Source organism: Musa acuminata, chromosome BXJ1-4 (assembly GCF_036884655.1).
Source record: "Musa acuminata AAA Group cultivar baxijiao chromosome BXJ1-4, Cavendish_Baxijiao_AAA, whole genome shotgun sequence".
NCBI classification, from domain to species: Eukaryota; Viridiplantae; Streptophyta; class Magnoliopsida; order Zingiberales; family Musaceae; genus Musa; species Musa acuminata.
Window position 1 is genome coordinate 26,438,555 of NC_088330.1, and position 72,089 is coordinate 26,510,643.

The window sequence follows — 72,089 nt, forward strand, 5'->3', positions numbered from 1 at the left end:
CTTTTCGCTTTTCTTTTACCAAATGAAATTCTTTCTTATACCAGAGCAATATGGGACTAAGGATACGTATTTTGCAACTTTACTTGGAATGATCTAGCTTTCTTTCTCCTTTTTTTTTTTTTCCTCCCTTCATTTTCAAGAGGAATTTTAAGAAATTAAGATAGGAAAAGAACCTTGTTTTAAAGATTTAAGAAAGCAGAAAAGATTTCCTGTTCAGATAATTTAAGAAAAGAAAGAAAAAAAAAAGAAAACGAAGTTTAATTTTACCGAGTCTTATCTGTCGGGAAAGACGATGCTCAATCGAGTTTGCTCATGCTGTTCCACACAATGGAAACAGTAAAGCATTATAATCTACAGAAACAATATCAATCCTCGACATAAATCTACCTCAAGATTAATCTCGTTGCCTTTTGTACTCACAGAATCTGATGTTTTACATAATAGAAATATCAAAACGAGGAAAAGATTCAAGTAGCAAGCACAGGATTTCTAAAAAACAGAATACGCTTTGTCATCGTTGTATCTTAATCTAGTTCTTCAAGTTTCAATATGAAACTAATATAATCTCATACTGGTGTTGTTTTGCACACTAGAAAAAAACATTTGAGGAAAACATTAAAGTAACGAGAAAAAACATTTAGAATACATGATGACTCAAGCACAAGTCTTGTTATTTGTTTTTTTCAGGAGGAATGTTTAGAAACTTAAATGATAAAAAAAACCTTGTTTCAGATATGTTAGGAAGAAAAAAAGATTTCTTCATCAAATAACTTAAGAAAAGAAAAGAACAAAAAGTGAAACCCTGCTTATCTTGAAGCCCCTGAAATGCACTCAAATTGGAACTTGTCAATTGTTCTTGCAAAGCATTTGTTTTGGAACATGTTGCTTTCAAACATTTATTTGCTTGTTGATCTTGAGAGATTAGCATAAGAAGCTAATCCCTTGTCTTCATTAGCTTTCAGTTTATCATAGTCTTTCATTCAATCAAGTATTCACTTATAGGAAGATGATTTATAAATAATATAAGTATTAACCACAAAATTTAGATAGAATTAAAAAATAATTATATTTTATCCATTCTTGATTAAGTAGCAAACAAGAAATACATTAAAAGTCGTAGAGTGAGAGATTGCTATGAAGGATATCAATATATAGATCATTCTATATGGTTTATATAATATATATTCTTACCTAAGTGGCAAACAAGTACATGCATTAAAATAAAAAATATTTGAACTAGTAAGCCAAGTCATTAGAAGAAAAAGAATGATTTAGCTCAAACAAGCACTTAAAAGTTTTAAATTATTCAAGAAGTTATATAAGTAGCCCTTTAAAATGTGGCACTCTTTCAATTATAATGAAAGGATTTCATATCAGTATTTTTTTTTTTGGGCAAAATAGAGTGCAAACTATTTCTCCCGTGTTCAAATTACTTTAATGAGAACATATTCAAGTACAAATGAATAATTCATCATGCTCCTAATCATATCTATAAGAGTGCAATTTCATCTTTTAATAATTTCATTGCACATCTGATAAATATATTGAGTATAAATATCTCACTTTTCTACAAATATAACAAAATAACTATAATTATAATCAAGCTCATCATAACAGTCATAAAATTTATCATCTTGTCAAATCTAATAATTTTAATTTTTTTATCTAATTATCTCTCGACTTTATTTATGTATACCTAAAATTGTCAATAGTATGATATCTTTGAGAGTCATATCTCAATAAATAATCTATAAATATGATAAAATATCTTTTTCTATTGAAACAAAAATATAAAATGAGTCACAGATGCAATGCAAGCATATATAATCTCAAGGAGTTCATAAAATTATATTCCATTCGAATATTTGATTATAGAATCATTACAAACCATTATATATAATTCAAAAAACTTTTATTGAATTATGATAAGTTTACTACTACCAAAAGAGAAATAATATCTTAATAATTTTAAATATAGAACCCAAATTTTTAGAATTGTAGGAACATTACATGCATCATTCGCTTTAAGATTAATCATATCTATACATAGGCAATAAGTATTCACTATCATCGCTTTCGCTTTAAGATGATTCCTTATAACGATGAATATCTTCTACTCTTTTGGTTCCCGTATTAAGATGAATATATATTATCGGTAATATAAGTTGAAACATCATAATCAATCAATCAAATATCATAAATAATATTTGATTCAAAATATATAAAAGTTAGACTTATACTTTACATTAAAGTGTAACACACCCAATATAAATTACATATACTCAAGCCATTTATAATAATTTAATCCAGAAAATATATGAACATTTATAAGAATATATTTGAGGAAGTACCACTATAATAAAATAATATAATATTAATAATTTAGGTTTTTTAATAAATGTTAAACTATTGATATCATCTCTATTCACCCTTAGGTGAAATATTAATATATCTAGTATTCACTTAAAATTATTTGTAGATGATTAATATTATCCTCGTGGAAAAGTGTTTAATACTTTTGGGCATACAACTCTAAATTGAAACGATATCCAAAACAATATCATCCTACCCCATCACATAATTATTCGAAATAAATTCTTCTTTAGGATTATCTAAATCTTCTAATTATGTATATCATTGTGAGTATTATTTTTTTAATATATTTAAGACTAATTCTTTAATGTAATTTTATAAGTTATTAGTCTAGACCCATTTGATGACTACAAAAGTAATAAAATAATATAAAATATTATTTTAAAAAAATATTTATTATAATTCACATCTCATAAGTCTGTCATCCCAAGGCAACTACCTCGGTAGCTACTAGTTAGATAAAACTTAGGAATGTAAGAAACAAATAATATTCACTAAATTTTTTTAATCTAATTTATGTCAAAACAGTTCAATAATAACAAAATAATAACCTTACAATTAAATAGTAACCAACACAAAAAAATATAATAATTATAATTATAGTAAAACATAAATAATACCTTTATGTAAAAAATAAATATTATTTTATAATTTTAAACATATGCATATGAATAACCAAAAAAATATCCAAGAACAATAATTAGATTTTAATTATCACATATAAAATTTTATATTTTTAAATTAATTTCATGTGGAACCCTTAGACCAATCAATCCTATTTAATTGGGATAAACATTAGACTAATTAAGCTAATCAAAGTCAAAATTAATAAAAAAGTTAACTCTTCTCAAATTTGATCAAAACCTAATTGATCAAATCTAAATCTAATCAAATAGTTAAAATATAATTATGATTAAATCCGATCAAAATATTTGATTAAAATAAGTTAATTAAGTAATTTTATAATTGAGGATATAAGTCAGAAAATTTTAATTTTTGAAAGGTAAAACTATAATTTTTCGTAAGATATAGAATAGAAGTAAATAATTCTAAATGGTGAAATTATCAAAAGGATATAAATTGGAATTAAAAGATTATAAGGGTAAAACTATAATTTTAATAAATAAAACCCTAATTTTTTTCCTTTGCGATCGTTGCTCGAGTCATATGACCATCACTATGCATGGTCGCCACTTGCTCGTCGTCCTAGTATGTAGTTGCCACTTACAAATTGTAGATAGTTGCCACTCTAGGTGGTCGTTATTTTTAGACAACCGACCAATGACCTCATCGGTCGTCGTGTCCACATTTAGTTGTTCTCAACGCGTGTGGGTTGTTGGGCTGAAGCCCATATTCAGCCCAAGGTGGGTTTTGTCAGCCCACAGCTCACTCCCTCTTAACCTAACTCTAATTTATATTGGGGGGTGTGGTGGCTATAAAAAGAGGCAGAAAAAGACAACGAGGTAGTTTTTGATAGCCACGGGATTCCAAAGAAAAGAAGGAGAACAAGAGAGAAAAGGAAGAGAAAGAAAGGGAAGAAGACAAGGACAACACAGAGAGACTGTTTTCAATCATCTAGCAATGCTTTCATCTCAAGTTAGATCAGATCTTCAATAGATTCTTACTGTGATTACTTGGGGAGAATTAGGGAGATTTTAGATATTGTGCACAATGACGTGATCCTTGTATCCCAGTTATTCTCTTATGATTGTTGCTAGGGTTTTGGGCAATAGATTGAGATTTGCATATTTATTATTATTATAGTGAATTATCTCTAGTTTGCCCCATAATTTTTACCCTTCACATTGAAGGGGTTTTCCAAGTATATCTTGGTATTCTATTTGATTGTGATTCCATTTAATTTTGCTGTGTATTATGGCCTACTAGTATTTGTTCATATGTAAAAGTTTATTTCTCTTTATATCCAATCAACTAATATTAGAGCAGGGTTTTAGTGATTTAATTTTTGTATTTGAACATGGAGGCCAGTAATGTTTCTCGCATGATTAGTTTAAATGGAAACAATTGGATGATATGAAAACCAAGAATGGAAGATCTCTTATATTGCAAAGATTTGTATGACCTTTGCAGGGGGATAGTGCAAAACCCACAACTATGACAGATGATGAGTGGAAGAGGTTAAATTGAAAAACAGTTGGGTTTATTCTTGCAGTTCACTTCAAGTTGTGCTCAAAACAAAGTTCGTCAAGTGATGAGGAGAAGAAAAAGATGCAAAAGGTTCCATATGCTTCAGCAGTAGGAAGTTTAATGTACGCGATGGTATATACGAGGTCGGACATCGCATATGCAGTGGGTATTACTAGCATATTTCGTGCATATCCAGGCAAAGAGCACTAGGCAGTAGTGAAGTGGATTTTGAGATATCTTATAGGGAGTTCTAAAGTTTGTTTAAGCTTTGGAGGTGGACCACTTGTGTTGACAGGTTACACAGATGCATATATAGCAAGAGATATAGATACGAGGAAGTCCACATCAGGTTATGTACTTACTTTTACGGGGGGAGCTGTATCATGATAATCCAGATTACAAAGTTGTATTGCTCTCTCTACCACAGAGGCAGAATATATTGTTGCTACATGCAAAGAAATGTTATGGATGAAAGAATTCTTACAAGAATTGGGGGTGAAACAGGAAAACTATGTGGTGCATTGTGATAGCTAGAGTATCAGCCATTTGTGTAAGAACCCAATATTTCATTCCAAGTCAAAGCATTAGATGTCAGATACCACTGGATTTGAAATGTATTTGAAGAGAAGCAGTTGCGGCGTTAGAAAATCCACACAGATGACAACGGAGCAGACATGTTGAAAAAGACCTTACCAAAAGAAAGATAGGAGATATGCCGATTGCTAGTTGGCATGACTTCACATTAAGGAGTCATGGGACAGCCTCCTTTATGGGCTGAAGGGGGAGGTTGTTGGGCTGATAGCCCATATTCAGCCCAAGGTAGGCTTTACCAGCCCACAGCTCACCCCCTCGTAACCTAACCCTAATTTATATTAGGGGGGTGTGGTGGCTATAAAAAGAGGTAGAAAAAGACAGCAATGAAGCAGTTTTTGGCAGCTTCGGGATTCCAAAGAAAAGGAGGAGAACAAGATAGAAAAGGAAGATAAAGAAAGGGAAGAAGAAAAGGACAACATAGAGAGACTATTCTCAATCATCTAGTAGTGCTTTCATCTCAGGTAAGATCATATCTACAGTAGATTCTTACTGTGATTACTTAGGGAGAATTATGGAGGTTTTAGATATTGTGTATAGTGACGTGATCCTTGTATCTCAATTATTCTCTTGTGATTGTTGCTAGGGTTTTGGGCAAGAGATTGAGATTTGTATATTCATTATTATTATAATAAATTATTTCTAATTTGCCTTATGGTTTTTAACCTTTATATTAAAGGTGTTTTCCATGTATATCTTGGTATTCTATTTAATTATGGTTCTATTTAATTTTACTGTGTGTTATGGCCTACGAGTATTTGTTCATATACAAAAGTTTATTTCTCTTTATATCCCATCAACTAGTATCAGAGCAGGGTTCTAGTGATTTAATTTTTGTATTTGAACATGGATGCCTATAGTGTTTCTCGCATGACTAGTTTAAATGGAAACAATTGGATGATATGGAAACCAAGAATGGAATATCTCTTGTATTGCAAACATTTGTATGGACCTTTGCACGGGGATAGTGCAAAACCCACAACTATGACAGATGATGAGTAGAAGAGGTTAGATAGAAAAACAGTTGAGTTTATTCTTGTAGGTCACTTCAAGTTGTGCTCAGAACAGAGTCCGTTAAGTGATGAAGAGAAGAAAAAGATGCAAAAGGTTTCTTATACTTCAGAAGTTGGAAGTTTAATATACGCGATGGTATATACGAGGCCGCACATCGCATATGCAGTGGGTGTTACTAGTAGATTTCTTGCAAATCTAGGCAAATAGCACTGGGCAGTAGTGAAGTAGATTTTGAGATATCTCAGAGGGAGTTCTAATGTTTATTTAAGCTATGGAGGTGGACCACCTGTGTTGACAGGTTACACAAATACAGATATGGCAAGAGATATAGATACGAGGAAATCCATATTAGGTTATGTACTTACTTTTGCAGGGGGAGCTGTGTCATGGCAATCCAGATTGCAAAGGTGTATTGCTCTCTCCACCATATAGGCAAAATATATTACTGCTACAGAGGTATGCAAAGAAATATTATGGATGAAAGATTTTTACAAGAATTGCGGGTAAAACAGAAAAACTATGTCGTGCATTGTGACAGCAAAAGTGTCATCCATTTGTGTAAGAACCCAATGTTTCATCCGAAGTCAAAGCATATAGATGTCAGATATCACTAGATTCGAAATGTATTTGAAGAGAAGCAGTTGTAGCTTCAGAAAATTCACACAGATGATAACGGAGCATACATGTTGACAAAGACTTTACCAAAAAAATACAGGAGATATGCCGACAACTGGTCCGTAAGGCTTCATATTGAGGAGTTATGGGACAGCCTCCTTTTTGGGCATAAGGGGGAGGTTGTTGGGCTGACAACCCATATTCAGCCCAAGGTGGGCTTTATCAGTCCATAGCTCACGCCATCTTAACCTAACCCTAATTTATATTAGGGGGTGTGGTGGCTATAAAAAGAGGCCAAAAAAAGAAAACAACGAGGTAGTTTTTGGCTGCCACGGGATTCTAAAGAAAAGGAGGAGAACATGGTAGAACCGGAAGAGAAAGAAAGGGAAGAAGACAAGGACAACACAGAGAGACTGTTCTCAATCATCTAGCAGTGCTTTCGTCTCAGGTTAGATCAGATCTATAGTAGATTCTTACTGTGATTACTTGGGGAGAATTAAGGAGGTTTTAGATATTGTGAACAGTGATGTGATCCTTGTATCCCAGTTATTCTTTTGTGATTGTTGCTAGGGTTTTGGGCAAGATATTGAGATTTGTATATTTATTATTATTATAGTGAATTATCTCTAATTTGTCCCATGGTTTTTACCCTTCACATTGAAGGGGTTTTCCACGTATATCTTGGTATTCTATTTGATTGTGGTTCCATTTAATTTCGCTGTGTTATGGCCTACTAGTATTTGTTCATATACAAAAATTTATTTCTCTTTATATCCCATCAACTAGTATCAGAGCAGGGTTGTAGTGATTTAATGTCTTCTCTTTGAACATGGAGGCCAGTAATGTTTCTCGCATGATTAGTTTAAATCGAAACAATTGGATGATATAGAAACCAAGAATGGAAGATCTCTTGTATTGCAAATATTTGTATGGACTTTTGCCGGGGGATAGTGCAAAACCCACAATTATGACAGATGATGTGTGGAAGAGGTTAGATAGAAAAACAGTTGGGTTTATTCTTGCAGGTCACTTCAAATTATGCTCAGAACAGAGTCCGTCAAGTGATGAGTAGAAGAAAAAGATGCAAAAGGTTCCTTATGCTTCAGAAGTTCAAAAGTTTAATGGACGTGATAGTATGTACGAGGCTACACATCGCATATGTAGTGGGTTTTACTAGCAGATTTCTTGCAAATCTAGGCAAAGAGCATTGGGCAGCAGTGAAGTGGATTTTAAGATATCTCATAGGGAGTTCTAATGTTTGTTTAAGCTTTGGATGTGGACCACCTGTGTTGACAGGTTACACAGATGTAGATATGGCAAGAGATATTGATACGAGGAAGTCCACATTATGTTATGTACTTACTTTTGCAGGGGGAGCTGTGTCATAGCAATCCAGATTGCAAAGTTGTATTGCTCTCTCCACTATAGAGGTAGAATATATTGCTGCTATAGAGGTATGCAAAGAAATATTATGGACGAAAGAATTCTTATAAGAATTAGGGGTGAAATAGAAAAACTATGTGGTGCATTGTGACCGCCAGAGTGTCATCCTTTTGTGAAAGAACCCAATGTTTCATTCGAAGTCAAAGCATTAAATATCAGATACCAGTGGATTCGAAATGTATTTGAAGAGAAGCAGTTACAACTTCATAAAATTTACACAGATGATAACGAAGCAGACATGTTGACAAAGACCTTACCAAAAGAAAGACATGAGATATGCCGACATTTGGTCGGCATGGCTTCACATTGAGGAGTCATGGGACAACCTCCTTTATGAGCTGAAGGGGGAGGTTGTTGGGCTGACATCTCATATTCAGCCCAAGGTGGGCTTTATCAGCCCACAGCTCACCCCCTCTTAACCTAACCCTAATTTATATTAGGGGGTTGTGGTGGCTATAAAAGAGGCAGAAAAAGACAGCAATGAGGTAGTTTTTGTAGCCATGGGATTCCAAAAACAAGGCGGAGAACAAGGCAGAAAAGGAAGACAAAGAAAGGAAAGAAGACAACGACAATACAGAGAGACTGTTCGCAATCATCTAGCAGTGCTTTAATCTCAGGTTAGATCAGATCTATAATAGATTCTTACTGTGATTACTTGGGGAGAGTTAGGGATGTTTTAGATATTATGCACAGTGACGTGATCATTGTATCCTAGTTATTCTCTAGTGATTGTTGCTAGGGTTTAGGCAAGAGATTGAGATTTGTATATTCAATATTATTATAGTGAATTATCTCTAGTTTGCCTCATAGTTTTTACCCTTCACATTGAAGGGGTTTTCCACGTATATCTTGATATTCTATTTGATTGTGGTTCCATTTAATTTCATTGTGTTATGGCTAACTAGTATTTGTTCATATACAAAAGTTTATTTCTCTTTATATCCCATCAACTGGTATTAGAGCAAGATTGTAGTGATTTAATTTTTGTATTTGAACATGGAGGTCAGTATTGTTTCTCGCATGATTAGTTTAAATGGAAACAATTGGATAATATGGAAACCATAAATGAAAGATCTCTTGTATTGTAAATATTTGTATGGACCTTTGTAGGGGGATAGTGCAAAACCCACAACCATGACAGATGATGAGTGGAAGAGGTTAGATAAAAAAATAGTTGGATTTATTCTTGTAGGTCACTTCAAGATGTGCACAGAACATTGTCCGTCAAGTGATGAGGAGAAGAAAAAGATGCAAAAGGTTCCTTATGCTCTAGCAGTTGGAAGTTTAATATACGCGACGGTATGTAAGAGGCCGGACATCGCATATGCAGTGGGTATTACTAGCAGATTTCTTGTAAATCCAAGCAAAGAGCACTGTGCAGTAGTGAAGTGGAATTTGAGATATCTCAGAGGGAGTTCTAATGTTTGTTTAAGTTTTAGAGGTGGACCACCTGTGTTGACAGGTTACACAGATGCAGATATGACAAGAGATATAGATACGAGGAAGTCCACATCATGTTATGTATTGTGTCATGGCAATCCAGATTGCAAAAATGTATTGCTCTCTCCACCATAGAGGCAGAATATATTACTGCTATAGAGGTATGCAAAGAAATATTATGGATGAAAGAATTCTGACAAGAATTGGGGGTGAAATAGGAAAACTATATGGTGTATTGTGACAGCTAGAGTGTCATCCATTTGTGTAAGAACCCAATGTTTCATTCCAAATCAAAGCATATAGTGTTGAATCTTAGATTTTGATGATGAAACCAAATAATAAATATTTATGTTTTAATCTATGTTTTGAGTGATGCATGATGCTTCGATCAGGATGAGACAATTAAAGCAAAAAAAAATCATGTTATGCCGGGGGAAAACATGTCAGAAGATTGGACGTCGAGCCGGAGGAACAGTTGATGTATCGATAGAAGGCTTCGGGCCGTGGATTAGGGCATCGAGCCATGAAGAGCGGATATTCTGCCAAGGATATTGGAGTTGCAGAGCCAACTGGTCGATTGGGCAATAGGCCGCAACAGAGGACGATGTGCCAAAGAATCAGACGAAGCGTCGAGGGACCAATGACATGACGGACAACTTGATTAATGCTTAGTATTAATTGTCTAGATTGAAGTTTGTTTTACATACGCAGGATTAACTACAATAGCAAGGCATGTAGCAAAATGAAGTCCCAAAGTCAAGATCGAGATCACGTTGGGAGTTCGAGAGTTCATCGAAAGTCCGGACGTTCGTCGGATGTTCTATCGGAACTAGCTGAGAAGTCTCGGAGCTTGCTAGAGAAGCTCGTCGGAACTCGCCAAGAAGATCGTCATGAAGTCCAGGAGCTTGCCAGGAGTCCGTCGGAACATTGCCGAGAGATCGTCGTAAGTTCGCCGGAAGATCACTAGAAGCTCGCCGGAAGAATAGTCATAGGGACTTGTTTAGCTTAGTAAATGTCTTAGGATTTCGTAGTTAGCACGTAATTGGGCTTGGATTTGGGCCAACCCAATTAGGGGCCAGCTAGGCCCATGTAAGAACTATGTTGGGCCCAATAAGAGGCCCAAACAGTGCCCTAAGAAGTCTCACCGTCATGGCACAATCTTCGTGACTATGTCAGGCGGTGGTACTGCTAGTCTGGGCGGTTGTACCTCCCCCGGCAGGATGCCAGGTGGTGGTACCGCCAGTTTTGGTGGTGGTACCGCCCAGCGCTATCCCCCAAGCGATGGTACTACTAGACCCGGGCGGTGGTACCGCCCGTGCCCGGGGAACCCGGGATGGGAAAATTTTAGGCTCCAAGTTTGAATCAACTTGAAGCCTATAAATACCCCTCTTATCCCTGGTTAAAGCACACAAGCACAAAGAGTTAAAAAAAAAAAAAAAAAATGCTACTAAAATCTTGTGTGATCCCCTCTCCCTCTTCTAAGTGTTAGACTAGTTTGAGAGAGGAGTAAGTGAGTGCTTGTAAGGGTTATCTCCTAAATCTGGTAAAAGAAGAAGAGAGGTGTAAAAGGTGATTGGCCTTCACCTATTGTAGGAAGGCCTCTAGTGGACGCGGGTGACCTCGTCGGATGAGGAAGCCAAAAGTGGATGTAGGTCACGTTGACCGAACCACTCTAAAACTGTTGTGTTCTCTGGTTTGCATTTTATTCTTGCCATTTATATACTGCAAACTACTTAGTCACTATGCTTCTAAGTTATTAAGCTTCCGAAATCGGTTTTCGTCGAAATTAGTTTTTTATCATACGAAAGTTTTTAAACCGACGTTATTTTACCGCTGCACTAATTCACCCCCCCCCCCTCTTAGTGCCGACTCTTGATCCTAACAATTGGCATCAGAGCCTCGTGATTTCTCAGTTGGTTTAACACCCAAGAGAAATGACTCTTTTTGACTTTCAAGAGGGTCACTCTCTCATTCGTCCTCCCTTTTTCAATGGTACGGACTACATTTATTGGAAAACTCGAATGAGAGTTTTCTTGCTTTCATTGGATCTCGATTTATGGCATATAGTCGAATCCGATTTTCAAATGTCTTCTCTTCCAATGAACCATTGGAATGATTTGGAGAAGAAGACATTTTCTCTAAATGCAAAGGCTATGAATGCCTTGTTTTGCGCCTTAGATAGAAATGAGTTTAATCATGTTTCTACTTGCGAAACGGCTCTCGATATTTGGCACACTCTTGAAATCACACATGAAGGAACTAGCAAAGTTAAAGATTCAAAAATTAATTTTTTAATGCATGATTACTAGCTTTTTCGAATGAAGCCGAGCGAAACCCTTGTGGACGTGTACACCCATTTTACGGATGTCGTCAATGGTTTAAATGCTCTTGGCAAATGTTTTTTGGATTTTGAACTTGTAAACAAGATTTTGCGTTCTCTTAATAAGAGTTGGGATTCAAAAATAACGGTTATTCAAGAATCGAAAAACTTGAACCAATTTCCAATCAAAGAACTAATAGGGTCCTTGATGACCTATGAAATGACGTGCAATGCACGTAAAGAACTTGATAACCACCTTCCAAAGAACAAGAAGGATTTCGAACTTAGAACATTTGAAGACCACTCAAGCATAAGCTAAGTGATGATGAACATGAACTACTCACTAAGAAATTTAAAAAGTTTATGAAACAAGAATTAAAGAACAAGAACAAAAAGAATGTAACTACTTGCTTTGAACGCAAGAAGAAGAACACAAAGTGAGATGAATTGAGCTTCTCCGAAGACAAGGAGAAAATCAACAAAGGCGAGGTGGCAAACTACGTCTTAACAGCTTTCGACGTTGAGGTAATCAAAACGCCTTTAGTTTATTTTGAATTTACATGATATATTTCTTAAGTTATTTTTAATTTAGTTTAGAATTAATTTTCTTAAAAAGTGTATGTTTAAATAATGATAATAAAAAATAGGAATAATGTTTATCATTCTAGTAATTTTAAAAATAATCATGAAAAATACATATTTTATGATAAACAAACAAAATGATTTTGATTGAAAATATGAAATCATGTTTGATTTGAAGCTATGCATAATGATGAAAATATTAAATGTTTTGATACCATGCTTGATAATTTGATGCATGAGACTTTAAAGTTATACATGATGATTTTTATGATTTATTGGTCTTGATAGTTTTTATGATGAAATTCATTTTTCGATCCTAAATGTTGATGCATATTTTTATTTGGCATAAATGAAATAAATCACAAAAGGTTTCTCCTAGAAAAATATATTTTTTCTACTTTCTCGATTTTACCATAAACGAGATTAATGAATCTATTTATATCACCTTTATGAATCTCTTGGACCATGAAAATGATTTTGATGAGTTAAATTTGAATGACCCTTTATCCAAATCTTTCACATATTCTTGAGAAATTTATGAATCAAAATCTTTTATCTCCTATGCTTCTTTTTATCATTTATAAAAGAGAAAAATTATCAAAATGAATCATGAATGTTCTTTCGGTATTCATGAATTGATTATAACTTGAAAGATTTGTTATGAATCAATATTTTTTATTAATCATTCTCCTACGATTCTACTTGGTATTTTCTTAAGTGGAGATTTTCTAATGAATCATGATTTTTCTTGTGAGTGTTGAATATCGTATTTTGATGATGAAACCAATTGATAATTGTGTTTATGTTTTAATATAAGTTTTGAGTGACATAGGATGCTTGGATCATGATGAGACAATTAAAGTAGGAAAAATCATATTGGGCTGGAGGAACATGTCAGAAGATTGGACGTCGAGCCGGTGGATCGGTCGACGTATCGACAGAAGGCTTTGGGCCGTGGATTCAGGCATCGGGCCAAGAAGAGCGGACATTGCGCTAAGGATATCGGAGTTGCGGAGTCAACTGGCCGATTGGGCAATAGGTCGCAGGAGAGGACGATGCGCCGAAGAATCGGACGAAGCGTCGAGGGACCAATGACATGCCGGACAACTTGATTAATGCTTAGTATTAATTATCTAGATCGAAGTTTGTTTTACATGTGCATGATTAACTATGATGGAAGTAAGACATGTAGCAGGAGTTGTGCCGGAGTCAAAACTATGATCACGTTGGGGGTTCGAGAGTTCGACGGAAGTCCGGACGGTCGTCGAAGGTTCTGTGGGAACAAATCCGAGAAGTCCAGGAGCTTACCAAAGAAGCCCGTCAGAACTCGCTAAGTAGATCGTCACAAGTCTAGGAGTTTGTCGGAAGTCCGCCGGAGCATCGCCGAGGGTTCGTCGGATGTTCGCCGGAAGCTCGCCAGAAGAAGCGATTGACGCACGGAGCAAGTTGTAGTAAATGTCTTAAGAAATATCATAGTTAGCATGTAGATTAAGTTAGGAATGGGAGGTGATCCCATTAACTTAATTTGGGGGCAATTGGGTCCTTGACAGACCCAAATTGGGCCGAATGGATCAGCCCATTCGGACCCAGATTTCCTGGCTAGCGGTGGCACCGCCCAGGAGCTCAGGAAAGCTAGGCGGTGCAACCGCCCAGGTCAGGCGGTGGTACTGCCTAGGCTCAGTCTTCGAGCGAGACTGGGCGGTGGTACCGCCTGGGCTCAGTCTCCGAGCGAGACTAGGCGGTGGTACCGCCCCTGTCAGGCGGTGGTACCGCTTGAGCTCGGTATTTGAGATGTAGTACCGTCATGACCCCGGAAATCTGGGAGATGACACATTTGAGCTCCAAATTCAAATCAGTTTAGGCCTATATAAACCCCACCCTTTCTTGCATGAAAGGGCAACCAAAAGGCACCGAAAATCCAATCTTACTATGTGATTTTTAGAGCTCAAAAGTGTTATATAAGCTAAAAGTTCCCCTCCCTCTTTTCTTTCAAGTTTCGATCATTCAAGAGAGGAGTGAAAATTCTGTAAGGGTTGTCTCCTAAGCCCGTCAAAAGAAGTGAAACTGTAAAAGGGTGGTTGGCCTTCGTCTATTGAAGGAAGACCTCTAGTGACGTCGGTGACCTCGTTGGAGGAGGAAGCCAAAAGTGGATGTAGGTCAAGATTGACCGAACCACTCTAAAATTGCGGTGCTCTCTGGTTTGCATTTCTTCTTGTTGCTTATATTACTGCAAACCTCCATATGTGCTTTACTTCCTTATTACTTTTGCTGCACTCCTTTACGAACTCGCTTTCAAGTTAAGTTTCCAAAAATGGTTTTACATCGGAAACGATTTCATCGTACGAATGCAGTTTTAATCGTCGAAAGTTTTTCGCTACAGAATCGAGCTCCTCCGAAGACGAGGAGAAAATCAACAAAGGCGAGGTGGCAAGTTACACCTTAACGGCCTTCGACGTTGAGGTAATAAAAAATACTTTAGTTTATTTTGAAATTACATAATGCTTCTCATGACTTATTTTTAATTTAGTTTAATTTAGTCTAAGAAAATTAAATACTTTTCTTAATTGCATGTTTTATGATGTAATGAAGATGCAAAAATAAAATTGTATCGTGCTTACCTTTCTAATGATTTTAAAAATAATCATGAAAATTGCATGTCTTATGAAAATACAACAAAATGATATATTTAAATGTAATGATAATCCTATGTATGTTTTTGAAAAATTTCTTCTTGATGATTTCTAATTTTGATTAAAAAATGATTAAAAATACCATATAAAATCACGCTATATGTGGTTAAGAAGTAATAATGTGTATCATTGTTATTTCTCAATTTTGATTAAATGAAATCATGTTTGATTTGAAGTAATGCATAATGATATAATGAAAATATTAAATATTTTGATACCATGATTGACGATTTTATGCATGATATTTTAAAAAGTTATACATGATGATTTCGTCTCGATGGTTTTTATGATGAAATTCATTTTTCGATCTTAAACGTTGATGTATGTTTTGATTTGGCATAAAAGAAAAGAACATGCATATATGAAATAAATCACATGAATTAAAAAAACTAAAAAGTGGAAAGGTTTCTTCTTGAAAAATTTATTTTTTTGACTTTATTGATTTTTCAAAAAGGGAAATTAACGAATCTATTTGTATTACTTTTGTGAATCTTTTGAAAATGATCTTGATTTGATGATTTAAATTTAGCTTTATCTTGATTTTTTGAAATTTGTAAATTGAGATTTCTTATGCTTAAATCAATTTTTTATATGCATGAATTAATATCTTGTTTTCTTACAAGATTGAATGAATTCTATCTTTTTCATGATCTCCTAATAATTCTTTATGTTATTTATTTAAGAGGATATTTGTTAAAATGAATCACGGTTTCAAAATTATAACTTGAGTATTCATTTTATAAATCAAGATTGTTTATATGTTCTCTCATGACATCTTTTAAGGCTTATGACTTGAATTTTGTTATGTAAAATTCTTTGAATGTATGAAATATATCTCATCACCTAATAATTCTTCTTGATATTCCTTATGTGATGATATGATATATGAAATATTCATTAATTTGTTTTGATGTATACAAATAAGAAGTTTCGATCATGCATGATAGGATGTAATTTGACAAAATTGGTAACATCATGATGTGAAATAAATGATGATTTTGAATCATGCATTAATGATGATTTGGAATCATGCATTAATGATGATTTTATATTTTATGATTTGGTATGATGCATGCAATGATGAAATATTCATGAATTTGAAATGATGCATGCAATACTTATGATAATGATGTACATAATGTATTGCATATGATGTGTATCATGAATGCTTTAAATGATGAATGTTTGGTATCATGATCAACATGTTGATAAATGCTTAAAAAATTTAATGTTTGAGTATCATGTATGATATGCTCATTAATGATGATTGATTTATTTTTCGTGCATGAAAAATAAGGTTTTTGAAATTGTGTATGTTTTAATTTGAATATATAATGATGCACAAATAAAATTGATACTTACCTTTGTCATAATCTGAAAATTGATATAAGGGTCTTCCCTTCTTTTTGACAATGACAAAGGGGGAGCAAGAATTTCTAGCGTGGACATTATGAAAAAAGGCAAACTAGCTAGCTTGCATAATTCAAGATGAAAACAAAAATTACACTTCTCAAAAGAGAAGAAATTGCTATCTTGAACATCACCGATAATTGCTAGCTTGAAATCTCAAGAAAATGCAAAAATGTGCTATCTTGCCTATCTCAAGATGCTAAACATGCTAAACTTGTACTTTGTAACGGAAGCAAAATTGCGAGCTCAAACATTGCATAGGAAGTAAAAATTTACTAGCTTGCAACTTGCATATTTCAAGAAGTAAGAGTTGCCTTCTTGAACATCTTTAATTTGCTAGCTTGCATGATGTAGAAGTTGCTATCTCAAAAGAAGCAAAAGTGCTATCTTGTATGTTATAAAACTTACATATCTAAACCTTAATAGCTTGAATGTTCTAAGTATGATGTAACTGTTAGGATCAAGAGCACTAAAAGGGGTGGGGGGAGGGGGATGAATTAGTGCAGCGAAAAACTTTCGACGATTAAAACTGTGTTCGTACGATGAAGTCGTTTCCGACGTAAAACAGTTTTCGGAAACTTAACTTGAAAGCGAGTTTGTAAAGGAGTGCAGCAAAAGTAATAAGGAAGTAAAGCACATATGGAGGTTTGCAGTAAGGTAAGCAGCAAGAAGAAATGCAAACCAGAGAGCATCGTAATCTTAGAGTGGTTCGGTCAATCTTGACCTACATCCACTTTTGGCTTCCTCCTCCGACGAGATCACCAGCGTCTAGTAGAGGCTTTCTTTCAATAAGTGAAGGCCAACCATCCTTTTACAGTTTCACTCATTTTGACGGGCTTAGGAGACACCCTTATAGAATTTTCACTCCTCTCTTGAATGATCAAAACTTGGAAGAAAAGAGGGAGGAGAACTTTTGGCGATTAAAACACTTTTGAGCTCTAAAATCACATAGTAAGATCAAGCTTTCGGTGCCCTTTCATGCAGGAAATGGTGGGGTTTATATAGGCCCCAAACTGGTTTGAATTTGGAGCTTAAAAATGTCATCTCCCGGATTTCCGGGGTCCTGACGGTACTACCTGTTGAATCTCGGATTTTGATGATGAAGTCAATTGTCATTTGTTTGTCTAATCTGTGTGTTGAGATAAGTGTGCAGGATTAACTACGATGAAAGTAAGACATGCAGCAGGAGTTGCGCCGGAGTCATGACAATGATCACGTTGGGAGTTCGAGAGCTCGACGGAAGTTCGGACAATCGTCGGAGGTTCTGCGGGAACAAATCCGAGAAGTCCAGAAGCTTGCCAAAGGAGCTCGTCGGAACTTGCCAAGTGGATCATCGCAAGTCCAGGAGTTTGCCGGAAGTCTGCAAGAGGATCACCGAGGGTTCGTCGGATGATCGACGGAAGTTCGTCGGAAACTCGCCAGAAGAAGCGATTGACGCACCGGAGCAAGCTGCAGAATATGTCTTAGGAAATAATCGTAGTTAGCACATTGATTAAGTTAGAAATGGGAGGTGATCCCATTAGCTTAATCTTGGGGCAATTAGGCCCCTGAAAGAATCAAATTGGGCCGAATGGATTAACCCATTCGGACCCAGGTTGCTGTGGTAGGTGCAACCGCCCAAGCCAGGAGGTAGCACCGCCCAGGCTATGTCTCCCAGCGAGACTAGGCGGTGCAACCACCCCAGCCAAGAGGTGGCACCGTCCCGGGCTCAGTCTCCGAGCGAGACTGGGCGGTGCAACCTCTTCTGTCAAGAGGTAGCACCGCCAGAGCTCAAGTTTCGAGCTCTGCCAGGCGGTGCAACCTCCCCAGTCAGGCGGTGCAACCGCCTGAGCTCGGTCTTCGAGCTCTGGCAGAGAGGTGCAACCGCCCCTGACAAAGGTGGCACCGCCCAGAGGCTCAGTCTTCGAGCTCTGCCAGGCGGTGCAACCGCCCCAGTCAGGAGGTGCAACCGCCTGATCCCGGAATTCCGGGAATTGACAGATTTGAGCTCCAAATTTGAACTGGGTTGGGGCCTATAAATACCCCACCCATTCAGCACTGAAAGCACAGAACACACACTCGAAATCTTGCTGTCTTTCTGTGATTCTTAGAGCTCAAAACTATTAGTTCTCCTCTTTCTGTTCTTCAAAGGTTGAGTTGTAAAGAGAGGAGAGAAAACTTCTGTAAGGGTTGTCTCCTAAGCCCGCCAAAAGGAGTGAATCTGTAATAGGGTGGTTGGCCTTCGCCTATTGAAGGAAGGCCTCTAGTTGACGTCGGTGACCTCGTCGGTGGAGGAAGCCAAAAGTGGAGTAGGTCAAGATTGACCGAACCACTCTAAATCTCGATTTGCATTTCCTTTGAGCATTTTACCTTTACTGCAAACTTTTCAATAGCTTACTGCCCTCTGCGATTTTACGAACGAGTTTCAACATTCAGACGTAAATCTGCGTTTAGACGTAAATCTGCTTTTTCGTATGATCATCTTATTGCAGATTGCGTTTACATTTTAAGCTGTACAATAACATCACCATGCCTTTATACTTCTGCTTAAACTGCGTCTTATCTAATCAAGTGATTTACGAATCAGCACTTAGACGTAAATCAGTTTCTTCGTACGAACGTCGGATTTCAGTTTGCGCCGATATTCTGGTTTTCATCATAGCTGCAAACTGTCTGCATAGACTGACTTTAACCTTGCTTAGTATCAACTTTCATACAGAATTGTCTCTATCGTTCAAACGCAGCTTTCGATTTTAATCGCAGAAAGTTTTCCGCTGCACTAATTCACCCCCCCCCCCCCCCCCCCCCCCCCTCTTAGTGCTCTCGATCCTAACAATTGGTATCAGAGCCCGGTTAACTCTCAAACGGATTAAAACCCAAGAGAGATGGCTTACGCCGGATACCAAGAGGGCCATTCTATTACACGTCCACCCATGTTTAATGGGACGGGCTATACCTATTGGAAGACCCGAATGAGGATTTTTCTTATTTCTATGGACGTTGAACTTTGGAATCTTATCGAGAATGGTTTTTCAAAGTCTTCTCTTCCAATGATCGATTGGAATGATTTGGAGAAGAAGGCTTTCGCTCTTAATGCAAAGGCTATGAATGCCTTATTTTGCGCACTTGATAAAAACGAGTTTAATCGTGTTTCGATTTGTGAAACTGCATTTGATATTTGGCACACACTCGAAGTGACTCATGAAGGCACAAGTAGAGTGAAAGAGTCAAAAATCAATCTTTTGTTACACTCTTTCGAACTTTTTCGGATGAAACCGAGTGAGACTATTGGCGACATGTTTACCTGTTTCACGGATGTCGTCAATGGTCTAAAAGGACTCGGAAAAAGTTTTTCGGATTTTGAGCTCATAAATAAGATTCTAAGATCCCTTCCTAAGAGTTGGGATCCTAAAGTCACTACTATTCAAGAGGCAAAAGATCTAAACAACTTCCCTCTTGAAGAACTAATTGGGTCATTAATGACCTACAAGATGACTTGCAAAGCTCATGAAGAGCAAGAAGACATCCTTCCAAAGAACAGGAAGGATATGGCACTTAGAACTTTGGAAGACCACTTGAAAGAAAACTCAAGTGATGAGGACTGTAACGATGACTTGACACTTCTAAAAAGAAAATTTAAAAAATTCATTAAAAGAAACAAGTTCAAGAATGACACTAAAAATAAACTTGAACCCAAGAAGGACCAAGTTATTTGCTATGAGTGCAAAAAGCCGGGACACTACAAGAGTGATTGTCCCCAAGCCAAAAAGAGAACAACAAAGAAGAAGGCGCTCAAAGCAACATGGGATGATTCGAGCGCATCCGAAGAAGAGGAGTCCAACACCGAGCAAGTTGCTCATTACGCCTTAATGGCCATCGGAGAGGAGGTAACAAATTTATTAGATGCAGATTTATCTTTCGATGAATTATTAAATGTCTTCCATGACTTATTTGATGAATGCAAGATTATCAATAGAAAATATAAATTGCTAAAAAAGGAGCATGATAGTCTTACTTGTGATTTTGATAAGTTAAAAACTGAATATCATGATAGTTTAAATTCATGTATCAAATGCCATGATCTAAAAACTCTCCAAAAAGAAAACCTGCTACTTAAGGACACCTTGAAGAAATTCGAGGTTGGTAGCAAGTCATTGAACATGATCCTTGCAAACAAGGGTCACATTCCAAAAAGGAGTGGAATTAGATTTGTGAGAAGTCCTCACCTGAATCCAACCACCTTTATAAAAGGCCTCATCTTACATGTTCAACACCAAGCCAAATGCAACTTTTGTTGCAAATTTGGACACAAGACGCATTATTGTCCATTCAAGAAAATTAGTCCAAACAAATTGATTTGGGTTCCTAAAGGAACCATGATAAACTCTATGCAACATGATAAACAATGTAGATCTATCTTTGAGGCACCCAAAAGCTAATGGGTACCTAAAAATCATCCTTTCTTGTAGAAACCCACACCCTCGCAAGCTAGGAGCAAGAGATGGTACCTTGATAGTGGATGCTCAAGGCATATGACCGGAGATCCATCTCAATTCTCTAAGCTCACTAGCATAGACGAAGGCTATGTCACCTTCGGAGACAACAACAAGGGTAAAATCATTGGCAAAGGAACCATAGGTAACAAATCCAACTTCTTTATTGAAGATGTCTTGTTAGTTGATGGTTTAAAACATAACCTCTTGAGCATTAGTCAATTATGTGATAAAGGATACACTGTCAAATTCGAATCTAATGCTTGCATCATTGAAAAACCACATAAAAACATGTCCATGATTGCATTAAAACAAAATAACGTATACACTATTGACATAAATGATTTGTGTAATGAAATGTGTTTTTCGGTTTTGAATGAGGATGCTTGGCTGTGGCATAGAAGATTAGGTCATGCTAGCATGAAACTAATCACTCAAATATCATCTAAAGAACTTGTAAGAGGAATTCCTCATATCAAGTTCATCAAAGATAATGTATGTGATGCTTGCCAATTAGGTAAACAAATTAAGGATAGTTTCAAGACTAAGAATCAAATAAGCACCTCTAGGCCCTTACAATTGATCCATATGGACTTGTTCGGACCAATCTCTACATCGAGTCTAGGAGGTAGCAAATACGCCTTTGTCATTGTTGATGACTATAGCAGATATACATGGACCTACTTCTTAAAACAGAAAAATGAATGCTTTAGATATTTTACCAAGTTTTGTAAACTTGTTCAAAATGAGAAGGGTTCTATGATTTCGTCAATTAGAAGTGATCATGGTGGAGAATTTCAAAACCATGATTTCCAAGAATTCTGTGAACTCAATGGATACAACCATAATTTCTCTACTCCAAGAAATCCTCAACAAAATGGGGTAGTAGAAAGAAAAAATCGAAATTTACAAGAAATGGCAAGAACCATGTGTTAGGATCGAGAGCACTAAGAGGGGGGGGGGGGTGAATTAGTGCAGCGGAAATCTTACAGCGATCAAAACCAAAAGCTGCGTTCGTTCAATAAAAACTATTATGATGCAAAAGCTAATTCTCAGTTTGTTTCTAAGTGCAGTTTGCGTCTAAGCGCAGATTGCGTCTAAGCGCAGTTTGCGTCTAAACACAGTTTGCGTCTAAGCACAGTTTGCGTCTAAGCGCAGTTTGCGTCTAAACACAGTTTGCGTCTAAGCGCAGTTTGCGTCTAAGCGCAGTTTACGTCTAAACACAGTTTGCGTCTAAGCGCAGTTTGCGTCTAAGCACAGTTTATGTCTAAACGCAGATTTACGTCTAAACGCAGTTTTACGTCTAAACGCAGATTTACGTCTAAACGCAGTTTTACGTCTAAACGCAGATTTACGTCTAAAACGCCTAAACACAGTTTGAGCAGTTTTATGTCTAAACGCAATTTTACGTCTAGACGCAGTTTCAAAGGGATCTGAACTTTAGAAACTCGTTCGTAAAAGCGCAGAAGACAGTTTTGCAGAATCAAGGCGTAAACGTAAACTGCAATGTAAATATCGTACGAAAACGCTGGTTTACGTCTGAAAGCAGATTCGGACAGATCAGCACTTAAAAACTTGTTCGTGAAGGCGTAGAAGACAGTTTTGCAGAATTAAAACGTAAACGTAAACTGTAATGTACGAAAACACCGATTTACGTCTGAATGCAAATTCGGAAAGAACAGCACTTAGAACTTGTTCGTAAAAGCGCAGAGAGCAGTAGTTATGAAGGAGGTTTGCAGTAATGGTAAAGTGCTCAAAATAAACGCAAACCAGAGATTTAGAGTGGTTCGGTCAGTCTTGACCTACTCCACTTTTGGCTTCCTCCACCGACGAGGTCACCGACGTCAACTAGAAGCCTTCCTTCAATAGGCGAAGGCCAACTGCCCTTTTACAGTTTCTCTCCTTTTGACAGGCTCAGGAGACAACCTTTACGGACCTTTCTCTCCTCACTTTACAACTCAAAACTTGAAGAACAGAAGGAGGAGACTTAAAGGCTTTACAACACTTTTGAGCTCTTAGAATCACAGAAAAGATCAAGATTTCGGTGTAGGTCTGTATCTTTTCAGTGCTGAATGGGTGGGGTATTTATAGGCCCCAACCCAGTTCAAATTTGGAGCTCAAAACGATCAAATCCCGGAATTCCGGGATCAGGCGGTTGCACCTCTTGACTGGAGAGGTTGCACCGCCTGGCAGAGCTCGAAGACCGAGCTCAGGCGGTGCCACCTCTTGACTGAGGCGGTTGCACCTCTCTGCCAGAGCTCGAAGACTGAGCTCAGGCGGTGCCACCTCTCTGTCAGGGAGGTTGCACCGCCTAGTCTTGCTCGAAGACTAAGCTCAGGCGGTGCCACCTCCTGGCTGGGGAGGTTGCACCGCCCAGTCTCGCTGGGAGGCTTAGCTCAGGCGGTGCCACCTCCTGGACTAGGCGGTTGCACCTCCTGGTGCAATCAGGGTCCGAATGGTTAGCTCCATTCGGCCCAATTTCAGTCTTTCAGGGGCCCAATTGCCCCAAGATTAAGCTAATGGGATCACCTCCCATTTTCCAACTTAATCAACGTGCTAACTACGATTAAATCTGAGACAATTTCTGCAGCTTTGCTTCGGTGCGTCAATCACTTCTTCCGGCGAGTTTCCGGCGAACTTCCGTCGATCATCCGATGAACCCTCGGTGATGCTCCTGCGGACTTCCGGCAAACTCCTGGACTTTGCGACGATCCACTTGGCAAGTTCCGACGAGCTTCGCTTGGCAAGCTTCTGGACTTCTCGGATCTGTTCTCGCAGAACCTCCGACGACCGTCCGAACTTCCGTCGAACTCTCGAACTCCCAACGTGATCATGAACTTGACTCCGGCGCAACTCCTGCTGCTTGTCTAACTTTCATCGTAGTTAATCCTGCACACTTATCTCAACACATAGATTAGACAACAAATGACAATTGACTTCATCATCAAAATCCGAGATTCAACACCATGTTGAATGAACATAGCCTACCCAAATATTTTTGGGCCGAAGCCGTAAACACTGCATGCTATATTTTGAATAGAGTTCTAGTAAGACCCCTACTCACCAAAACTCCTTATGAGTTATAGAATAACAAAAAACCCAATGTTTCATATTTTAAAGTCTTTGGGTGTAAGTGTTTTATCTTGAATGAAAAGGATAACTTAGGAAAATTTGATGCTAAATCCGATGAAGGAATCTTTCTTGGTTATTCTTCGGTTTCTAAAGCTTTTCGTATCTTCAATAAAAGAACTTTAATTATTGAAGAATCCATTCATGTTGTTTTCAATGAGATTTCCAAAATTAGGAAAAATGATCTTAATTATGATGTTAATTTTGATTCCTTGAATTTAAATGAAACCCCGTCTCCAACTGGCAACTTGGATGCATCCACTTCCCAGATTTCCTTACCCAAGGATTGGAAGTATGTAGATGCTCATCCTAAGGAGCTAATCTTAGGGGACACATCAAAGGGGGTTCAAACACGATCTTCTTTTAAAATTTTTTGTGCCAACGCCGCCTTTCTCTCCCAAATTGAACCCAAATGTGTTGATGAAGCCATGAAAGATGATTCATGGATTATCGCAATGCAAGATGAATTGAATCAATTTGAGAGAAATGAGGTGTGGACGCTTGTTCCTATGCCAAATGACCATTTAGTTATTGGTACTAAATGGGTCTTTAGAAACAAGCAAGATGAAAATGGTATCGTGGTTAGAAACAAGGCTAGATTAGTGGCCAAAGGTTTCAACCAAGAAGAAGGTATCGATTATGAAGAAACCTTCGCTCTTGTGGCTCGATTAGAAGCCATAAGGATGCTCCTTGCCTACGCTAGTAGTAATAATTTTAAGTTGTTTCAAATGGATGTTAAAAGCGCTTTTCTTAATGGCTTTATTTCCGAAGAAGTCTATGTTGAACAACCTCCTAGATTTGAAAATAATAGTCTCCCTAATCATGTGTTTAGATTAACTAAAGCTCTCTATGGTTTAAAACAAGCTCCAAGGGCTTGGTATGAGAGACTTAGTTCTTTTCTCATTGAAAATAATTTCATAAAAGGCAAGGTTGATACTACATTATTCATCAAGAATTTTGAAAATAATTTTCTCATTGTTCAAATTTATGTTGATGATATTATCTTTGGTTCTACGAATGAATCTCTCTGTGAATCTTTTGCTAAAACTATGAGTCTTGAATTCGAAATGAGTTTAATGGGAGAGTTAACATTCTTCTTAGGTTTACAAATCAAACAACTAAGCAATGGCATCTTTATTAGTCAAACTAAATATGCTATGAATTTACTAAAGAAGTTTAATATGAAAAACTCAAAAGCCATTAACACTCCTATGAGCACCTCCACTAAATTAGAAATTGATGAAAGTGGAGAAAGCTTTGATCAAAAAACTTATAGGGGTATGATAGGAAGTTTACTTTACCTCACTACAACAAGACCAGACATCATGTTCAGTGTAGGACTTTGTACTAGATTTCAATCAAACCCTAAGATATCTCATCTCAAAGCAGTTAAAAGAATACTCAGATATCTTAATGGTACCACAAATCTAGGATTATGGTACCCAAAATCAGAGAATCTTGAGTTAATTGCTTATGCTGATGCGGACTTTGCTGGCTATAGATTAGATAGAAAAAGCACATCAGGAACATGTCAATTCTTAGGACATGCCCTTGTTTCCTGGTCATCTAAGAAACAAAACTCGGTTGCACTATCAACAACCGAAGCTGAATATATTGCAGCAAGTGCATGCTGTGCACAAGTTGTATGGATGAAAAACACCTTAGAAGATTATAAAGTTCATCTTAAAAATATTCCAATTAAATGTGATAACACAAGTGCAATATGCTTAACAAAGAACCCTATACAACACTCAAGAACAAAACATATTGATATCAGACATCACTTTATACGAGATCATGTTACGAATCATGATGTAATCATAGAGTTCATTGATACTAAACATCAACTAGCTGATATCTTTACAAAACCTCTAAGTGAAGAACAATTTGATTTCATAAGAAGAGAATTAGGAATGTTGATGTGTCCGAATACTTAAACCAGTTAAAATTATTTTTCGGACTTTATTGAATGATCAAATCACTTGATTACTATTACATGCCTTGGTATCACTTGATCAAATAACATGTTGGAAATTATGTGTCAAATATAAAAAATGTTTTGTCTTTGAAAATCAGTAGCTTACTTATGTCCAAATGCATGGAAGAGTTCATTTCATTTTCGGATTTGCTTAACAATTTGAATGCTAAAAATCGGATTTTCCTGTACACTCTTATGTAAATTTTTTGGAAAAATGAGTTTCCTCCTTCATGCACAAAGAATTATAACATACAAGGAGAAGAGGTATTCAAAGCACTATACGTGTCATGCCTTCCTTTATGTGCTTGATAACCTGCTTATATTGTTCTCCTGGAATCACATCTACCATGCTTTTTGTTGATGACAAAAGGGGAGAAATATATGAATTGATATGTTTGCTATCACTGATGTTGATATGGTTGATATAACTGATGCATGTTTGCTATCACTGATGTTGATATGGTTGATATAACTGATGCTGATATGTTTGCTATCACTGATGTTGATATGGTTGCTATCACTGATGCTGATATGTTTGCTATCACTGATGTTGATATGGTTGCTATCATTGCTATGATTAGGCCATACTTGCATCACCAAAAAATATATGATTGCTATCATTGCTATGATTAGGCCATACTTGCATCCCCAAGAAATATATGATTGCTATCATTGCTATGATTAGGCCATACTTGCATCACCAAGTAATATATGATTGCTATCATTGCTATATGCCCTGTATCAAGATATCAAACAAAAATTTGCATCGTACGAGCTGATATCTTACCATGTGATGCAATGCTACACGTGCTAAAATATTCGAAATGAGTACATCATGTAATGATATCAAAATCTTGCTTCACAGCTTTACATGTCAATATCTTACAATATGATGAATTGCTACAATAACCATCATTCAAACTTGTTATATTTGAAAATGAATGTCAAGCCTTGACATCATCTTCAAAGAGATACATCATGATAGGAATCATGATGGGAATATGTCTCTTGAATTTATAAAGTTTTTAAATTCAAGAAGTATGGCATATAGACAGGGGGAGTTAAGGTTAACTCCATTATCAATTGATTGTCATCATCAAAAAGGGGGAGATTGTTGAATCTCGGATTTTGATGATGAAGTCAATTGTCATTTGTTTGTCTAATCTGTGTGTTGAGATAAGTGTGCAGGATTAACTACGATGAAAGTAAGACATGCAGTAGGAGTTGCGCCGGAGTCATGACAATGATCACGTTGGGAGTTCGAGAGCTCGACGGAAGTTCGGACAGTCATCGGAGGTTCTGCGGGAACAAATCCGAGAAGTCCAGAAGCTTGCCAAAGGAGCTCGTCGGAACTTGCCAAGTGGATCGTCGCAAGTCCAGGAGTTTGCCGGAAGTCTGCAGGAGGATCATCGAGGGTTCGTCGGATGATCGACGGAAGTTCGCCGGAAACTCGCCGGAAGAAGCGATTGACGCACCGGAGCAAGCTGCAGAATATGTCTTAGGAAATAATCGTAGTTAGCACATTGATTAAGTTAGAAATGGGAGGTGATCCCATTAGCTTAATCTTGGGGCAATTGGGCCCCTGAAAGAATCAAATTGGGCCGAATGGATTAACCCATTCGGACCCAGGTTGCTGTGGGAGGTGCAACCGCCCAAGCCAGGAGGTAGCACCGCCCAGGCTATGTCTCCCAGCGAGACTGGGCGGTGCAACCGCCCCAGCCAAGAGGTGGCACCGCCCCGGGCTCAGTCTCCGAGCGAGACTGGGCGGTGCAACCTCTTCTGTCAAGAGGTAGCACCGCCAGAGCTCAAGTTTCGAGCTCTGCCAGGCGGTGCAACCTCCCCAGTCAGGCGGTGCAACCGCCTGAGTTCGGTCTTTGAGCTCTGGCAGAGAGGTGCAACCGCCCCTGACAGAGGTGGCACCGCCCAGAGGCTCAGTCTTCGAGCTCTGCCAGGCGGTGCAACCGCCCCAGTCAGGAGGTGCAACCGCCTGATCCCGGAATTCCGGGAATTGACAGATTTGAGCTCCAAATTTGAACTGGGTTAGGGCCTATAAATACCCCACCCATTCAGCATTGAAAGCACAGAACACACACTCGAAATCTTGCTGTCTTTCTGTGATTCTTAGAGCTCAAAACTGTTAGTTCTCCTCTTTCTGTTCTTCAAAGGTTGAGTTGTAAAGAGAGGAGAGAAAACTTCTGTAAGGGTTGTCTCCTAAGCCCGCCAAAAGGAGTGAATCTGTAAGAGGGTGGTTGGCCTTCGCCTATTGAAGGAAGGCCTCTAGTTGACGTCGGTGACCTCGTCGGTGGAGGAAGCCAAAAGTGGAGTAGGTCAAGATTGACCGAACCACTCTAAATCTCGGTTTGCATTTCCTTTGAGCATTTTACCTTTACTGCAAACTTTTCAATAGCTTACTGCCCTCTGCGATTTTACGAACGAGTTTCAACATTCAGACGTAAATCTGTGTTTAGACGTAAATATGCGTTTAGACGTAAATCTGCGTTTAGACGTAAATCTGCTTTTTCGTATGATCATCTTATTGCAGATTGCGTTTACGTTTTAAGCTGTACAATAACATCACACTGCCTTTATACTTCTGCTTAAACTGCGTCTTATCTAATCAAGTGATTTACGAATCAGCACTTAGACGTAAATCTGTTTCTTCGTACGAACGTCGGATTTCAGTTTGCGCCGATATTCTGGTTTTCATCATAGCTGCAAACTACCTGCATAGATTGACTTTAACCTTGCTTAGTACTTTCATACAGAATTGTCTCTATCGTTCAAATGCAGCTTTCGGTTTTAATCGCAGAAAGTTTTCCGCTGCACTAATTCACCCCCCCTACCCCCCTCTTAGTGCTCTCGATCCTAACACTACCGCCATAACTGGGTGGTACTACCTCTCGGAGACCAAGCTCAAGCGGTACCACCGCCTGATAGGGGCGATACCACCGCCCAGTCTCGCTCGGAGACTAAGCCCGGGCGGTACCACCGCCTGACCTGGGCGGTTGTACCGCCCAGCTTTCCTGAGCTCCTAGGCGGTGCCACCGCCGGCCAGGAAATCTGGGTCTGAATGGGCTAATCCATTCGGCCCAATTTAGGTCTGTCAAGGGCCCAATTGCCCCCATATTAAGTTAATGGGATCACCTCCCATTCCTAACTTAATCTACATGCTAACTACGATATTTCTTAAGATATTTACTGCAACTTGCTCTGGTGCGTCAATCGCTTCTTCCGGCGAACATCCGACGAATCTTCGGCGATGCTCCGGCGGACTTCCGGCAAACTCCTAGACTTGCGATGATCCACTTGGCGAGTTCCGATGAGCTTCTTTGGCAAGCTCCTGGACTTCTCGGATTTGTTCCCGCAGAACCTCCGATGATCGTCCGAACTTCCATCGAACTCTCGAACCCCCAACGTGATCATAGTCTTGACTCCGGCGCAACTCCTGCTGCATGTCTTACTTCCATCATAGTTAATCCTGCATATGTAAAACAAACTTCGATCTAGACAATTAATACTAAGCATTAATCAAGTTGTCCGACATGTCATTGGTTCCTGTTCTTTGGAAGGTGATTTTGTTCATCATATTCATCATATGCATTGCGCACCATTTCATATGTCATCAATGAACTGATAAGTTCTTCAAGTGGAAAAATATTTAAATCTTTTGTTTCTTGTATTATCGTTACTTTTGATTCCCAAGCTTTAGAAAGTGATCGTAAAACTTTACTAACAAGTTCAAAATTCGAGAAACATTTGCCAAGAGCTTTTAAACCATTGACAACATCCGTAAAACGGGTATACATGTCAACAATGGTTTCACTCGGCTTCATTCGAAAAAGCTCGAAATCATGCATTAAAAAGTTGATTTTCAAATCTTTAACTCTAGAAGTGCCTTCGTGTGTGATTTCAAGAGTGTGTCATATGTCGAAAGCTATTTCGCACAAAAAAAACCCGATTGAATTCATTTTTATCTAACGCGCAAAATAAGGCATTCATAGCCTTTGCATTTAGAGAAAACGTCTTCTTCTCCAAATCATTCCAATGGTTCATTGGAAGAGAAGATATTTCAAATCCGTTTTTGACTATATGCCATAAATCAAGATTCAATGAAAGCAAGAAAACTCTCATTCGAGTTTTCCAATAAGTGTAGTCCGTCCCATTAATGAAGGGAGGACGAATGAGAGAGTGACCCTCTTGGTTGCCGAAAAGAGCCATTTCACTTGGGTGTTAATCCAAGTAAGAAATAACGAGGCTCTGATACCAATTGTTAGGATCAAGAGCACTAAGAGGGGGCAGGTGAATTAGTGCAGCGAAAAATTTTCGACGATTAAAACTGTGTTCATACAATGAAATCGTTTCCGACGTAAAATCATTTTCAGAAACTTAACTTGAAAGCGAGTTCGTAAAGGAGTGCAGCAAAAGTATTAAGGAAGTAAAGCACATATGGAGATTTGCAGTAAGGTAAGTAGCAAGAAGAAATGCAAACCAGAGAGCACCGTAATTTTAGAGTGGTTCAGTCAATCTTGACCTACATTCACTTTTGGCTTCCTCCTCCGACGAGGTCACCGGCGTCTACTAGAGGCCTTCTTTCAATAGGCGAAGGCCAACCACCCTTTTATAATTTCACTCCTTTTGACGGGCTTAGGAGACAACCCTTACAAAATTTTCACTCCTCTCTTGAATGATCAAAACTTAGAAGAAAAGAGGGAGGAGAACTTTTGGCCTTTACAACACTTTTGAGCTATAAAATCACAGAGTAAGATCAAGCTTTCGGTGCCCTTTCATGCAGGAAAGGGTGGGGTTTATATAGGCCCCAAACTGGTTTGAATTTGGAGCTCAAAAATGTCATCTCCCGGATTTCCGGGGTAACTGGGCGGTACTACCTCTCGGAGACCGAGCTCAGGCGGTACCACCGCCTGACAGGAGCGGTACCACCGTCCAGTCTCGCTCGGAGATTGAGCTCAAGCGATACCACCGCCTGACAGGGGCAGTACCACCGCCTGACAGGGGCGGTACCATCGCCCAGTCTCGCTCGAAGACTGAGCCCGGGCGGTACCACCGCCCAACTTTCTTGAGCTCCTGGGCGGTGCCACCGTCGGCCAGGAAATATAGGTCCGAATGGGCTGATCCATTCGGCTCAATTTGGGTCTGTCAAGGGCCCAATTGCCCCCAGATTAAGTTAATGGGATCACCTCTCATTCCTAACTTAATCTACATGCTAACTACGATATTTCTTAAGACATTTACTACAACTTGCTCCGGTGCATCAATCGCTTCTTTCGGCGAGCTTCCGACGAACTTCTGGCGAACATCCGACGAACCTTCGGCGATGCTCCGGCAGACTTCCGGTAAACTCCTGGACTTGCGACGATCCACTTGGCGAGTTCCGATGAGCATCTTTGGCAAGCTCCTGAACTTCTCGGATTTATTCCCGTAGAACCTCCGACGACCGTCCGGACTTCCATCGAACTCTTGAACCCCCAACGTAATCATATTCTTGACTATGGCGCAACTCCTGCTACATGTCTTACTTCCATTGTAGTTAATCCTACACATGTAAAACAAACTTCGATCTAGACAATTAATACTAAGCATTAATCAAGTTGTCCGGCATGTCATTGGTCCCTCGACGCTTCGTCCGATTCTTCGGTGCATCATCCTCTCCTGCGGCCTATTGCCCAATCGGCCAGTTGACTCTGCAACTCCGATATCCTTGGTGCAATACCCGCTCTTCTTGGCCCGATGCCCGAAGCCTTCTGTCGATACATCGACCAATCCACCGGCTCGATGTCCAATCTTCTGACATGTTCCTCCGGCCCAACATGATTTTTCCTGCTTTAATTGTCTCATCCTAATCGAAGCATCCTACGTCACTCAAAACACAGATTAAAACATAAACACAATTATCAATTGATTTCACCATCAAAATACGAGATTCAATTGGAACACTTGTTAAATTTTCTAGCTTCAAAACTGCATGATGATAAAACTAGATATTATGTTTTTCATACAATGAGTTAAACATATATTTCAAACATAAGAATAGTTGGACTTCTCCTTTTTGTTGATGACAAAGGGGGAGAAGTATGATGTTTTGGATAAGTTTATGCATAAGTTCATGATGACGTGTTGTAAGTATTCATGATGAATATTGCAATAACTTGAATTCAGTTTGAATTCAAGGTTCTATCAATATGGCATATTAATAGGGGGAGTTTGTTTAAACTCCGAGAGTTAAGTTTAACTCCGTCATCAATTGGTTGTCATCATCAAAAAGGGGAAGATTGTTGAATCTTGTATTTTGATGATGAAACCAATTGATAATTGTGTTTATGTTTTAATCTACGTTTTGAGTGACGCATGATGCTTCGATCAGGATGAGACAATTAAAGCAGGAAAAATCATGTTGGGCTGGAGGAACATGTCAGAAGATTGTTCGTCGAGCCGGTGGATCGGTCGACGTATCGATAGAAAGCTTCGAGCCATGGATTCGGGCATCGGGCCAAGAAGAGCGGACATTGCGCCAAGGATATCAGAGTTGTGGAGTCAACTGGCCGATTGGCCAATAGGCCACAGGAGAGGACGATGCGCCGAAGAATCGGACGAAGCGTCGAGGGACCAATGACATGCCGAACAACTTGATTAATGCTTAGTATTAATTGTCTAGATCAAAGTTTGTTTTACATGTGCAAGATTAACTACGATGGAAGTAAGACATACAGCAAGAGTTGCGCCAGAGTCAAAACCATGATCACGTTGGGGGTTCGAGAGTTCGACGGAAGTCCGAACGGTCGTCGGAGGTTCTATGGGAACAAATTCGAGAAGTCCAGGAGCTTGCCAAAGAAGCTCGTCGGAACTCGCCAAGTGGATCGTTGCAAGTCCAAGAGTTTGCCGGAAGTCTACCGGAGCATCGCCGAGGGCTCATCGGATGTTCGCTGGAAGTTCGCTAGAAGCTCGCCGGAAGAAGCGATTGATCCAAAGACATCATAATATATATCCAAATAATATGTGATAAAATGTCAATAATAATAAGCAAAGAGATTGTCGCAGCGTGTCACAGGTGTTATCACTCATGTGATTGGCTTGTATGGCACCTATAACTAACAAATGGCTGGCAACATGCCCCAGTTTCCCCAACTGCCTCCTGGCCGACATCTCAGCAAAAGCTATGTCTCTGTATTAATGACTGACAACATGACCCGATTTCACCAACCTTCCCTTCCAGACAACCGATGGAGGGACCACTCCCTGCCTAACCCAAAGCGGCAAGGGAGTCGGCCCAAAGGCATCCCAATGGCCCGCCCAAGGTGCCAGAGAACACATGGCAGCAAGTTGCCCTCATTAATGCCTCCACCATACTGGGTAAGGGGGGGCATTAGCTAACGCACACCTAGACTACTCGATGCTCAAGTATAAAAACCAAGCCCCAAACCAAGACGAGGGGGCAGGAAAAAAACCCTCTATCCTCACATTTACACTGCTTGTACTATTGTCTTCCTCCCTCTCCATCTTTTGCAGACTTAAGCATCAGAGAGGTCAAGCCAAAAGACCCCCGACGCAGACTAGTTATGCAGGACCATCGACGCGGCTAGGAAGCGACTCAATAGCTAAGAAAATCCAACTCTTCTACCCGGCTTTACCATGCCAAAGCCAGGTCGCTACCAACGAACCACCTCCCCGAACGTGCTCTCTACACCGGCTGGCCATGTCAACTCCCCCCATCAACAAGAAGGAGTCATCATGAAGGATTTGCACATTTAGCAATGAACCAATCGGGCCAACTCAGCTATCGACGGTCTTTGTGTATGAATATTTCAGCGCTAGAAAGAGGTCTAAATATCACAAAACTATAAGCCTTTAGGGGGGAGGGACTAGAAGTAATTACAGAATTATATCCTTTCAATGGCTGATCTTCCGGTTTACATTTATTTCTCTTTATCATTTTACTAATAACTATTGAGGGGCCTATCATATTTGGATATGCATTAGTTGACACTTTTGATTCAATAGAATCAGCATTATTTTGATACCATTGTTTTGGAATCAAGATAGTCTTTGTATTTATTTTTGTGCAGTTCCTTGTCACATGATCAGAAATATTACAACAAGAGCAGCATACGGGCTTCCAGTGATACTCAACCTAATGTTATAATCATTTGTATCATTTAGAGTGATCTGAATAGAATCAAGTAACTCTTTGCATGCAAGAACCTCGATGCAGACTTTAGCGGAATCAATGTACTCTCTTTTGCATTTTAGCAGATCCATACCAAGGGTTTGCTGATACCACTTGCTATTATAACGAGGGCTTTAAGAGTCCACATGAACAATGATATGTTGTAGAATTTTACCCGTAGGGCTTTAAGAGTCCACATGAACAATGATATGTTGTAGAATTTTACCCGTAGGAGATAGCAGAGAAATTAATTTTTGTCAATTGAGCTTCGCGATCACGACGAAGGATGAGTAATCTATTGTGAATATACCACATACCCAATTCCTAACTCTGGTAAGATCATCCTAATTACCAAATCTAAAAATAAAGAACCCCACTTCTAAAAGCAAAAACTTCGAGAGATCCCATAGGATTCCAAATAGAGTTCACTTGGTTCTTAACAACACAAGAAGGTGGTCGTGACCCGACAAAATATATAACCAAAGAGTTCTTTTGGTGCTCTTCCCCCTCGTCAATCTCCTCCTCGAATGCTTTGATCCGAAGAACATTGTCTTTAGAGAAAATCGAATCCTCATGGTAGACAAAGCAATTTTCAGATCAATGAGATGAGGCGAAAAGAGAACTCCACGATTTGTTTCTAGGCCGTCCAACATTGTTAACATGAGAAACAGAGGAGGATTGTGTGGCGTTCACCTTGTTTCTAGCATCTGAGTCCGTAGCAGCGTTGAGAAAAGATGAGGGGGTGATTTGCATTGCACTAGCGTGCAACTTTACTTGCAGAGAGAGTGAGGGGGCAATTTGCAAATCAACTACATGCATCTTTACTTGCAGATTGGAAAGGGAATCCAAACTTGATTTATCTATGCTCTGCTTACTAATGAGCAAAGGGAAAGGATTCACTCACGTGAAGAAAGCACGGGGAGCAATGCATTCGCCCTTGAGGAAGGAAGCAGCATTGATTGCGCTCCGAATCTGAGAAGAAGTTGCGATCGTGCACGTAGTCGTTTCTGCATGCATCGCTGGATCATCAGAATAGCAGACCACTACCAAAGGAGAATGCTTGGAATCACCATTAGTCAAACTAGATTGGGAAGAAGGGGGCGATCTCTTCGTTGTGGATGTGATTCCGTGATCCATCACCTTTGCTTGCAAGATTCCGACACAGCTTTATCCGAAGAAAGCAACGTTGTCTAGGAAGAGGACTCTTCCACATGCGAGGCCTCCGTCGCGCTCTTACCCGAAGAATAAGGGGATGCGTTTACTTCGATAAGCAACTGATTAGATAAACGTGGTCGTGTGGGAAGAAGACACCTTCGTCGCGTTCAAGGGAAGGCCCATGATCGGAGTGGAGTTTCCACCCTCGGTCCCCTCAATAGGAAAACCCATAGAAGCTTCACCTCGAGATAGATCAACCTTCTCCAACAGCACAATCCTCACAGACATAAAGGGGGCAGCATCTTGCCATCGGCGAGAGCTACCGACGGCTATAAGAGACGGGAGAGAATGAAACCCTAACCGAGTTTGTCTCCTAATTATGGAGATAAGTCTTCTATCTCCAAAAATACTTAGCACTAGAGGGTGAAACCCATAACATATGTCACGCTTCATTGCTTGTTGCATGCTTCTTAAATTTATTTATTTTTTTCTTTCTTTCATCGGAGCATTATGAAAGAAAAAAAGAAAAAAAACGGAGTCTATAACCTTATTTGGAATGGTTTAGTTTTTTTTTTTTAATCTATTCCTCATTTTTAAGAGGAATACTTGAAAAAGAATTGATGTTAAAAAATGCGTTTTAAAAAGTAGAAAATATTTCTTCTTCAGATAATCTAAAAAAATAAAAGTAAAATCCTACTTAAATCTGAAACCCATAAAACACACTCGACTGACAACGTTTCAAATGTCCTAAAAAAGGGAAGGTCAGAATAAAAAAAATATATATATATACCACTGTATTATTATTCCTCTGTATTAAAATGTATACTTTCATCTCCAGTAGAGTAATTTAATGGGTAAATGGTGTTGGATGACACCTGCTTAAAAATGTATTATTTTCAGTTACTGTCTTTTTTATTTCCCAAAGGGAAATCTCACCACTTTGTCAAGATTTTTACTAACTAAATTAATTAACATCTTTCAAAAAAAATACAGTATCAAGTTTAGATAAACAATCATCAAAGTAACATTTTAAACATGTTTTTTTTTCAATATTTTCATGATTAATAATCTACTCTTGTGATGACAGCGTATGATTGATAGTAGGTGAAAGAATTCAATCATAACAAGGGTTGGCTGTTGCAGCAAACTAAAGAAAACATAAGCAGCAAGAAAAATAAGCAACGCCAGCTGCAATATGGCCCTCAACGTCTCCCTCTTCACGCCAACCAGCCGCCGTGTATGCTCTCTCTCTCACGCGCACACACCCTGTCATCAACGTGCGCCCATCACCTCGTTCAACCATTCACATCCTTTCCCATTCATCTTTGACTGCTTCTTCCTCCCGTTCTTTCGTTGTCAGGTCTCCAACTCCAACCACACAAAAACAACACGCCAAAATAGAAGTCATCCAACCCCTATATAACCCTCCTTCCCCGCCACCACATGAACCCATTCCTTCTTCTCTTTGCTCTTCTTTCCTTCAGGAGGATCTGTGGAGAGTCTATACACACAAACTAAGCCTTCTCCTCTCTTCATTAACTTCAATATTATCGACGATGGAGGCTGGTCCTAAGCTGAGGCTCTTCGCCGTGGCCATGTTGGCCGTCGTCATGGCTTCTTCCTTGGTCGAGAAAGCCGCCGCTGCCGAGGCTCCTGCCCCCAGCCCCACCTCCGGCGCCACAACGCTCGCTGGGCCTGCTGCCGTCCTTGCCTCGCTGTCGGCCCTCCTCTTTGGATACTTCCTCTGCTGAGCGGCATGTTGCCTCATATTCTTCGTCGTGATGTTGTATTTGTTGTTCTCATCTGTCATCTCTGGTGAGAGAAATATATTCGTACGGATGTCTGTGGTCATGCTTGGTGATTGATCCTGTGAGCTATTTTTTGTGGTTAGAAGTAGATGAAATAAGATGTGGTATTATTGCCTTGGCATATTATTTGCTTCCATCTACTCTTGTCATGTTTTGTTACTGGTCTTCCCTTCTCCAATCTGAACTCGAAGCAATCATGCAGAGAAGACTATGTCTCTAATCTTGTTGATGAATCCAACATTGTGGAGGCATTTTGGCTGCAGAGAAAAAAGAGCAAATGCCATAGCATTGTGATGTAGTTTATGTTTTGTTTGACACAGTGGAAGTCATTCAAGAAATTGGTGTTTGTTTGTGTGTCCATTATAAAGTGGTTTATACTTGAAAAGTGGAATGGGAATGCACAAAGACTCTCTCTCTCTCTCTCTCTCTCTCTCTCACACACACACACACACACACACATTATGGTTCATGGATGGAATCATCCAAGTACAACATTCATTATCGATCCAGTGGATCAAAACATGGGAATGCTGATCCCATGTGCATATCTTACAAGGTGATGGGGTCTGATCAAGTGGAGGTTTGATCGAAATTGGGACTCTCCAACTAATTGGGTTGGGGAATGGGCTCTCTGGTCCAATGATATTGGGCCATCTTAACGAGCCCAGCTTGCGCCGACGCAATCCATCAATAAATATATATGTAGCCTAACTAAACCCTAACCTTCTCCGCCGCCTCCGACTCCGTGACTTCCACCTCTCTCCGTCTGTGTATAAAGTGTTCGATGGTTTGCCTCTGCTAATGGCCGTCTGCGTATAATGTGTTCGATGGTTTGTCTCTGCTAGTAGCCGTCTAGTGTGAAGCCTCTAGCGTGATGCTGATCTCCGCCTGCCTTGCTCAACCGCTGCCTCTCTCTCTCTCTCTCTCTCTCTCTCTCTCTCTCTCTCTCTCTGTTTGTTTTCGTGTTTTAGGTGCTCGATGATTTGCCTCTTTGAGTAGCCGTATGGAGGCGAAAGCCCTTGTACCGTCCGGCTTAGTTAGGGGGCGCACAGAGATGGGTTTGCGCTTTGCTACAAACCTTCTCAGGCCTTTTGAGGGGACTCCTTCACTGATCTCCATGTGGTGTCCCCCAAGCTGCCTTGGACATGGTCCTCCCTTCCTTTTCTTGCTATCTCGTATCCGTCCTTCTTCGATCTAAATGACATCTTTTTCTCCTTATTGTCTTGTCCTTCTTTGAATCTTTACAATCACGATGATTAATCGAGAATAGCCTCTTGAATAACCGGATGCAGGATGAAACAGCCATCTGCATACGGTTCAGACGGAGGCGCAAAGCGACATGAATCCTTTTGAGGGAAAGGAGCTCATTTCTCTCGGTAGTTCCTTTCTTAGATGGCTTCTGATATATATTATATTATATTATATCTATATAAATGTATATATAATTTATTTATTTATTTATTTACTGATAGTATTTTTAGTTTTCCTTTTGTGTTGATTGAAATCATTAAACTGGTTTTAGATGTGAATTTTTTCTTCTATTCCATTTTGTTTTCTTCCATTCCATGATCAATTCAATTAATTGCATATTTATTATGTTGATGGCTACATGGAAAATGGCTTGGCATTTGTAGGTGCAAGGTAATGTTTTTGCTGTTCTTAATGTAAGTATATTCTTGATGTAATATGTATACATTAATAATAGGTTGATGAGGATAATAATAATGTATCGTTTGTTTCTTAATTCACATGTCGATGTTTGATTGCATTCCTTATTAAATGGCCAACCACGTCTCCTTTGTCTTTGTGGACCTTCCAACCTTCTCTTCTCCTTTCAAGTGCCAACCATGCATTCCTAGATATTAATTTTGGACATCGACAATTGATTCGTCTTCTTAGTTTTCTTCTCATCGTCTTTGTCGTAAGACAAAACAAGCTCTGTTAACTTTAGCCATTAAATTGTGTATATATTAGCACCACACTTGCTCCTACTACTCATCTCCCACAATCCATGTACAAATAAGTAGGGACTTTATGCGTTTAGTGATGCTGATGATAACATGCAGTTGATCGAGCACTATTGATTGTACTGGCCTTCGACTGAGACCTGTGCCTTGGTGGTGGGAGATGACAGTGCATCGTTTAGCCTTGTTGCCTTCATCCTCTGCGATCAACAGTAGAAGCTCAAAGCCATTAAGAAACTAACATGTTGGAAGTGAGAAGAACAGAGAGATATTTTTGCTACTGAATTAAAATTAATGGATATTAATGGAAAATCAATGAACACTACCTTATCATCCGCATGGATACCGAGATGGATCCTCTGCTTCTGCTGCGGTCGGCCGCCAAGGATGAAGATGCAGATGGTCGCAGCTGCTACGCAGCACAAGGCTCCGATGCCTGTCAATCTCCAATTCCATAGTGTGAACCCAAAGCCATCCCCACAAGCCTTGCCTTTGATCTCAGACGCTGTTTGATCCTTGTCGTTCACCATCGGAGCCCCCTCCTTGCCTTCTTCACCCAACTGATTCTGCTCTGGTTCCAAGCGAGGCGTGATGGCTTCCATGGCGTTGGAGGCCACCTTCATATCGACGAGTTCGTTCTCCTTCAGCTTCTTGAAGAAGACTTGACGTACGACTTCACGCTGGTTCGCTGATGTCACCGGTGGGACGACGCCGACGTCCTTGAATCCTTCGTCGGGAGCCTCGTCGTTTGGGTTGTCGCCTGCAGTTGGATCAGAGCTAAGTGGAGCTGCAACATCTCTGGAAGGGCTTGAGAAGTAGTTCGTGTCCACGATGAGCTCCTTGAGCAGCACGTCTTTGGCACCGTCATGGCTGAAGCCCAGGAAGGCCTTGTTATCGGGGAGGAACTCCCACTCTTCCATGTCCAACTCCAGGCAAGATTTCTCCATTTGAGAGGGAGGGGATTGCAATGCTAGGAAGCAGACCGGAAGAGGGCGTGTGATCTTGGACTGAGCATAGAATGATCACCTCTCCAGTGTGTTTGAGAGAGAGCCCGAGCTTATCCCTTTCTACTAGTGATAAATGAGCTCCCTATCGGACCCACCTGTCAAGATCTTTCCCATGGATCGATTTCCAGCTTTTGTCGATGAGACATGTATCGTAGCCTCACCACACCTGTCTCGTGCATGAGAAAGATAAATTGCAGGTGATAGGCTGAGCGAGTCGCACGTCATTCTCTGTATTGCATTTCAGCCTCATTCACAAGTTTCAAAAATCTAATACTGATTCTGTTCATCTTATCAAGTCAAAATGTTTGAGTTCAAACTAATAACAGTACAATTATTTTGCCTTCTTGTAAATCATTGTGGAATAAAATAAAATAACTACTAATCCTAAATCTTTGCAATATTATTTATTGTTTAATAGCTTCAGAGCCTATCCCCACCTGAATAATTTATTTGTCATCAAACAAACCAACGAAGCAAATGGACACATTCCATCTTCCAACCAGTGATGATTTCATACTTCTTTTGCTTTCTCCCAGAGGAGATTCTCATTTGGAAATTGGAGTCATGTGGGGTTTGCTTGAGCCTTGGGTTAGAATCAGTTCTGACGGAGATGGGAGATGGGATGTGGATAGATAAAGACTATCAAAAGCGAAAAGAAGACTGGGAAAGCAAGGTGGCCACTATTCAGGAAAAAAATATCTTTCCTTATTATATAAAATGATCAATGAGATATCCGAGTTAGTACATTGTTATTATATAAAATGATAGATCTCGTATTCGAGTCTGTCATGTGAAAATCATATATAATATTTAATATAATAAAAATAGATTTTATTTAAAAAATATTAGAGATCTTATATCATATGCCAATCATTTCATTAACTTTTTTGTGCATTGTTATAGAGAAAACAATTCAATTAAAGACTGAATTGAATAGAAAACAGTTATATCTTAATAAAATTTTTTAGCCCCCTCATCAAGCATATGATCAATACTAAGTCGGTTCTTATTTATTTGATATCATTTATTACATGATCTAATATGATAATTAATTTATTTTAAAAAATATTTAAAAAATGGTGTATATAACGTTAGATGTATTAATTGTACTAACATACTAACAAACTCGGATATTGATAGGTAATTCATTAACGTGATAGATATATAGTAAGATATTTAATCCTAGGTTAATAATAGTATATCCATTCTTGTCCAATAAACCCAATTAATTTCCCTCTTACATCCTATGAAGGATCCAGCCTTCATTTCTGATGACCAGTTTTTGCAGTCCAATCAAGATAGAGATGCATAATTGGTTACATGAATTTGCTTACATGGATGTCATCAATTTTCTTTTGGTTAGACACTATAAAAGCAATGCATACACTATGAATGACTAATCTTCTTAACATTCAATCTGTTCTTCGAGACCTTAAAAAGGCACCTCTGGATGATGAGAAACAACAGTACTGTTCCTTTTCCAGAATCTCAAGCCAGGAATAAATGTCAATCAATGCACAAACCGTAAAGATGGTTTTAGTACCGTAAAGATGGTTTTTGTTCTTTGGATATTTGATCTCTATGCAATCCATTTAAACAAAATGGGTTTCAGTACCCCTTAATCGAATTTAGGATAAAGTTTTAGATAAAAAAAAATCAGATTCCCAAGTCAAGTCCAAATTTGTACTCATGCAAATACCCCGCCCAGTTATTCGACAAGAATTCCTGAGTGGACGATAGACCCACGACTATCCAACCAGCTCAAATCATATTTATGTGCACAACGATCGGGCTTGAGACAAGTTCAAGATAGGAAATCAAGTACCCAAATTGTGTTCAAACTTAGGTTCAGGCACCTAAATTTCATGGATACCCAACCCGCTATCATATCTAATAAAAATATTTCATAGAATTAATAAAAGAGATACTGTATAAACGTATCCAATACACAAAGAGAGAGATGTAACACTCAAAATTTTACATGAGACCTTTCTTCCCATTACCCAATCTTCAAAAGAGGCACAGACAACATTTACATTGATGGAGAATAGCAAATGACACAGACTTCTGAGGTTACAAAAGCACCCACCTCTTTTTGGCTTTCTCCAAAGGACACAGGAGAAGAGTCATGAGTCACAAGGGGTTATTAGTCTTGAGGAGGAGGAAGAGGAGGGGGAGGAGGACTCACCTAGTGAGACAGAGGTTAGGGTAGAAGCCCAGGCACGAGCATTGTTTGCACCCTTCCTCAAATTCATAGTCTTATTACCCAGCTTAACCTTGCTCCACAGTTTATTGACGTCAATTCCATGCAGCACTCTTACCAACAACTGACTTGGTTCACAAAGGATGGGCAGGTTGAGATGCCAGCCATGTGAGACCCAGAGAGCCTTGAGATGGGAGTAAACAACAGGTAAGACAGACAGGACTAGCTTCAGGCAGATGTAAAGCACTCCAAGCACCAGATATGGCTCCGTGGTTATCAACTCCCTTAGAGATTCCACCTGATGCATTAGGGATCTCACATTTCCTAAATTAGCAGGCTGGTCGACGACCAAGCGTTCAACTGGATCGAAACCTGTGCATAACAAGAAAATTATGAGGTGAAAAAGGACCCAAAGATGGTGCTTGGTACAATTTTTTTCTTCTACAATCAATCATGTGATACAGACGAGCATACACTAGTACGACCAGAAGTAACTATAAGACATGATGATCTCTTTGAATGGATATTCTCTCCCACTAAACAGCTAGCATATCTTTCTATCTCAAAGTAAACCAGAAGGACAATCAATCTCATGACAGAAACTGGACCTTAACACAACCTAAACAAATCCTTCGGGATTAACCACATGATCTTGCATCTCATATGCCTAGAAGGTTTCAGCAAAGATCGAAGAGAAACATCAAGATGTGCAACACTCGGGTAGAAAGAAAATGATTGCAAGAAAAACTAGTGTCAACAAACCTGTAGTTTTCTTGTAAAATTGGATGAGAGTATCGATATCCTTGGGACCACGGTATCGAATAGTTGCTGTCTGGTTGGAGAGAACAATAGCTGGAAAGCTGTGAATACCATATCTCGAGAGAATACTGCAATGTGTGAGAGCAGAAACCAACCAGAAATAGAATAGTCAAACACTAAAAAGGAATAAGCAATATCTGAATGCAGCAAACTGACATATATGAGTATAATGGATACCTTGGCATTGTAGAAGATTCATCCGCTAACAAGTGCTTTATTTGGGGAAACATGGAACTAAGAACATTAAAAGTAGGACGAATATTGCCCGAGAATGGACACCATGAAGCATAGAACAGTACAGAGTAATAACCTTTACTCTCACCATGAATCAACTCTCTGTCAAGAGACTCCCCATCCACCTTAAAGAACAAAAGGGACAACATCAGATCAATTTATGCTCCAAATAAACAACAAAGGTGCAAAAGACGATAGCAGATTTAATAGCTAAGTGTTTTTCTTTTTGGGTATAATAAAATAATCTCATGACTCAGAGAGACCACCAGAGAACCATGAAAATACAGACAATAATGCAATATGAATCAAAGTGTACATCATTACAAGAAACTGAAATATTGGGGAAAAGAGAACAGATGACAAAGTGAAATACATTTATAGAAATAACTCTGTTAGCATATCATGAGCTTTATTACAGATAACAAACATACTATTAGCTGCAAAAACTGGCATGCATAAGTATAGAAGCATACTTGAACCTTAGGGAACCAATTATGAGCATCCTTTATTTCAAGATAAAATACTCTTTGTAACAGAATCTTCCACCAAACAAGAAATAATATGCAAAAAAATCCCTTCATCCATATTGTGAACTTGTACCATAAAATGTTATGTATATCACAAAAACTAATTTGTAACAGAATCTTACACCAAACAAGAAATAACATGCAAAAAAATCCCTTCATCCAGATTCTGAATTTGTATCATAAAATGTTATGTATATCACAAAATCCCTTCATCCATATAGTAAATTTGTACCATAAAATGTTATGTACATCACGAAAACTAATGTTGACAAATTATCTAATCAAAAAAGAAAGATGACCAATTATACCTCCTAAAAAAGTATGAAGAATATAACGATATCGCACTTTATTATGTTAACTTAAAAGAAAGACACTTTAATGAATCAACAATATATTTGACATCCATGGTTCGCCATGTCGACCTGTAGCGGGTGGTATATGCAGTACGTACCAGTTCAACAGGAGATCGATACGTGAACCGTCCTGTATCAAGTGGACCATAATAGGGGACCCCGTATCACTCGATACAGCATCTATATCGATCGTAACGATCAAAATCTGATCGTTACTGACCTGTACCGATCGGTAACAATCGAATTTCGATCGATACCGATTAATGGTTGGGATTTGTTGAATTTAAATGGTCCATTTGATCGTTTAAACTAGATTTAAGGGTTTTTAAACCCTTTCTACCTCCTCATTCTCTCCCCTTTCACCCTCTCTAACTCATCTACTCTATCAATCACTTTCTACTCACGTATTTCTCTCAGTCTCTCATTTGCACTCTCTTGAACTCCACAAAGCTACGATTTGTGGAAATCAAGCTTAGAAAGCTAATTAGGGTGGATTAACACCTAAGTTAGAGGAAGAAATATCTAATCAAAGGTATGTAAATAACTTCTCAATCGCATTCAACAACTCACAGGGTCTGAAGACATGATAGCGACATTAACAACAATGTCAATGACGCCAAGAAGTCGATAGTCCCATCTACACAGTTTGAGGGTAGTGCATGGATCGAGGAGCAACATTTTATGCAGGTCACCTAGGTTTAGATCATGGAGCTCGACGTGAAAGTTGGTCATTCTTCTCCGAGTAGCGGTGATAGTTTGTCATTCTTCTCCGAGCAATAGTACGATAATTGATCTTATGATATGGAGCAATAGATCAGTGGCGAAAATAGAAGTTTCGATATTCTCCAACCTCTGTAGATTTAAATGCATGCCACAATAATACTTGTCTCGGGAGCCACATCAAACGCGTATGGTTCACAACGATCAAATTATGACCATTACCATATTGATGCACCAATAGCATATGATATATCAATATACTATGTCATGAGATCAATTTCACGATTGGGTTCGACAAACATATCAAGTTGATACACAGATACATAGAATCGAGGACCCTAATCCACCGCCCGTGAAGTCCCGTTGTTCTTTTTGGTGGCAGAACCAATTATATCCATAGATCAATTACTTCATTTGAATCTTAAAGTTTAAGTTTAACAAATAATCTAACAACTTAAATTATTTCTTTGTAGATAATTCAATATCAATGAAATGATAGTCCAAAACGTACCACAGAGCTACTCCTCAAAGCCCAAAAAAGATATATGCCACTATTCTTTCCTAATTTAGATTTTTTTGCTAAAATTATACTAAATTTATATTTATTTTCAACTTAAAAACACTAATCTAACATTTCTGTATTTTTCAAAAAATTTTGAAGTCATTTTTTACCATTTTTCTGTGCCATTAGTATGCCCCGCCATACCAACACACAGTAGGTCAGTATGGAGCGACACATACCATATCACCATCCGATCGATACATCGGTGTGGACTGGTAAGGCAAACCCTACTGACATCTACTCAACACATAGCACATGAATATGTGTATCCATGATATATTTGATACAGACACAGATCTGTTTTAATTTGTTGAAGAAACTGAAATTTATATCCTACTCATTTTTTTCTATAAAGTAAAACCAAAAAATTTGTGTTAAAAGCAACTTCTTCATATACAGTGTTATTATAGATGTAAAGGTTTGACCAGGCAAGAGGTGCACCAAGACTGATTGTAATAAGCCTCAACTCACTTGATATTCATGACTTCAATTAGGTGCACTCCTACAGGTCCTTTAAAATGGTCAAGTGCCTAAATTGCTTTATAACATTAAGGATTTTGTCTTTATTGCTGACAAATTGCTAAGTGTGTATGACTAATTGTTGCTAAAACTTTATCATTTCTGCACAATCTCATTGTCAATGTTTGATATTATACTTATTTTATATTTCATATTTCACGACAATGGAGTTCAATTTTTTAAATCTATAATGTCTAGAAACTGAATAAGTATATGTGGTATGGAGACCTGACATATATGAGCATTGGCAATATAACTAATAATACTTTGATGTGTGAGAGTTTGTTATTGTCGAGGCATTCTACCTAGAAAGTTCCTCTTTTCTATCGCTTATACAAGACCTTGAAACCACAACCTTTCTGTAAATGCATCTTGAAATTAACACAAAATTTGACTATCTAGCCCATATTATAAGTAAAAATTTATATTTCGATTATTTAGATATTACTAAATGGTAAGTGCATCTCATTTTAAATTCAATTCACCTTTCACGGTTCTTTCTAGCAAACTCTCATTTCAGGATAACATTGCTTCAATATGGGCATGCACTCTGCCTTGAACCTAGGCTCCATTAGATGAACAAAAAATCATTTATTGCATACTCCATCAAGTGGAACTCCACCTTAATTAGAAAGAAATAACTCAAAGATTGTGCCTCCTGAGAGAATTAAATATATGACAACTACCATCAGATCTTCTATAATCCCTATTTAGGTTCAAAATTTTAGAGTTTAGGGTTCAAAAATTTACGTCTGTCAAATAGGTCATCATCAACATCTTTCATCCAAGAAGAAAAAAAGTCTCTTCATTTAATGAGCATAAACATGACCATTGGTCTTCTCCTTAAAACCAGCAGTTGGATTTCTAGGTCCTACCTGGTATTATTCTATGCTTTTCTAAAACCTTGAACATGTGCACCTCATAAGCTACCTCTTCTGTTTCCTAAATTCTTTAACACAAATTAACCAATTCTTTTCACCAAATCCATTCTAGACAGTAAATGTACAAACCAGACTTTCAATTGATGTTCACACACTCCTTATGTAGCTTGATGTCATTTCTTATTCTCTTGAAAGAAAACGACATCCAATGTGAACTCCCAAGCAGTGATTTAAAAAGCGCTAGGCGCCAAAAGGAACCAATGTCCAAAAACGCCCAAGGCATTAGGCACTCGCCCGAGCGAAACAAGATGCTAAAATATGAAAATATATAATATAATTTATAAATATAATTATTTAAATAAAAAATATGCTATTAAATTAAGAAAATCGAGTACAAAATCATAATGTCACATTAATAAAAAGTCTCAAAAATCAAAACAATAAAATTTTACATCAAATCTATTGAGTTGCTCTGTACACTTGTCATTTATTCTGAAACCTAACAATAATTTTAAATAAATAAAAATTAATAGTATTAAAATCAAAATCATATATTATTAATCTAATAAATAAAAATACTATTATTAGTATACAAGTAGCAGTATACTGTTAATATACTGTTAACAGTATAGTGACAAGAGTGTGAGAAGACCGAGGCTGCTAAGGCAACGACAGTAGTAGCAGGCAACAATGGTAGTTGGAACCAGAGCGGGAGCGGGAGCGGGAGCGACGAGCGACAGCGGGAGTGGCGACAACAGCGGCGAGCGATTGTGGCAGCGGCGAGCAGTCAGCGAGCAGCGATTGTGGCAGCGATGAGTAGCGACAGTAGCGGCGAGCAACGGCAGCAGAGAGCAACGACAGTGGAGAAGAAATCTCGGCGGCAAAATCGCGAGTGTTAGGGTTAGGGAAGTCAGGGAAATCGCGAGAGGGAGCCTGATATCGGTGATTTAGTTGGTTCAATTGAACCAACTAAAACACCGGAGACCAACCAAACCTAAAATCTGGTTTGGTCGCCTGGTTTAACCCAGGCGCTCGCCTCGCCTCGCCCGAGTGCCTATTGTAATCACTACTCCCAAGTAAGAAGCTTAGAAAGAATTTTGTTTTTTCCAACAAGCATATGCAACTAAATGATTTTTAAAAATTTGTAGAAGTCTTTGTACCTTATATCTTCAAATGAAAACGAAGCATACATGTCTATGGATTTAAGAAACCAGTCATTTGAAAAGATTTTTTTGATACATGATTATATGAACATGATTAATTGCCAGGTATGCCTATAGCACTGATATTCTTGTTTCATGTTACGTTGCTTATAACAAGTCGTTCATCACTTGTCATTCTAACCATCTCATCTTATTAGTATTATAAACAAAGCCAAAAAGTGAGTAATACCTTTTAACATGAGGTTCAAAATTAATTTCCTTTAGGCTCAACCTTAGGATTTAAACAACCACAGTCAAACTGCATTTTCTTGGAGGGTAAAGAACAAAAAAATTGAAAAACATACAATAATAACCTAACAAATAGTTTAACTCATCTACAACCTTTAATCAAAATTTGATACAATAAATTAGAATGAAATTTCAGAATAGTGGCATGTCATAAATTGTTAATTATCATTTCTTTAAATAGACAACCAACTAGTTAGTTAAGTCAAAAAATTGCTTAGAATGGTCTTGTATGGAGAAGAAATGAGATTATCAAGGAGTGAGACAGTAACAATATGTTTAAATCAAGGTATGCAATTTAGAATAATATCGCCCGGTACGGGCGGTATGTACCGGTCCGTCAGCTTATCAATACACAAACCGCTCGTTACCGGACGGAACGATATATATATATATATATATATATATATACAAGACGACGTCGCGTCGCCTCGGCAATGTCGCCCCACGTGGGAGAAGGAAAAAGCGACGTGACGTCGCCTTTTATAAAAATAATATATAAATATATATATATATATATATAATCTTTTATACATAAATATATATATATTAATTTATATATATATATATAAACAAGACGATGTCGCTGAATTATATATATATATATATATATATATATATATATATATATATATATATATATATATATATATATATATATATATATATATATACATACATATATATATATACATACATATATATACCGAGTAGTGTACCGAACGATATACCACTCGGTATACAGTTACGTACCGTAACGAGCGAACGTCGAAACTCCGGTACGGTACGAAATTGCATACCTTGGTTCAAACATTAGTAAAACAATCGAAACTACAACAAAGATGCCAAGATGTTAAAGATCATATCATAAAATTCTTCATTTTCATTAGGTCTTGAGTTATTTTATAAAACTTTCTCGTATTGGTTTAATGGGTTAGACAGCAATATATTTTAGATTCACAAAGGTATTACATAAGATTAAAAGACCACATGGTTAACTAAATTTGCTACTCTCTTTTAAGATAGATCAATCAAGGATGTTAGTAGGGTCTGCCAAATTACAATAAGTTGAACATACACAAATGGAGCAGTAACCCCATTTATTCACATGGAGAGAAGAAAAGGGAACAAAGTGGAGGATATGTAACACTGTTAAAAAAAGTTTCTTCTCCTCTTTCTCAATTGGTTAATATATAATATGGTTAAAAATACATATATTATGTCATCATTAGATACCTTTAAGGCTAAAAGAAAATTTTTATTAGAAACAAAAAAAAAATTTGTTGGACGTGTGTAACAACTAAGAAACAACATATATAAAAAATCTATTCCGCTAAGATGAGAATATTGAGGTGAATGTGTGGATATAATAGGAAAGATAGGGAAAGAAATGGTTTTATTCGTGAATAATCAGGTATCAACTTGATATTGGATAAGATGAGAAAGAATCGATTATAGATATGTGCTTAAAACCGAGACCTACAAATGCGATAGTTAAGAGGTGAAATAATTACTATCAATGGTATAAGAAGAAGTATAGGAAGATCTTAATATAAACTATAAATTAAGATTTAAATGTTCTAACTTAACTAAACATATGATTTTTTACAGATCTCAATGAACACAAAAGATCCATGTAACCGACTTCAAATAATTGAGACTTTACGACTTTTTTGTCATCATTGTTGTTGTCAGAAGCTTTTGAGCTAATGATTCTTTGCCTACCAGCCTGAATGATGTTCACTTATATCAATATTTATATATATATTCATCCCAAATTCAGCCTGATTGGCTGAAAAACTACATTTTAGAATTACTTCAGATCATATCTTGTACATTGACCTATAGTGCTGATCTAGAGAAAGGTTTAGATATATGGTAAGAAAGTTATGATGATGGGCAATTATGATGATAGGCATGGAAGTCATTGTAGGTAATCCTTAGATTCCGGTGGTGTTTTGATATATGTTAATAACCATAGAAAGAATCAATGTCTATGCTGAATAAGTCAGGTGCTTATGTTGTGCTACTTAATATGAAATTACAACAGCATGAAAGGACATTAAGATATAATGAGCCGCTTAATTTCTAAAAAGAACAACTATTCAAAGATATATGAACTCTCAATTGATCTTTGCTTCACAGAAAAAAATCTCTCCAAGATGCAATCAACATTCATATAAGTTTAGATACTCCTAAGAGTATAATTGGTGAAAAACTTTAAGCAAAACTCTCATTTTCCAGTTGAAGAACTACAGGGATACTTACTGTAGGCATATCTTCTGGATCAATAGTTTCTAGAACTAGTAGCCACATGAGTCGTTCATAAATGCTATCAAGAAATGGTTTTATGAAATTCTGAGGGATTTCATATTACTGAAAAGTGCTTATAGTTGTTCTCATCATTTTTTCTCTCAATCTCTTCTTTTTTTCTCCTTTTGATGAGTATTACCTGTTACTACTTTCTAATGATACACACAACATTTTAGATTCTTTGTTTCCACATGCTACATACTCCAAATTCTTCAATAGTACCAAATCTTCCCTCATCAAAGAAAGAAACACTATGTCAGTATCAAGGATGTATCTCCACAATTAATGTTTTATCACCTTTCAATTTGGCCATAGTATTGCAAATTGAAAGAATAGCTCCAAAAAAAAAAAAGGTTTTTGCAGTTTTTTGTTATTTTTTTGGCTGAAGTAACATATGATCCAAAAAATAAACACAATCAGTTTTTCTCATTCAATGTATGTGGTGTGTGTGTGTGTGTGTGTGTGTGTGTGTGTGTGTGTGTGTGTGTGTGCATAAGTGCATGCACATGCGTGTGTGTATATATCGTTTCAACAATTTAGTTTCATCCAAGGATGTCACCAGATGATCGAAGGGCCAAATATTTGACTTTTATCATTTTAATCAAAAAAGGCTTTCTCTAATGTTATGATTTTATCTTCTGAAAATGCATGTCTAAGACTACACCAAGGCTCTATTAATCATAAAGGCACACTCATTAAAGTTATAAACTATTTGGGTAGTTAACTATATTTATGCATATGTCTCATATCAATTTCTAACAAAAATTGAACAATGCACCTATAAAGTTCAACCACGTTACACTTTTGAGGAAAAGCAAATAAAAATTTACCAAAGCAATCACAAAAAGAGATCACATTCTTTATACTATGATACTGTCTAAAGCTTCAAATATCTCAAAAAGAATTGAAGTGTTTCTCATCCAAGTCTCAACAAACAAGTAGACCGTCTGCAAAAGCATGTGATGGTTATGCTTCCATATCCTATGCATCAGCATATTAGGTTAAACATCTGGCTCCTGATTTCTATGCTGAAAGTTTTTAATTTAATTTAAATTAAAATATATGGCCCTGACTAGTACAAACTCAATAAGGTATAAAGACATTAGTTAGCTTGATAGCATAGACCACTGAATCAGCAACAAAGTATTGTGAGAAGTTCTATGCTGTAAGGTATTTCACTATATGCTTTCAAAGCAGTTCCCAAGAAATTTTGTCAGCCACAACCAATTCAGAATTAATTAGTAATTCAAAGTCACACTCTGCTTGACAAAAATAATGACACAGAACCATCTAATTATGCCACTAACAACAAGAAAAGAGAAGATTATATCAAATACTACACATATTTGGTCCATGGGTAGTAATTGAAAATTTAGTTAGGGACCAATACAGATGTGAGTCCATCATCCTATTTCTGACAGTTATAAAACTGGAACTGTACTGTTCTAGATAATTTTTAATCTCATTTTTCTTCCCTTTCTCACTTCATCACACTACACATACTTGGTCCACGGGTAATAATTGAAAATTTAGCTGAGGACCAATAGAGAACTGAGACTGTACTGTTCTAGAAAATTTTTAATCTCTTTTTCTCCCCTTTCTCAGTTCATCTTAAGTTGGCATCAACAATAACCCAATGAAGAGCAAATATTTCAGCAGATTAATCACATATGAGGAACTAATGCATGCAATACATAATTCTAGGCTCAATTAACTGTAAGATAGTGTAAAGCTAACTGCTCAACATCAAGGCATGTCTCAGTGGGCTTCTTATTTTCATCTGTGCACGCATTAGTAGCATATTTTATGCATAGAAACAGAACAACCATATTAATCCACTACCCCAACTTGAAACAAAAGTGAAAAGATCAGAAAGATCAGTATATTTTCGCGTTAGCACTATTCAGAACATCTTGCATTAACGAATGCTATACTCAGATAAAACGTCACATCCTTATAATTACGATTCTGCCATCGTTGAAATCAGAAGAACAGATCCAGACCTACAAAATCCTATTGCAGATGAATCAGGCCCTGGATTCGAACGACTTATGCGGAATCATCAAAACTCCAAGACCAATAGCGAAGAGGAAGATGTCATCGAGCGAAAGGGACTGATCTTTCAACGGCAAGAAGAAGGGAGTAAATAAAGCGTACCTCCAGGGGGAAAGACAGCTCGATCCAGCGAGGGCATTGCGCTATGAGGCCGCCGACGAAGGCGAGGTCGGATCGGGGGCAGAAAGGCGCCTCCGACGTTGCCGCCGCAGCGGCAGAGGATCGAGGAACCGGGACGGAGAAGGCGGAAAGGAGGAGGAGGAGGGGGAGGAGAGGCAGAGAGTGCGTGGCCATGGAGAGGAGTGAAAGGGATCGATCGGAAAGGAGAGGGAGATCGGGGAAGAAGGTACCCTTTCTGTTCCCTTCTTTTGTCGCCGGTTTGGGGGCGTTTCCTCGTCGCTATCTTTCCTTCGTTGGTCGTATTTTTTGTCCGTTTATTCTTTATTTTTCATCCTTCTAAAGTTAGTGATTTATATATTTACCCGAGTAATGTATATTTCCACGTACATGTCCACGTATCAAGATATTAATTGATTTTTTAATTGATATAAGTACCCTTCAAAAGTTGGTAAGAAAATTTAAAGTCTTTTAACTCTCAAGAATATATATATATATATATATATATATATATATATATATGAATATTAATTGATATTAGTATCCTTTAAAGTAATAAGTCTCAATAATCATGTTTAATAATAATTACTAATTGGTGACGTATATGCTTCATTGATAATATATTATTTTAAGTGCAAGGATCATGTTTATGTATAATATATGTATATATATATATATATATATATATTAAAATATTAATTGAGCTTCCTGCTCTTTAACATTTGTTAAAGAAATATAAGTATTATGACTCTTAATAATCATGTTTAATAATGATTATCATATTTTAATATATATTAATAAATATCTTAATATTTAATGGATAGTGGATAGACTAAATATGTTACTTCAAAATTTGCTATAATTAGATTGAGTATTTTTTAATTTTTTTAATTAATTTGATTAAAAAATCCATTTATCTTTCACTAGTCACTCTCAATTATCGATAGACTGCCTCTAACCATTAAGAGTGGTGTAGCCTATGGTTTCTTTTGTCCTCTCCCTCTTTCCTCATCACTCCACTTGCAATGGGAGTATGGGACTCTAATAGACGAATGATATTGCATACAAGGAAGAGATGAGTGGGAGAATACAACAAACAACAAGGAATGATCAATGGCAAAGAAAGAGGAGGGTGTGACGAATAATATGATTGTCAAAGACATAGAAATAAAGACGACGAAAGATACAAACAACACCACTCGTAGTGGATCGAGACGATAATGATATACATACCAATGATTGGAGCGATTGGAGGAGGACGAAGGACTATTTTCATTAAAATGATAAAAAAATAATATTTGTAAATAAAAACTAATTAAGAGAGCATAAAAGCACAATAATAAAGACTTTTTTTATGGTTATAATGCATGATTGAATTTAAGTAAACAAAAAAAATTCTGTTGTTATTCTTCTTCGTTCTTTTCGCATCATCAATTAGGACCGTTCCCTTTCGTCAAACCCCTACTTGCCCACGAACATGTGAACATGGCCACCTTCCGGTCCCCTAATACCGTTGGTGTGTCAAATATACATGATTGAGATTTTGACTAGCAAATCGATCGACCCCCAACCCAATTTGGACTCGGCCCTGCAATTTGGACTCGGCCCTGTTGGCCAGTCAACATTTCTCGGCTCGATCCTGATCCACATCATATGATTACTTCATCAAATCTGTGGGTGAGTCCAAATCTACAAGCTCTGTTCCGATTTACGAATGACGTGTCTCCCAATCATCCTCATGTTTATAGATATACTTATTTCGATATACATGAAACCGATGGCATTAGTTTATTGGTGTTGCACTAAGGTGAATAGTATGTGAAGGTGGAATTTGATCCAAGATCTTGTTGATGCCTAATTGATATGATCAAATTTCAAATACTGATAGTGGATAGACTAAATATGTTACTTCAAAATTTGCTATGATTGTCAAACTAATGGGTCCATTAATTAGATTATCATCAAAATTCAATGGCTCCATTTTGACCAAGTTGCTTCGGAAAGAATATCATCAAAATTCAAACTTCAAATAGTTGCATGTCAGGAGATGATATCATATAAAATGTGAAACTTTATGGTTATAAATCAGCTATGATTGTCAAACTAATGGGTCCCTTAATTAGATTATTCTTAGTTATGTATAGGAACTTTAAATGTACCTTTACTAATTATATGAATAATTTGTGTGGCTTCAAATTATTTTAAATTATACTATTAGACTATATTTAGTAAGATCTAAATCTAAATGAGTGAATTTTTAAAACCATTTTAGATAGTGATGACAAGATTTTGATCCAAAAATTTGTATTGTAATGAAGCCATATGAGCCTAAATGCTAATGCTAAGTTCTATTTTATATTTTATATTTTTTATTATATTAGAGTAAACTTTGGACATTAGATATATTTGTATTATATTGGAATTTGAGCTTGGACTTGTATTGATCATCAAAGATATGTTATACGCACATCTGCACTTGGTGGAAGATTTTGAAGTGAACATATCTCTTCATCTTATGAATCTAAGGGTGGACACTTGTCCTCATAGGCCCTATCTATAATTTTTTTAGAAGTAGATATGTGTTACTCATCTAAAAGTGAAAACTTGTCTTCATCACTCATCCAATGGATATCCTTATAAAAGCATTATAAACCCTCTCTCACGTTTTGGAATAAATGAATGAATAATTAAGAGGCCTAAATGAGAAGAGAGTCCTCAAGGGTGAGAGACTCTACTCTATCTTCTTTTAATTCTCTCCTTCCTACCATCCATCTCCTTTGTTTTCATCGTAGCAAAATCATCGCCATCATACCAACACCACTACTAAAAAGAGTAACAATATTAGCTATCGATCGCCATTAACGTAGGCTCATGTCAACAACCACCACCTTAAGTGTCATTATCTCTACTGCACCATATTAGATATTGGGCTTGGGCTTTTATGGGGTCATTAAAGGGGATGTCATTGTAACACCCTTCTCATCTCACCCACACCCTACATATATGATTAAAGTAGATTATCACTTTCTAGTTCTTTTATTGTTATCAATAGGAATATAGGTAATCTTAAAAATAAAACATATTAATTTATTAAATAAAATGATAGGGCTCCCCCTATACACAGTAATTTTGACACTTGTACATAATTATAGCATCTAACAAAGCGGAAAACACACTCACACAATATGTCAAAAAGTTATAAATAAACAAATGTCTATAGGTCATTGTCCATGTCTATAGTAGCATAGGCTCGAGCGTGCTCATTTCCTTACCCAATCATATGGGCGAAATACTAATATTTTTACATGTAAAATAGGGTCTATATTGAATATCACTTAGTATAAATCTTTATAACTTTATTTAAGTGAGTATATATCATGTCATGTATATAATACTTCAAAATTATCAACATAAGACATTTAACAATAAACACCTAATTGTATGACTTTTTTCGGAAGCATAACCCTACAACATAGCATATGCAAAAAGAAACATGATAAATTTATGGACATCTACCACCCATATCATGACATATGTATGCACTCCCACACCACACATCATAATACACACGTACACTTCCATACTACACATCATAATATATACATGCACTCCTATATTGCACATCATAGCATATATGTACATTGAACATTATAACATATTCATGCATTCCCACACTATACGTCATCGTATGAATACAGTATAATTTTTATCATAATTCATATATTTTTATACTTAATATATATATATATATATATATATATATATATATATATATATATATATATTCACATTTAGCGGCTTATAACAATCATATCATTTAGAACACGCTTTTTAAAATATATTATGAATATGATAATTTATATGACCACCATTTTGCAATGGATTAGACTTATATTTATATTATTTAACTCAGAAATGAAGATATCAATGAAAGATCATATTTTATAATAATTAAGTATGCTAAGGAATGGTACATATATGAGAGCATAGGATCATGACATACCGTAATTAAGAACTCTATCTCTTGAATTATTGGTTTATAATAATTCATAACAAAATTTATAGAAAAATTTTAATAAATTTCCCAATAAAATAGACTATACTCAATTTGAAAATTCATCAAAATTTCATCACCAATTTTTCTTTTAACAATTCACTTTATAATCAAATAAACTAATATCAATCAAGAAATTTCACTTCATTATTTTAACTAATGACATAATTTTGAATTATCATGAAATGTTATAAATTTTTTTAAAAACTATAAAGAACTAAATATACACTAATTTTTAACTTAAAACGGAATCATTTGGAGGCTAAATTACTCTTCTAATTCAATTACCAATACCTATTTTGTTTCACTGAAATTAGGTTAGGACTGTTTGAACTTATAGATCTCATATCTTGATACACAAAGGTGATATTTACTCATATTAAAATCCCACGTAACTCTAAGGGAATATTTTAAAATATATCAAAAGAAAAAAATCTAATCATATCAATAAGAGGGTCAATTCAGCTTAAATAAAACATCTTCTAAAAAATAAAAGATTCTGAGTATCTCATATTGGGGCACTTATAGTTCTATGCACCAATTTTATATTAAAGTCATACTAAAAGCTTTAGAACCATAAGAGATTTATACAAAATATATCTAAAAATCAAATATGAATTTGAAGCAAAGGTTATTCAAAAGCAACTAAAAGGATCAATCTATAATTTATAAAATCAAAATCCTAGATATAACATGGGAAGAATTAGGTTTTTTTTACCTCAACCTTCCTTAGAGATAGGATTTCCTATCATCCGTGAGAAAAACTGAGAGAATGATTGAAGAAGAGAAAGGGTTATGAGTTATCAAGTTGATAAAGATTATGAGATCAAAATAAGATAGAGGTGCTTAAGAGGTTAGCTTGATGTCAAAGGTTCAATCCCATTGGACCTTATTTCAAGTTTTTTATTTTTCTTAACTAATATAATTATAAGGTTGAAACAACTTTAATTGAATTTAATTTGGTTTGACAAAGATGATATTTTTGGTCTAAACTCATTCTTTAATCTTACCTATGTATCTCAATATTTCTATTTAATTTTTTATTACTCCATCTATGTCTAAATAGCCTATTATTATCTACATATATGATGTTTAAAACTCATTCAAGTCTTGAGATTCACATTAGATCGATTAAAATTTAACCCCCACTTTTAGTCATTATATGAATATTTATTATCATAACTTGATCTCATATTCAAGTCCACTAGCACACTTTGTCTTATTGCTATAAAACACTTTGTCTTATTGCTATAAAATATGCTTAAAGTAGATATTGATGCTATGCATACTTAACCAAAATTTTGTAGAACATTATGAATAACATATTTTGAAAAATTTATACTTTAACTTTAATGGTCATTTATCATATTAATGAAACATAAACATCACAAATTATATTACTAAATGAGAGTAACATATATATTATTTTTATTTTTATTGAGATGCTAGTTGTAATTTAATGTACATAAGACTCGAGCACTACACTGATGCACACATTTTAAAATGCACGTGGTAGGAGATTTTGGAGTAGGCATATATCTTCATCCTATGAATCTTTAACTCCCTTTCTTTTAGGAGGGTATATGACATTTATGCAAGGATAGACACTTATCCTCATCCTATGAATATTTGCCCACCATTCTTCTAGAAGAAAGCATTTGACACTCATCTAATTGTTAACACTTGTCTATATCCTATGGATCCATACTCATTTCTTTTCTAGAAGAGACATTTGTTACTCATGTAAGGGATATTCATTCTTATAAATGTATTGTAAACCCTCCTCCATATTTTGGAATGAATAAATGAAGAATTTATTGCTTGTAGCCACGAAAAACCTTAGGTAAGAGACCTAAATGATAAGAGAGTCCCGTAGGACGAGAGACCCTATCCTATCTTCTTCTTATTCTCTCATTCTTCTCACCATCCATCTCCTTCGTCTTCATCGCAACAGCATCATCGCCATCATAGCAGTGACAGCATCATGAAAAGGAGCAATCACATTAGCCATTAATTAATGTTAACGTAGCCCCTATCAATAACCACCACCTTAAGCACCATCACCTCTACTGCATCATCACAATCCACTTTATTACCATTTCAACGTTCAAGGCCAAAAGTCTTAGATCATTTTATTTATGTTAAGGGTTATTTACGGAAGAAACGTTCCCTACCCTTGAAGTTTATATGATGTATTAATTCGAAGAATAGAATTGATTAAACCCCTAATTGTATTTGACTTATGACTAACTCTTAGCATTCTTTATTTTCGCCTCTTCCACCTAAAGCAAGCCTTCTAACTTCACTTGATTATCTTTACATAGTTATTTTACACTTATTTAGATTTATTAAGTCATTTCTTAAACTAATCAAAGTTAACTGATTGGGAAGACAAGTTATGATTGAAAATATAAGTTAATATTCTCATTTCTACCACTTATCTTTCCCTCAATCATCTCTCACTATACTCTTTATTTTTGCTCATCATACACCACACCACTCACCCCCCTAAATCAAGATACTCCAGATCAAAACTATTTTAGACGTACCTAATTGAATCGGTTCAAAACTGATTAATCTGATTCGAGTAATCAGTTTTTAATTTTAAGTAATTTAATATATATTTCAAACGAACTGATTAGGTTTGATGAATCAATCAGTTTAATTGAATAAAACTAAAATTTTGATCTAATTGGACATACATTCTCAAAAATTTATATCATAAATATCATTCCAAATATTCTAAACAATTGGACGCAAGTGATTTTTTATTTTTATATTAAAAGATATCCTAGAAAAATAACAACTTCACAAGCCATCCTTTTTTCTTAATGATGAGGATATTCAAGCAATATATTCAAATTAACAAAGAAATTCATATAAATCAACAAAGAAATTATTAACGAAGAAGGATAAAAAAAAAAGATTATATATGAGACGATAGAGTAAGACTAAGAAAGGGATGATGTGAAAGAAGTATAGATACAAAGAAAGAAAGATGATGAACACTTAAGAGTTTGGAAAAGATTTTAGAGGTTTGAGATGTTTGGGTTGAGTAAATATTTTTTAAATTAAAATCAATTCGACTCGATCTAAATCGATTAATCAAATCAAAAAGTACCATCCTAAACTACAACCATTTATAATATTCAAAATTAAATTATTGATGAATCAATTCGATTTAGGTTTAATTTGAGTTCAATTTTTTCGATTCAATTTCAACATATTTTAGAGCTAACACCCTTTAAATACTTTTGATAGCTTATATGATGGCCAAATGCACATTTGGGATTACTTTTGCACCCTACATCATCATGAAACCAACTTGTTGCAACAAATTGCAAGGCTGCAAGTGCAACTCTTGTCCTCAAAACTATTACTTCTTGTTTCATCGTTCTGTGCATCTTGAGTTCCGCAAATGCAATGACAACCTGCATTGGCGAATGCAGGGGGTCCAAACAAGTCACCATGTAATCGCAAATGCAGGCTAAAGGGATTATAGCTGATGAATTGCTATATCCATTACCTTAGAATTCACCGCATCCGATACCCTGCTTCTCATAGGTATCCAAGGATAAAGAGAGCAATAATGTTATATCCACAAATCACACCTCGTTTGAAGGATTTGTGGTATCAATTTGACCAAGGACAATCAAATCATAGTCCACAACAGTTGGACTAATCAACTCAATTTAGCTTATTATACCAATTTAATAGTATAAAAAATACATCAATCTAGAATAGATGCTAATTCACTTTCTGTATAACTTTCATGATAAATAAAGAAAATGAGATTTCTACTTTACCTATTTCACAAAATGAGGTTTCTTCCTTACTATTTCAGATCTATCTTCCCATTATAGAATAATGATATAGAGATAAAAAAAAAAGGGAAGATCAAAATTGTGATACCGAAGAAAAGAGTTCCAGTACTAGAATTTCAACTTCAGAAATCCAAACGACATAAACAGTTCGACCTCTATCAAAAGCATTACTATTCGAGCAACCAATCTGCAAAACACTGATAGCATCATATGTCAGATAACATTTTTGAATCAGCTGTATTAAACCTGGACACATCAACAATTGATGAAGGCAATGATCCTTGTCCCAATGAAGATGGACATATAAGTAACTATGAGAATAATGGATGTTACTGAGGAAAAGAATTGTTGGCAAGTATTAAAAGAAGCATGGTAAACTAAAATTATACAGCAATAATATCTCAATAGTCTCTTCAAACAGCTTATAAGAATCACAAGGTTATTTCCTGTACTTGATTTAGTGCAGAAAATAGATATACATTTATGGAGATCATACCTTATTACAGGAATCACAGCATATGGCAGAATAATGCTCTCTGCATGCAATTATATAGACTGCACTTATTACAATCAGTTGCAATCACAGAATTCTTAGTCATCTGATTTAAATTTTGTATGATTTTCTCAAGTTGAATCCAACTTCCTCAAGTTAAAGGGCTGTTGCGTGTGAGGCATACTTAGAAGGAATTCCTGGTCCAAGTTGAAATCCACAAGTTGAGGGGATTTCAAATGGATGAAAAAGTTTGTAAGGTGCACATACTCAAATATAAGTTAATGAAGTCAAAACACTTGGATGCATAATCAAGGAAGAACCTTTACAAACCACATGAACATTCCACTTCCAGCGATTATTATAACTTTCCAGGAGCAAGCATTCTTCTTTGATATCAATTTTCCTTCGTACAATATTTTTGGTCATTATCATTCTGGTGCATATGTGTTTGAGTTACAACTGAACCACTTTTATACAGTCATTATGCTTCCAAAACTTAAATAGAGGGTGAATCATTATCACATGTCTCTACTGAATTATATAGTTAAAAAATAGATATTTTTATAAAGAAAGGAAGAGATCATAACATATTTATGTCATATACATCTTAATGTCCTTTTGACATTATACATCTTAATGTCCTTTTGATATTTTTATAAAGACATATACATCTTAATGTCCTTTTGACAGCCTCATAGATGCTATCATTGCAAAATGTTCTGAACAGTTTGTATACGTTGTTTATTTTCCAAAATCGTATTAATGATAATAACTCCATATACATTAGTATTACTTTAGTGGAACCACTTAATGAATGAACCGAATGGACAGATCAAAGACTGAATCTTTGAACTTAAAACTCAGTTTCTTAGCTATATGAATGGACAGATCAAAGATTGAATCGCTGAACTTAAAACTCAGTTTCTTAGCTAGATGAATGCTCAACCAAGCTCCAGCGTTTTTGTTGTTGAAGAGCTTTGCATGTTTAAATTAGTTATTTTATATTTCTGAACAGCAAAGATTGTTCAATTTGAAAGTTGTCATAAGTCCTGAGATTACTTGTAACAAAGACAGAATAACAGTAAACAAAATTCTGATGTTGCCTATGTGAGATGTCCTATTGCTTTTATGTTTAAGATTTAATTTGTCAATTCTTGTAATTGTAATCCATTTAATAAGGCAAAACTTATGGATTAAAACATTTTATTTTGAATAAATAGTTGTATGACCTATTGTCATGAGCTTGTCTGATTATGATAATTGGCATGTTAACTTCGTTGATTCTGCATCGTTGGTCCAAAATGTGCCTAAGTTAGTAATAGTACACCTATTAGACAATCAATCTTAACCTTTACTCACTTCTACTGTCTACCCCACTAAACAATTTGATGTTATCGTCAAGATTCAACATAGCGTAGAATCAAGCCCTAACATAGGGCATGTAAGACTTAGCCCAGTAGTAGCTCCATGTTGTGATGTGCCTTTTGACCATGTCTATAGATAGGCCTTTCCTACTCAAGTCTCTCACCATGCCCCAAGACTAGGTCGGTATTGATACCAATTATCACGACTTAGCCTAATGAGATAACTGACTTGTTAACTTCATTAAGTATAAACCACTAGCCTAAAATGTTTAAGCCGAAATTAATAATAATACAGTTATTAAACCTACATTTATAAGTCAATCTTAGTGTTTGCCCACTCCCAATATAGAATTCCAATGTAGGACTAAACTGAGGTGTAAATAGGAAATTCCTGCAATTAACATTAGTTCATATGTTGTATGTAGAAAGCATAAACATGCAAGCCATATTAACAATGTGTTTTGATGTACCTTTACAAGAGAGGATAAGAAGCAAACATGATTTGTATTAAATGACAGCGAGACAAAATAACTATGAGAGTGTCATAACTTGTGTTTTGTTATAGGCTAACTGCCTTCAATTTATTGAAAGATAACAGAAAAATCAGATTTACTGACAGGAATTTAGAGCACAACACATATAACCAAATATTAGAAAATTAGAAACCGTAATCACTTGTTGCTAGGACAAATAAATCAAATTCATAGTCTACTTTTATTCAGTTCCTATTCCAATAAAACCACTCACTAGCAACCACTTCACAACAAAATATAGCATGTTTTTGCTTTTGCATCGCCAAGAAGGAACCAATTTGTCCACCCTATTTAAATTTATAATTGACAATCAAGTTGCTGTGTATATTGTTTATAAACAGGAGTTGAAATAAACAACTTTTCCACAAAACAGAAAGATGTGTGGCCTTAGTCAGACTCGTGAACTAATTAACCAACATATAACATGCATGCCAAAATGAGAAGGACCCAAGAACTCTTTCCATAAATCAGTAAAGTAAGTGCAAAGAGATGTTAATAACCAAAGCAATGTATCTGTCAAAAGCCTTCTCCAAAATATAAATTAGTCCCGAAAACCCTGTTCTGATACAAAATATAGACAAGAAGAAAATTATCAAATCTCAAGACCGCATAGAAAGCACCATGTGTATACAACAGGCCTCAAGGCAACATAAATGTGCTTGTTACAACATCTATCAGAACTCACTAATACAGGCTTATTTGGGAACAGTAAAGGCTCCTAAACATTCTCACCAATGAATTAATGTGATCTGATCCGATTACATTAATGGTTCACATTTTTGCATAACTCAATTCTCAAAGAAAATAAAAAAAAAGAAAAAAATAACAGTATCGCATAACCATTCAAGTTGGTTTACAAACCACTTTTGTCATGCAAGGAAAATATACTGTTTCTGTTTTGCCAGAGGACCTTTTAATTTTTTAAAATCAAGAGAACCTATTAGTTTTGTATTATAAAAACTGTATGCAGAAGTAGCCAAGAATACCAGAATGAATACTCCAAAGGACTCATCAAAATTGATACTCGAGCAAAGAACTAAAATCATGATCCTGTTCCAAGTTCCTACGTCCTCAGTAATATAAGCTGGTTAGAGTCTCTAATTAGCAACCAAGTAGGTACATCCCAATTTTGGGAGCATATCTTGAGTTTGATGGGCAGAATGGTTCATTGTGTCTCAGCCTCAATAGTGCCTAAACTACAATATGCCGGTCAGAGATCAGATACGAAATTAGAGCAATATAATTTCTTGACTTTAAGGCCAAGCCCAAAATGATGGGAATAAACTTAAACGAGTCCCGGTCCTTACTGCCTTGGAATTTTGCTGTGGAACAACAACTGCATTTGTATACTAATTAAATACAGGTGTCAAATCCAAATCAAATGTTTGTACCACCAAAATACCATAGAATTTTGCTGCCGAACAACAATTGCTAGACTAATCAATTACATGTGTAAAACCCAAATCAAATGATTCTATTTCCAAAGAATGACATACAGTTTCTGCTGATCTCCAGAAGGTTAGTAAAGCATTGGTCCTCCATGCGGTGCATATCCATTCACTACCACCAAAACAACCAGCTTCCAGAGTCCATTCTAACACACAATAACCAATAGTAACAAAAAGTACCAAATCAATCCCCAAGCCAAGAAGTAAATCTTTAATGGATCTATATCTGAATGTTCTCAATCTATAGAAGGTCCACTTAATACCAATCTTTCCCCAACAAAGATAGCACAGCTTTGCTTCTGTGTGAAGAAGTTTGTAAACCAATTTGGTAAACATTGTCTTGCAGTTTGCTTCCCAACAGAAGTTTAAAATGACATTTCTTACATCAGCGCTACCAGATAAAAAAGTGCGAGTTAACGAAGATTATGGAGTAAGCTGATTAAAACCCTTTTCTTAGTTGATTAAGGAACGTCCACCCAAAGTGCAACAAGGATCTTTAATTAGAATCTATAGATATAATTTATCTATGAACAACTTTCTCAAGGCAAAAAAAACCCCCAATTCCACATACTTCAAGCAAAAAATGACGAATCACACCATCCAATTGGTTCCTGCGTGGGAACTACTCCTATTCACATAGTGAGAGCACATCAGGATATAAATCAAAGGAGGGTGATCAGTATGATAAGGAGGAGAGCGGCGACGAAGGAGTACTTGACGGCCGCAAGGAGGATAGCAACGGAGATGACGAAGAGCTGGAAGAGGACCTGGACGCTGGCCCAGGTGAGGAGGCCGGTCAACGCGACGGCCGCAATGTTCTCGGGGTCAGGGGACAGGAGATCTCGCCACCGGAGGTTGAAAGCCGGCCGCTGGCGGTCCCTCCCCAGGTCCACTCCGCCGCCGCCGTCGTCGTCCTGCTTCAGCCCGTTTCTGCCCTCCGCTGCCACGCGGAAGAGGGCCCTCCGGGCCTTGGCATCCCTCTTTGGCCGTCGCTCGAGAAGGACACGAAGGGACGTCGGATTGCTGTACACCGCAACGCGGACATGGCCGGGGATGGGAAGAAGGCGCGAGGGAAAGAGTGATGAAGCGGAAGCCATGCCGAGGCATCGACGGAGACGGAGACGGAGTCGAGTGATGGATGTATAGGGCTTCCAACAACCTGACCATGTATGGGTGATGCAAATGTGAGCCGAACATGGACCAGAATTTTGACCCCTCAAGCCATTTAGCTAATTGATTCGTTATCCTATTACTGGGTCAGACCACTATTTGACTCAATTTGTGACTGAAGGACACAAATCTTGTGCACCATTTAATGTGATTTCCCAATTACATTTGCATGTTTGATTCTGATTTTTTTTAATAATCTATATAAACCTACCGTAAAAAATCGATCGAATATCAACTCAAATCTTTCTTATTATTTGTTCCAAATGTATTTACATTAATTAATAATTAGAATTAACGGAAACACAAATTACTTTTTCTCATCTAATAATTTTTGTTCTTTCACCTCCATCGTTAATTCCAGCTGTAAAGCGCTTCTCTCTCTTTCTCTCTTTTTGACTTCCTCTCCCTTCAACCTTTTATCTCCCTACCAAAACAGTTCTTTTATTCTCGTCACCTTTAGTCAAAAATCTTCGTAGGGTCGTTATATTCGTTGGTATATTTTTTATTATAATTTATTATATTAACATAAATCACACCTTCATTATACATATCTTATATGATATATCCTTATCATACAATTACGTTGGACAAATTATTTCTCAACCTTTTTATCTCCCTTCAACCTTTTTATCTCCCTACTTTTATTGTTTTGACAGTTCTTTTATTCATTTTTTTAAAATAAAAAAAAGTAAGATTTATAAATGGCTTAACGTAAGTCAGCGGCTTAACAGAAATCAAATTTGGTGTTCGTTTGCGTCAACCTGGTTCCTTGTGACAGGAGTGAGCGGGACTTAGAGAGTGCGCCCGAGTCGGTGCGTCGGTATATGACCTGCCGCGGTGGAGGCCAAGACCCACCGCGGTCTCCCCCCTCTCATCTAGAGTTTTTGTGGACGATGAGCCCTCCACGTGTGCGCGTGAGGAACTCGGAGTCGGGACTTTCCCGTCCCCGAACCCCGACCCCGACCCCAACCCCAACCCCCAACATCCAACGAGCCCAGGAGACCGCGATGGCGAGCCGTAGCGGTGGCGTCGGTCGCGGCCGGGGTGGCCGAGGCAACCCACCCGGTCTCGGCGGTGGGATCGCCCCCAGGGAGTGCGAGTGCTGCCGGGCGGCGGCCGGCATCCCCTTCTGCCGCGTGGAGTGGTCTTTCCTCTGCGCCGGCTGTGCAGCCGGCGTCCATGGTCAGAGCTGGATCGTCGCCGTACCTCCTGGCCCGAACCCTGGCTCCAATCTCAATCCTGTTGCTCCCAGCGCTTACTCTTTGCCTTATGCTTGTCAGTACCCCTGCCCTAATTCTAACCCTAACCCTGGGCCTCCTCCGCCTCCCCTGCCTACCGCTGTCCCTCCTCCTAATCCGTATCCTAACCCTAATCCTAGCCCGGGAACCAATCTCAACCACGTGGTGCAGCTGTCGTCGGACGAAGACGTTGCGTCCGCCGGTGAGGACGGCGACGGTGGCAGCGGCCGGAAACGTCGGCGGGCGTCGGCGGAAGGAGAGAGTTCAGCGGAAGCCAGCATGATGAGGGACAAGGAGATGCGGAAGAACCGAAAGTCCCGGAAGGTTCATGCGGACATGAAGCCAAGGGTCGATGGGAAATCTGTCGATACAGCGGATTCTTCTGGGGCAGAAGGGGAGGCTGGTGCCAGGGGAGAAGGAGAGCCTGATAGCGGTGGGGATGAGGCGAGAGTGGACTCAAGTGAGGATGCGAGGACCGACGCTGTTGAGGAGTTGACCGATCTCGGTGAGCAGCTAAGACCGGTGGAGGCAGGTGAGATGGTAGCCACAAGTCCGAGCTTTGAGGTGGAGCAGTTCGATGAAGGAGTGGATTTGGGGCAGATTAATGCTGGTGAGGAAGTGGGACTATTGTGAATTTCATCATGAGCTTGGGCTTGTTCCTTAGATTTGGGTTGCTTGTTGGAGAAAAGATTTTTTCCCAGATAGGTAAGCCATAGCTTTCCCTTGTACCTCTATTCTTGAAATTAACAATAATTGCTGGTGCAAACTTTTAGGATCTGTTTGACCTTTCAGATGGTAGGATGGGATTATGTACAGTGTTGTGCTTTGCTTAAATATGATCTCTTGCAAAGGTTTTTTTTTTTCATTGCTTGTTTTAGTAGAGCAGGTTTGCGCGCACAAGCAAGCTTTACTATAATCCTCCTCCTAGGGATGATGCTTGAAAGACGCATGCCATTGGAGAGGTGAATGATACTATTTTCAATCATGAGGAAGCCTCTCAGAAGAAGTTATATCTATGTATATTAATACACTGTTAAATTTCTTATTAATTGACGTTAATTTGCAGGTAAGATTAACCTACAATGGACCAAAGAATTTTGTTCAGGAACTGGAATTTCAACTTAGCTTGATTTTACCATTTAACTCTGCAGTCCTATTTTAGGAGTCCTATTTTATTTACAAATACTGATCCTGTTGGGTCAACAGCATGCTAGATTTCAAATGGATGGTTGATTCCATCCCATTTATTTGGTACTCTGTTTATAATGACGGTGAATCGATAATAATATCTTGAATGACTAATAGTTTATCTCATATTTTGACCCGGTAATTTTTTGATAGAATATGCTATATCAAACTGATGCTTAAAATCATGAATGAAATAAATTATATTTCAATAATTATCTTATTTTGTAAGCTTTTTGTTGTCATTAAATGCCTTTATTTTATAGTTGAACTGCACAGGAACAGCTAATTCTTCAAAATTGAATAATTTGCTAAGAAATACATAGAACTAGAGTCTTTCAAGGCTTTTTTTTGCCAATTTTATTATAAGTAGCTTAAATAAAATGAACTAAGCAGTAACTTAAGTTGCTGCTGTCTCTCTGTTCTCCCAGCTGAACATTCTTTTTGGAAGTGCATCAATGTCTGACATCCATAAGAATTCCCAACTCTTGTTTGGAGTTGAGCAAGTCTTGTTTGGCACTGACAAGGATCCAGTCTCTGTCCTGAACGGAGTGATTGGGAACTCATAAGATCTCTTTCTGCTATCGGCTGGACTTATAGTCTGCTTGGACAAAGGACTAGGTCATGCTGGACTTGAGTCTTAGACTTCTTGGACAAAGGACTTAGTCAGCTAGTCCAGAGGTCTAGATGGACCTGCTGCTGTAGGCTCAAATTTGAACAGACTGTCATTGTTGTTATTGTTGGACTTATTTGAGTGACATGATTGTTGTTGCTTTCGTGCAGGATATATTTGAGGCTAATAGCAGTTGTAGACACTTGATTGATTCAAATCAACTTATGAACTGATTAGTTTGATCACATGCACCATAATAGATGCCAATCCATATCTGATCCATTTATATTGAAATCGTTGGATTGGGTCAATATTGGTGACATTGGATTATAAATTCTATCAATATGACAATATCTACTTTCAAACTGATTAGATCAGGTTGATTGACATGTGAGAAGAAGGGCAGTTAGAGAAGAGGAGAAATGAGAGAGAACTCCATTGCCCCCCCCTCTCTCTCTCTCTCTAAGATTTTTAATGTTTTCTAGCTTTTAATTCACTTCTTGAATGAAACAGAGGTCACTTGATATAGAGAAATCAGATCCTAGTAATCCCTAGGGTTCCAAACAGGGATTTCAGTGGGGTTTCCCTTGATATCCTAAGATGTCACCGATAATACTTTATTATCGTTACTTAGAATTTAATGAAACCTAGGTATTTGAGTCATCAGGATGAGCTTGGGATGTGGAAATCTCGGGGTTTAGGGTTTTTTAAATTGTAAGATTGTAAGATAAACATAAGTATGCATGAAATTGTTTAAAACTAAAATATGAAATTCCAGGTTGAGATTTATAACATAGTCAAGCAGAAAAAAGAGAAAATTTGGAACTAAATCCCTTGAAATCCTAGGATTCACCCAACACACCCTCTTACCTCCACCTTGACAGTTTAAAAGTTTCAGTTATGTGTCTGAAACTTGAGGTGTTGTTGGCCAGTCAGTTATTTGTGAATGCAACCTCGGTTCGGTGAGTAAATTCTTGTCCAAAGAAAATATGCCAGTGAGTCCCTTGCTAAACAAAAAAGACGCTTAATTTTTGAAATTCTAGGTTGGATTTACAAAATGTGGCCAAAGATAGGATGAGAGTTTCCATTGTAACTCAGATCCCCAATTGAAAATTTTGAAGAAACCCAATAATTCCTAGTCCCCATACCAAATGTGGCCATAGGTTGTTCTTATTCCAATTCTTGATCTTTAAACTTTAGCTGATTGGAGAGGCACCCATTTTATTTCTTGTCTTACTTGCTGTTCCACACCCTTTTCTCTCTAAAACAGGCAACTTTTACCAATTCCCTTTTATCAATATTTGTGAATACAAAGCCTTTGGAAGATGCTGCTTCAAGGATAGAAGTATATAACATACAAAAGTGGAAATAAAAGTTGGAGGGTGTCAAAACATGAAGGTATTACGAGAGTTGAGGTAGGATGCCCTCTTTAACTCGATTGATCCGTTATATCATGAGAAATAAGATATCTGGGGAAATCATCTGAGAATCAACAAATTGGTGATTTAAGGGAAAATCAAGATATCCATTTTTTTCGAAAATATGAAACTAGTGAAGGCGTGTTTTTTGTGAGCTTTATTTTCAGGTTTTGGCCTTTTTTTTAAACAATAGAGTTGCTCCTTTGTGACTTGGATGACTAAGAGTTGAGTCACAAAAAGAGCATCTCCATTGTAGTGATAAGGATGTGCATTGTGGGAGTTCATGCAACAAACTGTATGTTTCCATGAAGTTTTTTTTGCATAAACTTGTTCCATAATCCTGTCATCTAAGTAACAATATTTATTGGCCATATAACAATTTTGACACATCAAATTATGTAATATGGACTCCCATGCTTAACATACTTTTGGTGGAGATATTAAATTCATGCATAGCTCTCTCCTATTTATTTCCTCTCTTCGTAATCTTGCTATATGCAAAACAGATGCCATTGATTGTGAATGCTTGAAGAATTTTTTAAATATGTTATAGTTTTATTGTTCTTCTAGCGCAACAAAGTTCCTATGTCGGGTGTCTATTCACTGATGAGAAGCATTATGGCATTATCAGACAGGCAAGCGAAAGCAAATGCATATCAGCAATCAGCATGACATCCAAACTTGCATCGACTTTTTCTCTCCTTATTAAGAGGAAACATTTATGTTACTTTGTTCTTTTAAATTTCCTTTATAGATGAAAGTTATAAAACTTCAGTTTCGAAGGTTGTCTTACCTTTCCTTGAAGAAAAACCACACCATTGTATTGCAGCATCAAAGCCTCTTTGTAAACCATGTCTGAAGATATTTGTCTTTGGTTGTTGTAGTTTTATAAGTAAATTGTTCAGGGCTTGTTGTGATATGAGAATTTAATGATGTCCTTACTAGAAAATAAAAAGCAGCAGCTAGTATGTGGTTTCAATGTCCTTATATTGCTGTCTTTTTTCTGTTGTTACAGTGATTCTTTTGGTCATCATGATCAGTCGGTTGGCTTGTTAACGCTATTGAATATGTACATTGAACGTGTAGTAATGTATCACTAAGATTGCTGTCTGGTACTGTTTCACTAGGATTGTAGTGATGAACATAATTTTTTTGTTTTTGATCTGTGTTGTTTTAGATTTATTGTGATTTGGAGAAACTTTCTTGAGTTAAATATTTTTGAGGAGTCAAGGCAGTTTCCCATTGTTTTCTGACACCTCACTTTTCTGGATGCTATGTTTATATATTAGTCTAGCCTTGATGGCACTTCTTTTCTTATTGTGGCATTCAAGTTTATGAAATTAGAAAATATAAAGCAGCCAGTATGTGGTTTCAATGTTCCTTATATTGCTACCTTCTTTTTGTTGTTACAGTAATTCTTTTGGTCATCATGATCAGTTGGCTGGCTTGTTTAACATTATTGAATACGTAATGTGCGGTAATGTATCACTAAGATTTCTGTTTCACCGGGATTGTCATGACGAATATAAATTTTTTGTTTTGATCTGTGTTGTTTTAGATTTATTGTGATTTGGAGAAACTTTCTTGAGTTAAATATTTTTGAGGAGACAAGGCAGTTGCCCATTGTTCTCTGACACCTCACACTTTTCTGGATGCTGTGGTAATATATTAGTCTAGCCT

The 72,089-nt window shown here is 37.2% G+C and overlaps 4 protein-coding genes and 2 non-coding genes across 10 annotated transcripts in view; 3 read left to right on the plus strand and 3 right to left on the minus strand.

Annotated features, from left to right (window-relative positions):
• The first annotated feature begins 38,373 nt into the window (after positions 1–38,373).
• On the plus strand, positions 38,374–38,496 carry LOC135672736 (small nucleolar RNA U19). Its single transcript, XR_010513091.1, has one exon. It is a non-coding gene; the product is annotated as a small nucleolar RNA U19 (small nucleolar RNA).
• Positions 38,497–38,613: 117 nt separating this feature from the next.
• LOC135672692 (small nucleolar RNA snoR138) lies at positions 38,614–38,755 on the plus strand. The gene has a single exon (XR_010513051.1). It is a non-coding gene; the product is annotated as a small nucleolar RNA snoR138 (small nucleolar RNA).
• Positions 38,756–39,284: 529 nt separating this feature from the next.
• LOC135651233 (uncharacterized) lies at positions 39,285–40,347 on the minus strand. Its single transcript, XM_065171163.1, has 2 exons — positions 39,638–40,347; positions 39,285–39,511 (listed from the first exon to the last, which is right to left on the minus strand). The coding sequence occupies exons 1-2, from the start codon at positions 40,256–40,258 to the stop codon at positions 39,425–39,427; spliced, it is 708 nt and encodes a 235-aa protein (XP_065027235.1). The 5' UTR covers positions 40,259–40,347; the 3' UTR covers positions 39,285–39,424.
• Positions 40,348–42,207: 1,860 nt separating this feature from the next.
• On the minus strand, positions 42,208–53,386 carry LOC135651235 (5'-adenylylsulfate reductase-like 5). The gene is made up of 4 exons (XM_065171174.1): positions 53,055–53,386; positions 43,518–43,699; positions 43,284–43,408; positions 42,208–42,893 (listed from the first exon to the last, which is right to left on the minus strand). The coding sequence occupies exons 1-4, from the start codon at positions 53,244–53,246 to the stop codon at positions 42,445–42,447; spliced, it is 948 nt and encodes a 315-aa protein (XP_065027246.1). The 5' UTR covers positions 53,247–53,386; the 3' UTR covers positions 42,208–42,444.
• An 11,881-nt stretch (positions 53,387–65,267) lies between these two features.
• Positions 65,268–65,963, minus strand: LOC135672482 (uncharacterized). The gene has a single exon (XM_065180959.1). It carries the CDS (start codon positions 65,880–65,882, stop codon positions 65,448–65,450), a length of 435 nt encoding a protein of 144 aa, XP_065037031.1. The 5' UTR covers positions 65,883–65,963; the 3' UTR covers positions 65,268–65,447.
• Positions 65,964–66,899: 936 nt separating this feature from the next.
• LOC135651238 (uncharacterized) overlaps positions 66,900–72,089 on the plus strand; it is a 6,263-nt gene continuing 1,073 nt past the window's right edge. For 2 of the 5 annotated variants that reach the window (XM_065171184.1, XM_065171200.1), the window contains exons 1-2: positions 66,900–67,898; positions 70,980–72,089. The exon at positions 70,980–72,089 is cut by the window's right edge and continues 606 nt beyond it. In XM_065171184.1, coding sequence (XP_065027256.1) covers positions 66,963–67,826 — 864 coding nt within the window. In that variant the 5' untranslated portion in view covers positions 66,900–66,962 and the 3' untranslated portion in view covers positions 67,827–67,898; positions 70,980–72,089. Of the gene's footprint in view, positions 67,899–68,079; positions 68,264–70,979 lie in introns of those variants that run through there. The other 3 variants (XM_065171192.1, XM_065171207.1, XM_065171212.1) reach the window with 2 other exon arrangements.

Coding starts and splice junctions, on each gene's coding strand:
- LOC135651233 (XM_065171163.1), bottom strand. CDS start 40,258: ATGGAGAAATCTTGCCTGGAGTTGGACATGGAAGAGTGGGAGTTCCTC. Junction 39,512..39,637: donor GTATCCATGCGGATGATAAG/GTAGTGTTCATT, acceptor TGTTGATCGCAG/AGGATGAAGGCAACAAGGCT.
- LOC135651235 (XM_065171174.1), bottom strand. CDS start 53,246: ATGGCCACGCACTCTCTGCCTCTCCTCCCCCTCCTCCTCCTCCTTTCC. Junction 43,700..53,054: donor AGCTGTCTTTCCCCCTGGAG/GTACGCTTTATT, acceptor TTGTTCTTTAAG/GTGGATGGGGAGTCTCTTGA. Junction 43,409..43,517: donor GAATCTTCTACAATGCCAAG/GTATCCATTATA, acceptor CACACATTGCAG/TATTCTCTCGAGATATGGTA.
- LOC135672482 (XM_065180959.1), bottom strand. CDS start 65,882: ATGGCTTCCGCTTCATCACTCTTTCCCTCGCGCCTTCTTCCCATCCCC.